Source organism: Abramis brama (assembly GCF_963993115.1).
Source record: "Abramis brama genome assembly, chromosome: 6".
NCBI classification, from domain to species: Eukaryota; Metazoa; Chordata; class Actinopteri; order Cypriniformes; family Leuciscidae; genus Abramis; species Abramis brama.
In genome coordinates this window covers 23,517,076-23,589,164 of record NC_139968.1, presented here as the reverse complement: position 1 = coordinate 23,589,164, position 72,089 = coordinate 23,517,076, and the positions used below count along the sequence as shown (strand labels likewise).

Below are 72,089 nucleotides of genomic sequence, written 5' to 3'. Positions count from 1 at the left end.
AAAATAAATAATCGGGGGTCGGGGGGGAGAACATTTTTCACCGATGTCTAGGGGCTGTTTACACCAGGCCACTTCATGCGTTTTCTCAGATCAGATTGCAATCTGATTTATCAAAACGATTCCATTTACACCTGGTTACATATACAAATGTGTGTTGTTGTTTTTTTTTGCGGATATAAATCCGATCTTCAATTCCCGCTATATGCAGATTTAATGGAGTGCACGTCACTGAAAGCAACAGTTATGAGATACATTATTTTATTGATCATCAGCTAAAATTTCTGAATCAAAGCCCGCAATAAGAGAAAACGGAAACAGCCCTGGTAAGATCATTTCGTTTCTTTACATTTAATGAAGATGATTGTGTGTTAAGCGTCTGCGACTTACTTTCACTTTGATTTGCGATAGCACGTTGAAGCTCAGCTTCTCATCTGCGGCGATACGTGTTGCAGTAGCGTCGTCATATCTGGCTAAAACATGACATATAGCCTATAACACGCTCTCATATGTTTATTTTTAATAAACCATATTCAACAACATATAAAAATGAAATAATCTTTAGAGTAAAGCCGCAGCCATCATTACCAAGCGCGAACCATTGACAGTGAATGAAACGAAGCGAACTTAGCCTACAGGCCGTAGTGTGACATGCATTAACCAATGGTGTAAACATAATCATAGATGACGCGCCACGGGTTTTTATTTAAAAGAAAGAACGTAGCTTATGTTTGTATGTAGGTCTAGGCAATTTATATTCACAATACTTAATAACTAATATTATTTTATTGCATTTGTATTAGTTGTTTGAAGAGTAAAAAAAAAAAAAAAAACCTTAACCTATTTTTTACAGTCTATGGTCTTAACGCATTTTACAACCGGCAAGTCGGTCGGACTAAAAGGGGAAAAAAATAAATAATTGGGTCGGTACTTAATTGACAGGGTCGGTCGGGTTACTGCAAACAAGAATATTTTTAAGGATGGCCTCATGCAAAGCGCTACATGGCACATGAAGTTGCTGCAGATTGAAGAATGTTTCAATTCACAGGTTTCTTGACGTTTAGGATTCTGAAAAGTCAGTTCCACTAGGTTTTGGAGCAAATCTAAACCCATTGTCCTTCACTTCTTCAGTCATGCTTGTTCTTTAACAGCCGTGTGATTTAAACCACAGAGCTTTTGCACTTTAGACATTTAACCTTTCAGCTACAACCTTAATTAGTCACAGCCTCACTTGCAAATGAGTCAGATTTATAACACTTCTTGGAGTCAAATTCACCAAATAATAAGTGGTATGCAAATATTTAAAATGTTTGTTGTGTCTGTGTGAGATGGAGGGCACTGCATTGCCCAAGAGAACGCAAAGGTTTAGCGAGAGAACGTTAAGGTTTTGAGAGAGAACAAAGTTTAACAGGGAAACGCAATAATTTTGCAAGAGAACACGAGATAATTCAAAGGTTTAGCAAGAGAACAAAGAGGTTTAGCGAGAGAATGCAAAGATTTAGCGAAAGAACTCAAAGGTTTAGCGAGAGAACGCAAAGGTTAACTGAAAGAACACAAAGGTTTAGCGAGAGAACGCAAAGGTTTAGCGAGAGAACGGAAAGGTTTAGCGAGAGAATGCAAAGGTTTAGAGAGAGAACCCAAAGGTTAACTGAAAGAACACAAAGGTTTAGCGAGAGAACGCAAAGGTTTAGCGAGCGAACACAAAGGTTTAGTGAGAGAACCCAAAGGTTTAGCGAGACACCGCAAAGGTTTAGCCAGAGAACGCAAAGGTTTAGCGAGAGAACGCAAAGGTTTAGCGAGAGAACGCAAAGGTTTAGCGAGAGAACCCAAAAGTTTAGCGAGAGAACGCAAAGGTTTAGCGAGAGAACGCAAAGGTTTAGCGAGAGAATGCAAAGGTTTAGCGAGAGAACCCAAAGGTTTAGCGAGAGAACGCAAAGGTTTAGCGAGAGAATGCAAAGGTTTAGAGAGAGAACCCAAAGGTTTAGCGAGAGAATGCAAAGGTTTAGAGAGAGAACCCAAAGGTTTAGCGAGAGAACGCAAAGGTTTAGCGAGAGAATGCAAAGGTTTAGAGAGAGAACCCAAAGGTTTAGCGAGAGAACGCAAAGGTTTAGCGAGAGAATGCAAAGGTTTAGAGAGAGAACCCAAAGGTTTAGCGAGAGAACGCAAAGGTTTAGCGGGAGAATGCAAAGGTTTAGAGAGAGAACCCAAAGGTTTAGCGAGAGAACGCAAAGGTTTAGCGGGAGAATGCAAAGGTTTAGAGAGAGAACCCAAAGGTTTAGCGAGAGAACGCAAAGGTTTAAGGCGAGACACTACAGGTGAATAGGGTAAAAATTTTAACTAGCAGATATCACCATGAAACTTTCCCAGTTGATTACCTACATTAAGATGAGAAAAAAATGTACAAGTTTTCTGTAATTGAATGTTTAAATATGCAAATTAGGCAATATCTAATTAAATATGCGCTATTTTGCATATATTTTAAAAAACGAAATCTGAGTATTGGATAAAGCCAGGTTCAAAATTATTTTTTCATTGTGTTCACATATTAGATGGGGAAAAAATTACAGAGGGATTTATGGATATCTACTTTTGTTATCCTGTAAATCAGAATATAGCCTTAAAAAAATGATTTTCGCCATGTTTTTTGTAATAAAATGTTATATAAATCAGGTTAGGAATAATATATTTACAAATCCCTCTGTAAATGTCTTCATAATATAACTAGGTACAAGACTGGAAAGTTTGGTGTATATAGGTGCTACTGAAGTGGAGATTTCGGACTTGGAGTATGAGAGAAAAGTCATTTTTAGAAAACGGGCTTTAAAGATTTATATCAGCCAATGAGATTGCGCATTCAGCCCTTTTACTTTCACGATTGGTTGCTGATAAAAAGGAAATGACCATATTTGGATTCGATAGCATTGTACAGGAGAGAGAGAGCTATCCAGCGGTGCATGTGATGACAGGAAGAAGACAGAGATGGCGGAGCAGCATGTTGATTAAGAACGCCAACTTTTGTTGAATTTATGAGAAATCTACAGACGCGAACAGACAAAGTGTAGTAAAATAAAGACCTAAATGTGTATTTCTGACTTTTTTCACCACAAGTCTGAAAGAAGACATGTTATTGAAGACAAATATCCAAAGATCTCAAAATTGACCAGTAAAAAAAAAACGATGTTTTTGCCTGCCGTGTCTCACCTTAATGAGAGAACGCAAAGGTTTAGCGAAAGAACCCAAAAGTTTAGTGAGAGAATGCAAAGGTTTAGCGAGAGAACCCAAAGGTTTAGCAAGAGAATGCAAAGGTTTAGTGAGAGAACACAAAGGTTTAGCGAGAGAACGCAAAGATTTAGCAAGAGAACTCAAGGGTTTAGCGAGAGAACGGAACGGTTTAGCGAGAGAACGGAACGGTTTTGTCAGAGAACAGAGTTTCTCAGGGGAACGCAATCATTTTACAAGACAACAAATATTTTGTGAGCACATGCAAAGTTTCTCTGGGGAACAAAATTCTTTAGCGAGAGAACACAATGGTTTTGCGGGAGAACGTAAAAGTTTAACGAGAGAACGCAAAGGTTTTGCAAGAGAACGCAATGGTTTTGCAAGACAACGCAAATGTTTTGCGAGCGAATACAAAGTTTCTTGCTGGAACATAATACTTTTGCGAGAGTACACAAAGGTTTTGCGAGAGAACGCAAAGGTTTCAACAGAGAACAAAGTTACTTAGGGGAACGCAATAATTTTGCAAGACAACGCTAATGTTTTTTGAGCGCATGCAAAGTTTCTTGCTGGAACATAATACTTTTGCGAGAGAACTCAATTGTTTTGCGAGAGAACGCAAAGGTTTTGCGAGAGAACATTTTCTCAGGGGAACGCAATAATTGTGCAACAGAAAACAAAAATTTAGCGAAAGAACGTGAAGGATTTGCAAGAGAAAGTTTCTCAGGGGAACGCAATTTTACAAGAAAATGTAAATGTTTTACGCAAAGTTTCTTGGGGGAACACAATATTTTTGTGAGAGAATCAAACATTTTGCGAGAGAATGCAAAAGTTTTGCAAGGGAATTCGCTTCCTGAATACAATGCAGCAACCTAATTTACTCAAACACGTAAACACACAGACCTACATGGTGACGCACACCCATAAAACACACAGTAATATACAGGAACACTCACTCACATTGAAGTGGCATGAATACAGATACGAAAAACCCCAAAATGGGGTTAGATCAATTCTAACATGTTGGCTTCTGGTACTGCAGAATCTGAACTAAATAGATCACAACACTGTCCTTAGCACATTTAAAGATTCACAGTTTTGCATTTTCTCTCATGTTGCGTGTTTTACACAACTTATTGCAGACTAGATGCGTCAATAAGCCTACAAGATTATTTGTTATCACAACATTTTTTATTTTGTCAAATCAACTTAGATAGTTCATGTGGTTCAGATAACATAATATTTAGAATTTCTTTTGATTAAAGCAATCTCCTTCATTGTATTAACACAAAGATTTAATTTCAATGAACTCAAAATTAAGGCAACCGGGTAACTTACTTTTTTAAGTTAAACCAACAATAATTTACATAGTATAAATCCAAGGTCTACAAAATATTTAAATATAACTATAAATATTCTAAGTGATATATTATTTATAGGAAATATAAAATATATTATATTGATTAATAGATTGAGCAGTGCATTATAAAAACACTGGTTTTGCCTGTAGAGTATTTCCTGCGATTCAAATCAGGAGCTCAAATCTGTTTCAAAAAGGGTTTGAAAGTATTGAGACGCTGTAGCTCGGTCTCTCTCTCTCTCTCTCTCTCTCTCTCTCTCTCTGAGATAATCCACACCTCATTCTCCCCTGCCGCCCACTCTCATTCCTGCGCTGGGGGACCATCTGCTGTTCCCCAACCTCTAGACACGCCGTCAGTAAAAGAGTCAAAGAGACAGCAGACAGAAAGACATGATGATTCAACTCCCCTGAGCTTTCAGCGAACATCAGCCTGCGCCGCCTCTCGCATCTCTGCGAATTCATAAACGAGTCTTTTGAAAGAAAAATAAGGACTGTAAATATAGGAAAGACATGAAGGATCATGCGTTTGAACCTCCAGATCAGAAATCAGGTGCAAATCTACAACCTGCACAATAAGGTTGACGAATAACTAACTAGAAATGCCGACACTACACTTACAGCTTTTTCAAAAGCTTGAGCGTTTCAAAAATAATGTTGATTTTCCAAGACCAACTAGTTTGTCAGGCGTAGTATGTTGAATAGCAAAATGATTGCCTGCAATTGGGCTGCAAACAATATCACATAAAATCCAGCTGTGAAGTATGTGGGAAGAACGATTCATTTTAATGAATCAATTCATTTGGGTGGTTCTTCCCAATGAATCAATCTTAAGTTTTAGTACAAAGCAAATTTGAGGGAATTATTTCCACTTGACAAGCGGGATAATTAGAGGTGGAAATGAAAATTTAATTCATTTAATAGAATTAGTCGGACACATAGTTCATATTGTTACTCAACCAGTTTTACAGTTTTTGTAGCATAAATAAATATTTAAAATAAATTATACAATTTTATACATACATACATATATATATATATAAAATTGTATACTTTAATTTAAATATTTATTTCATATATTTTTATGAAAATAATTTTACACACACACACATATAAATGTTGCTGCACTAACAAACAAGCACATAGACAGACACACACTTTCTACAGGTGTTCATGTAGAAAAAGTGATGCAATGAGAAAAGAGAATGTGTTGTCATGTAAAACAAGATCCTGTCATGTGGCAAACGTTCTCCTGCAAACTCACAGCACCAATACACACACCCACACACACAATCTAGAATGGCCCTTACCCATGATACAATGACTGTAACGCACATCTCTTGCGACTTATTGATTTGTTTCTCATTTTAAACGCTCCCAAACCTGCACGTGGAATCACATTTCATCATAATTTACAACGCCCATAATTGATTGACAGCTGCCATGGTGATTCAACAATGTGGTCATCCACGGGTGTCTCCATGGCAACATCTCTGGACAGACAGATTCTCCAATTGGCCTCGGCAAGACCGCTCATCCCCTGTAGACATGTGTGACTGACAGGTGAGAGGGTGAAGAAGAGGAGACTCTTGGCAGAGGAAGCAGGCATAAGTGACCAGTGACAGGTTTAGTGGAGTAGAGACGAACGAGACACCGTCACACACCGACGGGTAAGCGTTATACTACTAGGAATATTCTGGGTTCAGTTAAGCTCAATCAACAGCATTTGTTAATGTCAATTAATTGATGTGGCATCGACTCTTTTTCTTTAGGAGGTTACGGTAGGCTACTATGAATGCGACTTTACGAGACTAATGATGAGCACAGACAACAGATAGAGATTTAACGTACATTCAGCGGTTTTATTTACAACATGCACTCATTCAAGGCTGTTTTATTTAATTCGTGTAAAATTAAGTGTTTATAGCGACATGACTTGTGAGTTTGTCTATTAGCACCAAGTTTAAACTAGGCATAGTTTAAACTAACATTATCTCATTTGTGCATTAATAGCTGTTATATTAAACAAATTTGGCTAATTTAAATAAATAAAGTTTACTAATAAGGGAGGTAAGTTATCTTACCTTTGAACACCATATTGTTGACTCATCTTCCCCTCAGACGCAGTTGGCGGGCTCGAGCGCAATTCTCAAAATGGCCACAAAATGGCGCCACTTATCGGTGAATCCAATATAACAAAACCGATCCCAGATTATGGAAAAATACTAAAATGTCGGGGAAATATCGGGAAAACCTATTACTGGTTTCCATGAGGTTATTACAATAGAAGTGAACGAGGCCAATAAAAATATATATATATAATTTTAGAAAAGCACTTACATTTATTCTTCTGTTACAATTTGTGTATTATATGAGTTGAAAGTCATTTAAATTATTGTTTTTACACCATTTGTGAAACTGGACATAGCATCACGCAGAAAAGGTTAGTAAGCAACTAACTTTTTCACACTAAAATCATGTTAGCATTCAAATTGTTTACATCTTGGGTCAATTCTAATATTTTAACTTTTACAAATTGGCCCATTCCCTTCCATTGTAAGTGTTCTTCTCACTCAAACTCAAATTTTTATTTAGGCCAATAAACAGCCACCTAGCAACCACATAGCAACATGCTAAAAAGCACTCAGAACAATATTGCACCTTCAAGCGCACTTCCAGAAATTCCAGTAAGGAGTTCACAATTATCTCTTCTTCTTGTTCCCACCAATTACGACCCCTGATGAAAGCACATCCATCCGCCCATGAATTAACCTCAAGAGCTAATTAGCGAGCTCAAATACCATTACCATCTCAAACGCAGGCATGATGACGGGAAGAGACTTTAAATGGCTTAAATAAATAAATCAGTCACGCGTGGGTCACATCCTGACTCGTTAAGATGTGATTTAATGAGGGTGGGGCAGGCTTAACGAAGGGGGGAGGGCATTTCTGGCCCTCTGATGACTAATTATGAAGATGACGATAATTAAATACCCCCACCCAGGGATGTGTGTATTATCAAATCATGCATCTCGTCTGGAGGGTGGACATGAATGCACGCAGTTATTACAGGAACTGTTTACATGCTCTTGAGGACACTCGAGGTAGCATGTGGACAATTACACAGATGCTGTCATGTCGTTCCAAACCAAGTATTTACCCACACGGTATTACTTGAAATTTAAGACGTTATTTCCTTAAAGTCTGCCGATATTGGGGGGGAAGCAAGTAAAATGGAGGCCAAAACATAATACAATTCGGTGACTGCAAATGAGATGTACAAAGACATGGACAATCATTCAGCAGCGCTCTAGAGTTTAATCTATTCATCAATAAAGTCACTTCAGAAAACTTGAACATATGCTTAGTAGGCTATACAAGCTATCAGGTATGAAATTAAAAAGGGCTTCTCCAGTGAGTCCATTACACATAATTATCATTACAGCACATTTAAAGCCACAGATGTGATCAGCTATGAAATGGAAACAAATGTTGCCTCAGATTCAATAAAAAAAAAAAAATGATTTAACAAAAATTAATTGATGCAGAGAATAAAAACGTCAAAATGATTCTTATTTGAGGTGGTTGGCACAATCTTCCCACCTCAGGGAAGGCAACAAAAAAATTCATTGATTGGACTGGGTCCCTTCTTCCCAAACCTCTCTACCCGTACATATTTAAAATCATGTTAGTACCTGTAGCCTTGTTTAAACTATTTAGAAGATAATTAAATTGGGGGAAACTGAAACAGAGGAAAGCGGGCATAAGGAAAGAGTTTAGTTAGGCGGTTTTCTGTTCTTTAAAAGCAAGTTGAACGTTCACTAGGGAATAATGGTTGAGAAACTTTTTAACTTTTCAGAGAAGCAAATAACGGGATGCTTGGAGGGATCTGTGAGCAGGTACATGTGTAAGTGAGAAACCTCCTTGCCCCGAGCGGTCTACTTAAGATTGTTAAAACATCTCTGAGGTGTTAAAAGTTTCACTTTGAGTGTTTTCATCGAAAACAACATGCTATCTTGGTTTCTGGTGCAGTTTAGAAGTGCCTAGATGTATTTATTCAAAACCAATACCTAAATTCTATTTCAAGGACAGAAATGATTTATTCAGATTGGCTCAATATGCCATGTTCAATGGCAAATTGCAGATCAGTCAGAGCTAATTAAATCGTTAAATGTGAGACATTAAACAGTCAGATTATTTTCTGAGAGAACTCTATTTCTTAAACAATAAATGTTTTCTTAACCACAGGCTATTAGCTTAATAGTCAGACTTTATCCATACCATGTTATTTTTAAGTTTGCTGACGGAACGAACAGTTTTATGTAGAGCCCGACCGATATATCGGCGGGCCGATATTATCGGCCGATATACGGCATTTTCCTAACTATCGGTATCGGCATTTATAATGGCCGATAAATTAATATTTAAAAAAATGCAGCGATGCAGTGATTTATGTAAGGATGGCGCTGGCGCTGCTAATAAAGCACCTAAAAGCTGTCACAAAGAACTGGCAAAAGTGGCAAAAAAATAACGGCTGCGTCTGGTGTAGACACAGTGTTAAAGCTCATTCTGCTACGTTACAACATCAAGCAATATTCCAATAATTTATGTAATTATAACACTTTATATAGTGCCATTTTGCATTAAGAGTAGCCAGATGGACACGCGAGACGCGACACGTTCAGAATTAATACACTTTTAGTAAACTACAGAACAGCGGCGGGCAGAGAACGCGTCCGAGAATGGACACTGCATTAGTGATATAAAACGCACACACACAGGTCTGTTAAATTAAGCAATACTTTTAAGGTAGTCTAATATTTTTCTGACTAACAAAATTACTGATACAGTAAAGGGTAGATTTAAATAAAGAAAAACGAAATTTAAATAAAGAAAAACGAAATTTAAATAAAGAAATTAAACGAAATTTAAATAAAGAAAAACGAAATTTAAATAAAGAAAAAAGAAATTTAAAAAAAGAAATTTAACGAAATTTAAATAAAGAAAAACGAAATTTAAATAAAGAAAAACGAAATTTAAATAAAGAAAAAACAAAATTTAAATAAAGAAATTAAACGAAATTTAAATAAAGAAAAACGAAATTTAAATAAAGAAAAACGAAATTTAAATAAAGAAAAACGAAATTTAAATAAAGAAAAACGAAATTAAGTTAAATTAAAAACGAGATTAATTTAGATTGATAATAACGGGTAAAAAGGCTAATACATTTTGTTTCTATTATTCTATTTTCCACAATGTCAAAGCAACATAGCTTAATCCAAATAACAAGCTCAGACATGCACTTCGTCCATACAAACTCCGCTGTTCTGCGCTCTAGCCAGAGAACACTCCCGTTGCTGGAACACTTGCGCGTCGGTTCTATTTCCGCGTGGCTCGAGCCGCACCTGAGAGACGCGTGTCACATGCAGGCAGTGTGCAAACTCCAACCTGTTAACATGGGAGCCGAAATAAAAATGGCCATGCCACGCAGTCAGTGTGTCGCCGGCCTTATTCAAGCGCGAATGAGAACCGTTTAGCGGGGGATCCCAGATGTAAAAAAAAAAAACCCCGAATATTCGAATGTCAAATTTTCAAATCGAATACCAACCCACCGAACGAATATTCAAATATTCGGGTCCAGCCCTACTAGTTTCACGTTTAGTACATTTTGCTTACTACTTATTTAAAATAGTATAAAACTACTGTACATATGTAATTATAAACGTTTTCATTATGATATTATTAATTTTACTTTACTAAAAAGATCTGAGTTCTTCCTCCACTGGTAGATATTAGAGAAATTAAGATTAAAAATAGAAGATAAGGTTTTGTCAGTGACACTTTTGATATATTTATTGATACAAGTTATGTTTTAAATAATGTGACTAAATTAAAAGACAAAGTCGTTAGTGAAGATTATGCAACAGTATTTAGAATATAATATAATATAAAATGCAATGCAAACTAGTTTGGTTACAGCTCAAATTCTCATTCTATCATTTACCCTGCCTCCATTACATATCTTTGTCACACAAGTGTTTGATCACCACATTTGAGTGATCATTGCAAACCGTTTATGTATTTATTCTGTTTATACTGTGTATTCTATATACAGTACCCATCAAAAGTTTGTACACACCAATTGGAAAGTGTGTCCAAACTTACTGTACTATAATACACATAAATAATATTGCTACTGTATTATAATATACACATAAATAATATCGGCCGATATATCGGTATATGGCTTTTTTTTATCGGTATCGGCATCGGCGCCCAAAAATCCATATCGGTCGGGCTCTAGTTTTATGTACATTATTAATTATCTAACTGAAATTGAAGAGTGGTAACTAGCCTCCGGCGTTCCTCAGGGCCGTGTCTTGGGTCCAACTGAAATAGCTTGACATTATGACTATATAAGACACAAACTGGAGTTAAATGCACGTTAAGCCTCAGATATGCATGTTTACTCAGTAGAACAGGTTATTGCATTGCTCTAGAGTTCGCTACACTTGACTTTTCTTAGTTGTAAGAAGCCGTTCAAATAAAAAGCTTCTTTTGCAGTGTCTCTATATTAAGGATATAAAGGAATGAGGACATTTAATTCTACTAGCGTTACCCACAAGTGCTGAATTAATACTCACACAGGTCAGTTCATTTGACGAATTAAACTTGTGAGGTAACGCAGCGCTGTTTCACTTGGTCTAATGTTACACTATCATACTAAACAGCATTTGAGAGTGTTGAAAGTTATAATGTTACTCTATGTGTTAGTTTGTTGGCAATATGAGACTAGCAGTGAGCTAGATCAACATTAGAATAACATACGGATCATACTCTATCATTTCATCATCACATTTGCTCACCTGTCTAATAAAGCACATGCAAGAGCGGCGTCTCTGTCAAGACGAAGTTTGCCGCGAAGCTCTCGGCATCTCGAAAACGCCACACCGACATATTGTCCCAAAGTCTGCTTGCATGGTCCATAATGTTTGAACGAAACAACAGCATGCCGCTAAACATTAACAGTTGTCCACATCTGTCGCCATGGTTACTATGGCAGTACAAGCCGAAACCAGGGATAACGCGGATATTACGTCATTGACAGGCGACAAGTGACAAGGGATGGGCACTATTTAAAATTGTGAATTTCTCAGAATTTACAAATTCTTGGAAACATTTAGGATTATGTAAGTACATAATTGAAAGAAATATATAACACTGTGCAAGTGGTTTTTGGATATTTTGATACAAAATTCATACATATTGTACCTTTAAGGATGTGCAAAATTACATAATGACAATCTATTTTTAACTTAACAGTCAAAGATGCAAACAAAAAAGATAAACATCAAAAACATTGGATTATAGCAACAAATGAATTTTGCGACAATTTTTAGCATGCAGACAGTCCAACAATTTCAGTCAGCAAACCAAAATGCTCTCTTAGAAACATTCGGTTGTATTAGAAATTATTTTTATTATTTTTTTATTATAAAAAAAAGAGTTAAGCATATATATGCATATATATATATATCCCATCTTTCACTGGCAGTTTTCTAACTGGCTAAAATAATGTTGTAGACAAAGCCCTTGTTATACAAGAGAGTGAATGGGGCTTTTAGCTGTTTTCTTAGTTGCCATCTCTCAGTGTGGGAGAAGGAATAATGGTCAGACTAGAAATGCACTGGTACAGATCTAGTCTAAGATAAACTGATGCCTGATGTGGGAGTGTGGATCTACACAGCTGTGCGTGAATGTCTCACTGTAGGCTCAGCCCAAATTGGCGCTCAGTCACACCTGATTTCCACAATACCAAGCATATGCGCAGAGACCGGACCACACACATACTTTATTGGCTACAGCATATTTCCTCCTCTGAGTTCGATGGCTACACTCCGAAGTCCAGAATCCCCACTGGCCCTGAACACCTTATTGATTATTTTTCACTTTAGATTAAAAGCCATTAATTGCCTTCTCTCACCTGCTCTCCCTTCCCTCAGTCTATCACTACTATTAAAGATGCCAGCTGTCTTAAACTGTTCAGACTAAAGTCTTTTAAAAAACTAAAGGTTCTAATTAGAAGCAAGAGGGTTTTCCAGCTTAGCAGGACATTTTACATTTAAATTTATGATGCAATAGGAGAACCTGGTTACATGGTTCTTCAGAAAAACATCTATGTACTGCTGCTGCGAACAAGGTCTTAAACAGTTCGGACTAAAGTCTTAAAAATAAAGGTTCTAATTGGAACCAAGATAGTTTTAAAGCTTGATTCCATTGCAGGACATTTTAAATTTATATTTAAGATGCCATAAAACAATTTATGTACTGCTGCGACAAACAAGGTGCTTCTCCGTTAGTAGATGATACCTAGAACAAACCTGAAGAACATCAAGAACTTTTCAAAGAACAAACATAGCTATTTTAAGATCTCTATTTAGTAAGTATTTGCAATGGAACAATGGAAGTTCTAAAAAGGAATGAACACAATATGCCAAATACTGTAACTAAGAGAACTTAGAACCTACAAGTTCAACTTAGAATCTTCTTAGAGTTCCAATATGAAATGTATTCAGTCTTGTCTTCAAAAAACCAAACAGCCACAGAACCCTATATAATGGGGGAAAAAAAATTCTTGATAAAAGCATGGTTCTTTGCTGAACTTGAGGTTCTACAAAAACATTCTACAATTCACATTCACAATGAAACATTCATTCTAAGATGAATCACTGTGCCACAACAACGGTTCTAAAACAAAAAAGCAATTACAATTTGACAAAAGTAAGAGGGATCTTGAGAATCTAGACCTTTAAGAGTTCAAATATGAATTTATTTAAATGTATTAAATATTAAAAAGGTTCAAACGATTTATAAAATGTAACAGAAGAACTACAGTCAACTCAAGAACACTATATAGAGAGACATGGTTCTAAATGGTTCTTTTCAGAAACTGAGGAACTGCATAGAACCCTTTTTTTTAAAAAAGTCTATAGTCTATCAAATGTTTCATCAAGTACTTTTCAAATCTTTAGAAAATTTTGGATTTTAGGATTTTGGAAAATAAAAAAATAAAAAGGTACTACAAAGAACCATTAAAGAACCATTGTTTTTTAGGAACTTCAACCAGGCCAAGTTTTAATATTTATATTTAATATTAATATTTATATAAAAGTTTTTTTGTTTTGTTTTGTTTTCTCAGAACATACATTCTAAAAACCTGCGGTTGAGATTCATCCGTGTTAGATATAGATCCGGGTCGCTAAAGACCCGAATATGTAATAGTGATTGGTGAAACATTAATGCATTTAAGGGTTAATTAAACTAAATACAGTCATTCATTAATATTCATGGATGTTCATTCAGATTTGGTATTCAAGAGGCTGTAGTAATTGTATTATAAATTAGAGAGGGTCAGTTTGTCTTTATTGGCAGGCACGCTTGGGTCACAGACACATGAACATCAAAGTACGGATTGTGTGCGTCCTCTTTCGTCTCGCTTGCTCTTTCATGCTTTGTATCTGCCCCTCTCTATGTGATCTCGATATATGAAACAGATCTATAATTGACCAGTCAACCATATGCCTATAGCTGTCATTATGCGCCTGCTGGCAACACTGGATTGTGTGCGTTCATTAAAACAGCACAGAGAGAGAGAGTCCCGCAGGCAAACATGCTGGGGTGGACGCGTGGGCATAAGTTCCCATTTAATTTAAACGCATGACTCTCGTGAACGTGCACCTTTAAACAAGCAGCTGCGTGACTCACTTCTGGCACCTGTGTCTAAAAAAGGCTGCAAATAAATCAAAAGCCTGCAAACCAGGCTGCAAATAATGAAGTCACACACTCAGCATTGCCATATGGGGCAAATAGGCTTTGGCAGTGAGGGGTCAATTCATCATCTTAAGAATTCAGCCGTTGTGGTTTAACCCAAGACTCAGCTTCTCGTCCAAACCAAAATTAACCCTATTTACTTTCTTACAACACTGTAAAAAAAATTTGCACTGTAAAAAATTATTTTCATGATTTGTCATCGCAACTTTTCTCTTTTGTCAAATCAACTTAGATAATTAATGTTGTTCAGATAACACAATATTCTAAAAGCTCTATTTATTAAACCGATCTCCTTCATTGTATCAACTAACATTTTTTATTTCAACAAATTCAAAATGAAACAGTGTTTTACAGTGTGGAATAACCTGCATTACATCTTAAGACCTTTCTGTAAAAGGTTATTCCCCCCTCATCAAAATAACTTGCGCTGCCTCAAGAATAACTTTCCTTTTCGAGTGACACCACTAAGTAGTATTTTTCAACTCCGCCCCTTTTTACAATTTATTCAGTTTCCGATAAAAAAATGAAGCCCCGTCATTTTTGATGAAAAAATTAGGATATGTTTTTTTTTTTTCTTGTTAAATATCCTGTTTATCGTGTTTCTACTTGTACTTTACATAAGTAAATGCCATTTGGTTGGTTGCAAATGCCATTTTGTGTTCACTTTAAATACCTAAGACAGTCTTTGATTCCATGCTAACGTATTTCCACTGAAGAAAATTTGGTGTAGGATTTACTATTCACTTTTATTTTGCTATATTTACTTGTGAAATTCACTAGCAATTTCTGAGTCTAAGTGTAAACGGTTTCAAAGAATATTAAATATTAAATATATTTTTACAAAACAAGTCAGCAGGGTATATCAGAGTTTGTCAGCAAAATGAATCAGTTGATTCCATTTCTTAAAAATTGACAATTCTTTTTTTTTTTTGGAATATTGCATTTATTATAAATGATTTATTCATGCAAATCATTATTTTTTCATTTTTAATGCAAGTGCCCTACTAATATTTAATCAAAATAACTTCCCCTTCCTCTTACTGCGACATCTCGGGACAACCTGTCACTCACATGAGATCGAACGATAGCAAACCATGACTATACAACCATCCAATCAACTCCCAATGGACAAAAACAAGTCTCGCCCTACAAGAAGCAGGTGTACTCAGACACACAGTGGTTGGACAATGAAACTAAAACACTGACCAATATAGTGTTGGAGATTTCACCTATATATGCATGGCTTGGTGGCCAATCTTCTCTGATATAACATAAGTAAAAAGTGTGAAATTTGAATTAGCAGAGCAATAGCACAGCTGTATATGAATTATTGCAATTCACACAGCATAATGGGAGACATATCAGAGTCCAAAAAAGGACAAACTGTTGTTGTGCGTCTCTCTGGCTCATCTGTGACCAGGACAGCATGTCTTTATGGTGTATTGAGAGCTATGGGTAATGTCGGCATACCACCACATAGGACGAACTGCATCCAACAGGAGTAACTGTCGACACAAGAGGGATGTCCAGGTACTAACCCGGATTGTATCCAAAAAAACATAAAACCACAGCTGCCCAACTCACTGCAGAATTAAATGCGCTCCTCGACTCTCCTATTTGCACCAAAACAGTTCGTCTGGAGCACAGAGTCAATATTTATGTTCAAACTACCACTATAGGCAAACCTTTGGTCACTCATGCTAATGCCAAATGCCGGTTTCATTGGTGTCAATGGTTCAAATCTTGGGCTGTGGACAATGTGAAACATTTATTGTTCTCTGATGTGTCCATCTTAAATGTCTTTCCCAAATCCGTGGGATTTGTGTTGCGGAGAATCCCCAAAGAGGCTTAACACTGGGACTGTTGCTGCCCAGAGAGAAGCAAACCGGTGGATCAGTAATGGTTTGGGCTGCAATATCATGGCGTTCCCTACTGTGCTTGATGGGCGTCACGGCCAAGGACCACCGAACCATTCTGGAGGATAATGTGCACCTAATGGTTCAAACATTGTACCCTGAAGTGGGTGCCATGTATCAGCATGATAATGCACCAATACACACAGCAATACTTATGACAGAATGGTTTGATGAACATGAAAGTGAAACTGAACATCTCTCGTGGCCTGTACAGTCACCAGATCTGAATATTTTTGAGCCTCTTAGGGGTGGTTTCGAGGAACAAGTCAGAAAACGTTTTCCTCAACCAGCATCACATAGTGACCTGGACACTGTTCTGGAAGAGGAATGGCTCAAAATCCCTCAGGCCACTGTGAAGGACTTAGCCTATCGGCCATTCCCCCAAGTCAAATTCGTGCTGTACTGGCCACAAAGGAGGCCCTACACCATACTAATAAATTATTGTGGTCTAAAAACAGGTGTTTTAGTTTCAAACTGTTGAAATGTGGAAGAAAACATATGCATCTTCTGTTTCATGCCGACTTTATTTATTTTTTAACTGTAAGAAAAAAAGGTGAAATTTATTCAATTTTATTGCAAATATTTATATAGACCTTATGTAGCCCCGCCCCTTTTCAGCGCTGCGCTCGTTGTCTTTTGACTTCCGGTCTGTATTTTCACAGCGATTTTGCATGTTTATTAATGAACGGCTCGTTTTAAAATCTTCCCGGTCGACTGACATTTGTTAAGACATCTGCTTTAAACATTACAGTCCTCATGATAACTTTCGTTAACTTTACATTAAGTAAATCCACTTCAAAAGCTAATTACTCCTGGACAGCAATGCCATAGAAATATACAGAGCGACCGCAAAAACGGAAGTTAAAAGACAGTATTCGAAAGATGGCGGCGCCCTCGTTTCTCTGGCGCATAAGGTCTATAGGCTACATTAAAATGCATATAATGTGAATATTGACAAAATTTTGATATATGATGTTTTCATTAATATAATAATTTAAAATAATTTAATAAAGAAAACAGCACAAATTGTCAAATTTTTGTAGTATACCATCATATAAATCGCCTCAAGGTTAAAAAAAATAAATAAATAACGACAAATAGCTACAAAACTCTTAAATTCGATTCGAGCGTTATTCGTATATTCCCGCTGCCGCTGTGTGCTGTAATGAAACAGGTGTGGTTGCATTGAAGCTCCCTAATCGCATTGATTTCTCTCCATGCTGTGGTAAAGAGCTTTCTGGAGCCCTTGCAGAGGGAGCTCTTCTGTCTTTTATCAGTATTCTGGTGTAATCGGCGGCTGCTGTTAAAATGACAGCGAGTCAAAGCGGGGACCCCAGGCTTCGCCAGTCGCGGCGTATTTGTGAGGTTATAAATCAAACGATGGCGCTCTCCCCCGTCCCGTATCTCTCCCAGCACCCCCTCTCCATCGCTCATATCCATCAGTACGTTTCATTTCCAAAGACAAATAGATAGGGCTACGATGAAAGCATGCCAAGAAGAGACAATCCCCCTAAACGATTCGCTCTTTTATTATAGAAAGACTAGAAATACAAAAAGTAGACAAGCATTTCCCTTAGAACACTAAAGCAGTTCTTCAAGTCTGCTAGAGCCAAGAAAGCGAAACACACATGCACGAGTTATTAAATGTATAGAAATGACATAATCAACATCATCTTCACTTGAAACTGCTGTAAAAGAACATCTAAAGTCTATGAAAATTGCCAGTATGTCCCGGCGTGAGATTTACAAATGCCCTGAATCTGCTGATACTGGTTTGGGATGCATTTTAAAACCTAAGCATCTTTTAAAACTCCGATAGTGTCAGAAAAGATCTGATAAAACCCCCGTGTTATCTTCAGATGAGGGAGGCAACACAGCTCACCAAACCCCCTGCGCACACAGATCAGCATGCAGGTGGCTTTCCAAATGAATCACTTCTCATCAATGAATTCATTTTACCAAAAAATTAGTAATAATAAAATCGCACGAGCTTGGTTTTACACAGAAATGATTGAATTCAGAGACTGCATTCCTACCTCTGTTGCGGGCTGTTCCTTTGACCACGTATTGCTGCGTTAAGGCAGTTTATTATCCCTTGCCAGCGCTGAAGACTCAGACCGACGGAGATACGGACTGAGCTGGCGAGAGAGAAAGGGAGAGAGAGGAGGGGGGATTACAACTGGATCGGCAGTGTAGTCCGATTCTTGAACGAATGACTCAATGACTCTAACTGATTCTTTTTTCACGAAATGAAAATAATCCGATTTTTCGTGTGTGTGTGTGTGTGTAACAAAAATATACAACACAACCAATGCAGTCCGATTACCGAACTAATAAATCGGTTCTTTTTTGTGAATCATTGTCAAGTCTAGTTTTCGAGCTGGTTCTTTTTGATGAATCACTTAAAGGAGTAGTACACTTTCAAATAAAAACTTCCTGATAATTTACTCACCCCCATGTCATCTAAGATGTCCATGTCTTTCTTTCTTCAGTCGAAAAGAAATTAAGGTTTTTGAGGAAAACATTCCAGGATTTTTCTCCATATAATGGTCTTCGATGGCAACCAACTGTTTGAAGGTTCAAATGTCAGACTCTCGATGCAGCTTCAAAGGCTCGACACGATCCCAGTCGAGAAATAAGGGTCTTATCTAGCGAAATGATCGGTCGGAAGTACCGACCCAGTGTTTACAAGTTTGGAGTAGGAGGACCGTTCAAAGTTATTGTATGTTGAATGACACATATTTATATGTATTTGTGTCAGTTTATTGTTTAAAATGGTCCTTATGTGTGCATATCCTGGATGTTTAACGGTGTCACGCGTGACCTTTCCAACGTGATGACGTAATGCGTGGCGCACCTCAGAGATGGTTCAAGACAGGCATTTGGGGTTAAAAAAATGTAAAAAATGATATATATATATATATAGGCTATATATATATATATATATATATATTTTTTTTTTTTTTTTTTTTGAAAATGACCGATCGTTTCGCTAGATAAGACCCTTATTTCTCGACTGCCTTTGAAGCGGCATTGAGACTGACATTTGGACCTTCAAACCATTGGTTGCCATTTAAGTCCATTATATGGAGAAAAATCCTGGAATGTTTGAAAGAAAGACATGGACATCTTGGATGACATGGGGGTGAGTAAATTAGCAGGAAATTTTTATTTGAAAGTGTACTACTCCTTTAACCCCTAAATGCATGAATTTTTCCCCAATCATTATTACATATTCAGGTCTTTAGCGACCAGGGATTATTTCTAACAGAGATAGATCTCTTCCTGTTGCGACAATATAAAACTCTCCTGATATTAGAGTAACAATTACAGAAGAATAAATAAAGCATATATTTTGTTACCTTTTGGAGCTTGGAAGGGTTCAGTTTGAGCAGATGTTTTACACCATCATCACTGTCCTCATCAGAGCTCATTTCCCAGTACATTCAGCATCTGGCTCATATTCTTAAAACTATCATTTTCAACGTCTTCGAAATCAATATTTTGATCTCTGACAGCTTCTTCAGCAGATCCACCATCAAATGACAGTGACACTAGATATATGATACTTCCTATCCTTTTTATTTCTGCCTGCGGTAACTATTAATGAAGAACTATTGCATGTGTATGTATATATATATATATATATATATATATATATATATATATATATATATATATATCATTGTATATAGTTTATAATGAATTGATTGAGGAATACAAAGAAGGTTGATGTCTAACTTTAAAAAAAATGAATAAGGAGGAGGGTAGTGAATGACGTCACGGGTCACTAAAGACACAAGATATACCTTTTAAGGGTTAAAACGTACAGAGGTCTGGGATAAGAATGACTCTTCTGAGGCTGTTCTTTTTAGTGTTTTAAAACCAGATGATTCCCGAACGAGTGACTCTCACGAACCGGACCTTTTTAATAGCCTAAATCAACAAGTATACAATGTGACCAGTTTAGTTATTAGGCTACTGAATGAATCTACCTTACTTACTCAGCCGCAATACTTTGGCCATGAAACTCCAAGATATACCAAGAGCTACTGTTATGTTGCAAGGCTCGTAAGAGAGTAACTATAGTCTATAGCTACAGAATGATTGTTCATATGACAACATGTAAGTCTAGCTAAATATACTCATGCGTTTTGTTGCAGTCAGTAGTTTTTGTTTATATAAAAAAAGAGTAGTATTTTTTCTTTAATATGTCGAATTATTGGAATGCATTTATTCTACCTGCCACAAATGTCTATTTAAACCTTTTGCAGAAATTGTAATTTATTTGAAATATAATACATTTGTTATATATGAAATCTGATGATGCTAAGTTTAAGACAGAATAAAGCAATGATAGTGCACGTGATCATAAGAACCCATCTCAGATGATGAAAATATTTAATGCAATACGTTACTTCATTTATTGCAATGGCTTATTTCTTTACCGCAGAGGGGAGATGTACGATATTCATTTCCATATTGTCTCCAAAGTACGCTCTTAATGCACATAAATGCATTTTTCATATGGCTTCAGGTTCTTGCTCGCTGTCTTTTCCACCGGCCACCAAGCGCATCTGTTTCCCACTCTGAGCACGTAGCGCGCTTCTGTCAGCGCGTGTCTCTCCCTGCGCGAGCGAGCGCGCGCCCACACGAGCAGGCAGGAGCCTTTGACGTCATAGAGAGGCACTCCGCCAGAGCGCGAGCCAGCCACAGCTGCCCGCGTGTGTTAAATCAATCTTTCACGTGAATGACTGTGCAGCTCCCCCTCTGGCATTCTGAAACATCCTCAGAGAGATTTCAGAGCTGAATTTGGGTGAATGGAGGGTGTGAGAGGCTCATTGACAAATAAACTTGCCTAGTGTTTGTCTTCGCGGGATCTGTGTGAGATTTTGACCTGCTATGACCAGTATGTGAAATCGCCCTGTGAACTGCCAAGCTAGCAGGGAACTTTCTCAAAGTTTTTCCAATAATACAGAACGTTCACTCAAAGTAATTTTAATTAAACATTATCAAAACAGAAGGACATTCTGAGAACATTCAGAAATAATGTTTCCATAACTTAATGGGAACATTAGAAAAACGTTTTTATAACATATTTTCGTTAGCTAGTAGCCTACTATACAGCAATGTCCAGTTTGAAGAGCACTGTAAACACCATAGAATACATATTTCTGTCTTTCTAAACAGGTGTTGTTTTGTATATGAAGGCAAGAAACTGGTTTCAAACTGACGTTTAAGCCATCAAAATGAATTCAAATGAGTATCCACAAAGCCATTTTTTTGTGACTTGCTTAAAGGGGGAAATACCTACATTGCTTCCCGTTCCTACTTGTCCTTATACTCTGGGTAAGAAAGTATAAAAATAGTATAGAATGATTCAAACACATGCGCTTACAGATAGCAAGCAGAGAAGCTTTGACGTATCTGGCTTGATGGATTTACACACTTTCTGCAGGATCAATGCTACTGATGCAAGGACTCACAGGATAGCTTCTATAAAGATAGCTCCCTCACGATCAGGAGCATAAGCTTTCAGGAGAATGATGTGCCGCTGTAGGAACCAGAAATGAGCTTTATTTTGCGTCACTGCAGCTTGGGTTAGATTTGAGATTCAATTGGAGCAGGAGGTTAAAGGAATAGTTCACCCAAAAAAATGACAATTCTGTCATTACTCACCATTTGTCAGTCCAAATCTGTAATAAGTCCAAACAACATTGGACGCCATTGATGTTCATTATAGTTAGCATAATGGGGTTTTTTTTGTTTGTTTGTTTTTTACAATATCTGGCATTCTGCAGAAGAAAGTCATACTTGTTTGGAAAGAAATTTGTGTGAAAAAATAATGCCAGAATTTTCTTTTTTGGGTGAACTATCAATATAGAGGTCAAAGGTTGTCCTTAAAGGATCGGGAAAGAAACATTCTAGACACTAGGATTGAGGAAAATCTTCTTTTCATTCAAAATGTCTATTAAGCTGTATTTCAGCACCATGGGCAGTTCGTTCACAACAGTAACGTTTCAGGACATATATTGGCCAAAAATAGTATCAAAAACAGAAGAGTCACAATAGCTCTAAGTATAATGAGAAAAACATCAATACCATTGTAAAACCATCTTGGTTTTATTGGCTTTAGATCTGACCATCCCACCCAAACCAACTAGAATCAATCCTCCAAGACCTACACCAGCAATCACAGAAATTACTTCAACAGACTATCAAAATTATTGCCAGTTCCGTTCCAGCTTGCCTCAAGTACAAAATATACTCCTCATACTCAACCAGGAGGTCTGGAAGTTGGTTTTACTTTAACTCGCCTCTATCTACAGCCATCTTAACCAGCCTGACAGATTCTATTCATGCAAAACACTACGTTTTAAAGCTGCTACGTCTGACTGCATGTCTTTTTTTGCCATTGAGATTTTAAAGAGCTCCGTCAGCGTTGGTATTGGTTTTTTGCTTAACCATGTTAATCCCAGAGACGATCTCCTCAATTGTTGCCTCACTACCCTGCTCCACACACTAGGGCCAAGCACAGATAAATGATCCCTGCTTTAAGACAAATAGCCCCTCTTTTAAGACTGATAGTGTGGAGGAAGGAAAGTCCCATCCATATACTTCATAGCATCGACCCCGGTCGATTGGGGTCGATCCGGGTTGGGCGAGCCGCACCTCACCTCTTCGACAGTCATTTGTCCAAATGGCACCAGAAGCATGCAGCAAGCAACTAGTTGATGAAAAAAAAAATGATTTGCTTCTCAGTAGGAACGTAGATAGACAGTTAATGTTTAACTTTAATGAAGATCATAAAACCTGTCCTCCACTAGCCAAGCAACTGCCACTGAAATGTATAAAAATGTAACCTTTAGGGGAACAACATCTTGTCGCTGGGGATGTAACCTCAAAGGGACAACTTTGTATATTAGTGCCTTAGAGTAGCAATAAGCACCTTTTGGGGGTAAATAAAGTATAAAGATTTCCCTTTGAGGATACTGTCCCAGTGGCAAGCTGTTGTACACAAGGTACAATTTTTGCAATTTTATTCAGAGAGTGGAATGCTGACATATACACTGTAAAAAGTGATCAGTTGACTTAACTTTAAACTTTAAAAAGTGAGGAAACCTGTTGCCTTAAAATTATTAAAGGGATGGTTCGGAGTAATTTCAACCTAGGGTCCTTTGCACCATGACCCCCCAGAAGCTTTTTTTCCCTTGGTCGAACATTATTAAAATTAGAGCTTATTTAGGGATATCAGCCGAATGGCTTAGTGCAGGCGCTAATGGATCCAAGGTTGTATCTACCAAGGTTGTATGGATTCAAGGTTGTATCGGTTGTAATTACCCCACTAATAATGCCCGGAATGGTACCAAACTTCTACAGTAGTACAAATAGGTTCTGTACTCATAAAACAAGGCATTGGAAAGTTTGTAAGTACATCAGGAGTTTATTTAAATAACACTTGCCTGATGGCTTATGCTACAGCTAACCCGGACATCGAGGTCACTTCCGTGATTTGGCAAAAGCCCGTAAAAGTCCTGGCAGAAAGCGATGCATAAGGATGTAGTGTAACGACGCCCAGTTCCAGGAATGCACTAATATTTTGTTGGTAGTACCAGTTTGCAACAATTATTAGTTAACACTAAGTTGTCAAAATAAAATAAATTCACTAGCTTTTCCCTTATGTGGTAGCATAAGCCACCAAGCCATCAGCCATTACTTAATAATTTTAAGGCAGCGGTTTTCCTTGTTTTTTTTAAGTTAAGTCAACTGACCACTTTTTACAGCTTTCTTCTCTACTGAAAATGTTTGGCTTACAAAATCTCCATCTAAACCACCTCCCTCCCCTTCTTGTCTAGGAACTAGTGATTTCTTCTTTCCTTTTAAATGTAATTAAGATACTTAGAAGGGGTATGTCTGGGAATTTTGTAAGATACATAATGCTATTTAACAAATAACGAAAACACGTCTAGTTTATCATCACAAAAACCAGAATACCGTCCTCAGGTTTGATTAGAACTGGCCAGAGAAATATTTTACCATTGTGTTGAATTCTCAGTAATAAACCACTTTGTACACACTGAATCATCAAACGCATGCGTTTGTCTTCTACCTTTGTCTTACGTGAATCATACACCATGGCAACAAGAGTCTAAATTTAGAAAATTGGACGTTTCTGTTTCCTTGTAATTGTTTCTCATTAATAAACCCCTGGCCTTCGTTTTGAATCCTCCAAAGGCTTGGTGTATTGGCTGCAATTGTGCTATTACTGCACTAGGAAATGGCCCAGGATCTATTTTTATCCCTCCGTCAGTGATCCGTTCGAACTTGATTATCTAAAGACGCATGATCAGTCATTGATACAATTTACCTACCACCTAAAACTGAGCCTCACCCTTTTGCTCTTTCACATAGGGCAACGAGCTCTCTCATGGGGCGACGAGAATGTTTGAAGCCTTTAGTGACCTTTACAGACATGGTCATGTTGCCCAGCATGAGTGATGAATGAAGTGTCAGCATGAAGGAAAAGATAGAGTCGTTTCGGGGAATGGATGTTCTTCTTGTCAAGAGAAGAATGGTGGCTGTGATAGAACAGGATGGACGAAGCAACTCTTTCAGACCGCTTCAGGAAACTAAGGCCCTTACGGAGACCACAATGATGTACTGTAGATGCAAAAAAATATAACTTCAAAATAACGATCCATTTTCTCTTCAAATTTATTTTAATATGTTCCTCTGACCTAATCGACGCCAATAGTACATATATTTTCTGTAAAAATGTTTTAACTGTACTGAAGTTGAGATTTAGAATCTATCTAAAATTTATAAACTTATTTTATTATATACAGTTAAATATTGAATATCTTAGATTAGATAGTATTATAGAATATAAACTTTGGTATAGTTTAAATACAGTTTACAGAATTCATACTATTCAGACTATTTATAAAACCTACATAAACCCAGAAACTTGCATACACTAAATGCACTAAAGAAAAAAAACAAAAACAAAAAAACAAACAGTACAACATTTGCAGAAATATTCCTAATTTACATACAGAGCGAGAAAGAGAGAGAGGCCGTGTGCATTGCACCCTTTGCTTTGTTTCTCCCTCCGGTTTTCTGTAACACACACCCTCACGTTCAAGCGGAAATGCTTGCAGCCAAAAAAAAAACATATAATGGAGGTCTGAAGTCATGCTCTGTTCTGAGCCTGGTCTGTTTACTATTTAACTATTCGTTTGCATGAAAAAGCACATAGACTGTTTATAAAGTGGCGAGGATAGGGCCAGGCGGAGATGAGACAGGTCTAATATTATTTCAGCTTTGTCTAAAAGACTGATATGACTTAAGAGAAAATAACAGCCTTGGAGAATTCTGCATGATATGTTAGGCACTGGATAAAGCTCACCGGATTAAGGAGGATATCACTTATGGATGCCATTTAGATATTGACAGCAAGCAAACAGATGCGCAAACATGGACATGTGTGTTTGTGAAGACATTTATGCTGCATAAATTTGCATATCTGCAGACAACACCTTCCATTGAGATGTATGTAACCCCTCAGATATCTGAATCAAGAGGATCTAATTGAGTCTTATCTTTTGGATACATTAAGTCAGGATTTCAACCCAGGTCCACTTGCATGCTAAATTAATACAATATTGCTACACAAACAGGTCTTCACTTATATATTAAAGAATTACTGAAGGGCTTTATGTTTTGGTCATATCCTGGCTAGGTCACCAAGTAAGTCAGGTTGGCCACTTGCAGAGACCGGAAATCCAGCAACTAGTAATTCTTCTTCAGAAGTGCACATTGAGGGTCTTGGGAACCCTATTATGGGTTATGAGAACCCTCTTGGGAACACTCTTATGGGTTTTACTTAATGATCTTCAGGTGGACTGAACAAAACCTGTGCATATTAATTCCTGGAAGTGGTGTTGGAGTCTGAAGTTGAGACTAGTGAGACAGTTGATAAATTCATAATGCAAAACCACTAGATTACATTGTTCCTGGATGGATCTGCAGACAATATTCATCAGTATCAGGGGATAAGTATATACCTGAATAACAACCAGCATTGTTTGTGTGTGCTAGTGTTACGGCATGTATCTCTCCTTAATGCAAGATTGCAGAGGAGAACCATTGTCCTTAAGGGAAAAAGTTTTATCTCCAAAATACACTGTTAAAGTCTGTGGACTCACAGTTCTTATTAAAGTTACAGTCCCTCCAGTCTTGTAAGTCTCACACACACAGACAATAACTAGTAATCAAAGACTAGAGTGCTCCGTTCAGAGGATTATGGTCTTGTAATTTTCACATTCGCTCAGTGCCACAGGACAAGCCACTAAACAGGGTCTATCATCCACTGAGCCATGAACAGGTAAAGGGACTTGTCCTCTGAAAATTGCTATTTGCTTCCGTCCTCCCAGACCAAATGGGGATTAATTGAGTCTAATTAAAGCTCATCTCCACTGCAAGCACTAATGTGGTCAATATCTATCCAGTGGGAGACTGTCCTCAATTATCCCGACCTCACAATTATCATCATCATTACAGCGGTGTCATTTTTGCGCCAGAATTTCAGAGTTATCTTTTAAAAACCTGTTTCCTGTGAGAAAGCAGAAAAATCATTTTATTCCACCATTGGACGTCCCTCAATGCCATATCCCTTTTCTCGTTTGTCATTTTTCCTCCTCTCCTTCGTTCTCTCCAACTTTCAGACAAGGCCTTGTCGGCAGGTGATGGATTGCAATAGTCTCTCGGTTATCTCAGGAGTCACAGGTAATCTGGAATATGCCAGATGAGACCCAGGTTTGCCAAATGAGCCATTGCAAACACACATATGCGTGCAGACACAAATACATTTACTATTGATTCAACTAACCAAATGCCCCATCACTCAACTGCTTAAATAAGGCCCTATGTGAAATATCGCTCCACACCAATCCACCGCTGAATCCAAACTTAGGTGATGTAATACTGCAGGGATTATTGGGAAATAACCCACCAAGAGTTCAGCACGAAGGGTGCATAGCATTAGCAATGAAATGACAAATGGGACACCCTACAAACTTGAGGACTTACACAAAGGACTCAGCATTGGATTAAGTGCGCCATTTGGGAAACCTTAATAGCCTCTAGTCAAAGAACCAATGGCATGGCACTTCAATTTGTAGCAAGCAGCAATGAATCTCTACACCCAGACAAAGATATCATGGAAATTGAATCCTTGCTTTTTTCTAAAAGGGCGTTTGCCTGATGGGAATTAGCTTAAAGGACAATAAGTGGTAGAAATGACAGCTACAAATTCATTTTGGACCTTCAATCTGAATCTAGTCTAAGGTGACTTTACAAATATACATTATTCTTCGTTAAACATATTAATTGTTATCTGAATCAACTTACAGTACACTTCTACTACAGGGACAATCGCCAAACCTGAGGCACCTTGCTAAAGGGCACAATGGTGGTAGCTCATAAATCCCCACTTTTGGGGTTTAAACACGAGTTTTAGATTACTAGTGTAACTGGTCCTACTCGACCCGCTCCAAGTGGGATTCGAACCGGAGTCTCCGGCATGGGAGGCAGGCATGCTAACAAGGACACTAAAGGCTGCAGCAGCTAGCATCAGTCACTAGTGCGCCTCTTGAGACCAGGGGAGTGAGGTTTACACGCACCGCTCTTACTGGCATATGTCTGTTACACTCATCCCCCTAAACCTCACTCCCATTCCGGGTTTCGGCACCAAAGATAATTGGTCCTACTCGATCCGTTCCGAACGAGGGGAGTGAGGTTATGCTCAGCGCTTACTGGCCTACGTCCTTTACACCAGCATAGCAATCTCTCTTCTTGACACCCCTCGGAAATAATTAAAAAGAAATGAGAATCTTACTGTTACTACACCTCAAGTGCTCACAACTCACACCCTACTGCTAATTCTCCACATTTGTGCCCGGACACAGACCCGCTGAGAACAAATTGCCACAGGTTCAGTTAGCGCAACAAACAGAAGAGGTCCAGATCAGCACGTACACCGACTCTTGTCGACTGGACCATGACATTGGCTAAAGAAAATGGGCAGATTGAAACCAGTGGGCGAGAAACCCCCTATAGCTTAAAGCGACACTAACTTGGTCTCCACCAAACACCTTGGAAAAAGCTTGTGGAGTCAGTTGCAGAAGTTCCCCGCACAAAAACAAAAAACAAAACACTAAAAAACTGAGTGGAAGGTTCTGAAAGTCAAAGCGAATAATTCTTTAATGTCAGTTGTATTTTTTACCCCCAAAACTGGCCAAGGTGGTATGGTTCAGTGATTTGAAGTGGGGGAGAGAGAGAGAGGGAAGGAGTCCTGAGTTTTAATGGCTCATTGTAGATTTTTTTTTGTGGCAGATGAAATATGTTTTAATTTGCCAAGCGCTAGAGGGGCTGTCGATAACTCACATGCGAGAGAAAGCACCAAAAGGCGGGAATGCTTTTTCTCTCTCTCGCTCTTTCGTTCTTCACTCACATTGGCGCTCCTGCATGTTCCCATGGTAACGGAGCACAGCAGCAAAGCAAGGCAAGCCAAAACTGAATGAGATAGACACCAAATACAAATTCTCTCACTGTCTCTATCTGTCTTTCTATATATCCAACCTGTCCTATCCTATTTATATCTCACGTAAACACCTTGGTCATAAATTGAGTATGACAGATAAACAGTTCAAATCACTGAAATTATGCATGCAAAAACTCAAAAGGTAAATGTGTTCAGGATTTTGCATTTGCATCCCATCATTCAAAGTCATATCATAGCAAGTCATACCAGGTATTGGCATGATCCAAATGAGATCATGCACTGTATCTAGTAAAGAGGAAGGCTTGGATCGGAGGTACATGATGCAGCGAGTATTCAGAAGTTCTGAAGTATGTCGGAACATTCATGATCTCTCCAGCTGACCGAAGAGATTCTGCGAAAGCCACCGTCAGAAAATGAGATGTCGAGTGTGATTAATCTTCGCACCACGAGAGGAAAAGAAATGAGGTGATTCTGGGGTGAAGAACAAGAAAGATCTGGAATAGCAATGAACAAGCTTGACATTCATCCATATTCTGTGCTGTTAGGTTCCAAGACCTAAAGGATGTGTGTGGCATTCAGGATAATGTGCACATTTTATCTTTCACAGTTGTGCATGGCTTCTGTTCTAGACAATTTAGAGTTTGCTGCTAGTGAAACCGTTCTTGTATTTACAAGTATAAACACATACATATGTTCTTGTTTATACACAAGTAAAAACATTTAACCAGTTTGTAGGTCTCTGGTTGTGAATCAAATTTGGGTTGGAAACGCAGACCTCAAATCAGCATTAAATAAAGTTAAAACAAAAAAATGACATTATTTGGTCAACCTCATGCTGCTTTTTGTGCAATGACAGTTAACAGTAACATATTGCATGTTATATTCCAAGTCTTCATAAGTTATCCAATATTATATATACAATAATTTTTATCAAAATTTAGGGCATGTTTACACGACAAAGATGTACTAAAAATGGAAACGGAGAAGTGTTTTGCATTTTTCGCGTTCAGGCGACAACATTGTCAAAACGATCCCCGTTAACACTGATCCGCGAAAACAATTAAACGCTGTATTATTCATGCCAGGTCAGTAGTTGGTGAGGTCACTTTGTAAAGAAACGCTACACGACAATAGACTGAACATGCGCATGACGTCACCATTTTCCCAAATTCGCATTTTGGTAAACAGATGCAAAAAAAATTCCCAATGTTTTCTCCAAGATGAGTGTTAATACTCCAATTTTAAGAGCAAGCGTTTTAAGCATGCTAGCTTATCCAGTTGGTCCTCCCGCTCACAGGTTTACAACAATATTTAACATAGGCCAGTTTATAATTTTTAGTTAAATTTCAGTCTCTTCCTCACACAAAGCTGTATGACTTTAGAAGACTTGAAAAAAGTGCACAAAGAGCTTACATTTGTGGTACTTTTATGATGCTTTTTCACTATTCCGTTACACTGCTAATCCAATGTTATGCTATACCACAATTGACACTTTGCAAAGTTAAACACTATATTGTGTGAACACAAAGTGTCAAGTGTTGCGACAATGCGAATATAAACATGCCACAAGCAAAGCCTGGAAATGTCCCCGAGCAGATCCCCACTTAGTCACTGGCTTGAGAGCAGTGTGTAATCATCATTCACACTTAAATGATCTGTTAATTGAGACGGACTCGAGCTGTGACAGAAAGGACCAACAGGGAACTAGTGCTAAGCTAACAAACGGTTGCGCTATTTGCAAAACTAACACAAAACGCTAATCTGAGAGAAAACATTGCAACAGTTCTGCTAAGCCCCTGAAGACTGAACCACATGCTAATGCAAATAAATAATTTAGCACATTTTGAACAATCTGCTTCACAATCTTTGCAGTTTTACTGTTAGCTTTATATTAGCCTAAGATACAAAGCAATCTCTTCTTCACAAGTCCAAATGTATTTTAAATGTACCCTATTTGTTTTCTAAATGCATGTTCCTGGTCTTACTGTACCAAATTCATCAGCACACGTACTTACAACACGTCTTTATAATCTTTTAAGTATGAAATCATTCAAATATGTATAATAACAACAGTAAAATGGGCTGTTTCATGTCACTTTAAGTGTCTTTCATCTAAGCAAGGCCATCCATCTCAAGCCAGCAGCATGTGTTTTTACAGATATGGTGATGTCACACCTGGGGGACAAGGTACTGATGGTGATTCAATGTGTTTGAGGTCATATTTCTTACTGATGTTTTATGTCAGCCGGTCAGCGAGGTTAAAAGCTTTGTCAACTAGAGGAATCACGGCGTGCAAACTGGACATCCCAAATGTACCTTTGAATCAAGCCATTACCTTTTCCAGAAAAAGGCTGAAAGCAAAGAGCAGATTCCTGACACTTAAGCAAAATGAGACTGACAGGTCTGTAAACACATTACTTTTAGTGTCATGGGCCATTAGCAAGAAGCACCTCAGATCCTCTTCGGATTGTACAATCCAAGTGGTTCTCCTGCAATTGTAATCCATCAATATATTGTTCCATTTTAACAAATACATGGATTTTATTGTAATCATTACACTTTCACTGATAATGTGCTGCACCCTGGTGGATAGGAGAGGTACCGCAGGCTCCGTACTGTGACGGTGACTCACACTGTTTTGTTTTATGACGATGGGATCTCCATGGGATCTCCTCTTCCACCCCTCTCACCATCTGTCTGGGAATTCTCCTGTCCTGAAACTCACCTAAACTGTTTCCCTCCCTCCTTTCCCCCTCAGCCTTTTCTTCTCCTTTAGCTGCATTTCTTGCTAGTTTTTTGTTTGCACTATTCATCTAAACTGACACATTAATGCTACCAAAAAGATAAAAATCATGTATCGGTACAAAACTGCTTTATTCCTGATAGTGTTAAAAGTTCACAGTCACATTTACGATTCTGTGAGCTCCTGGAAATTGCATTTTACTGATATTCTAACAAAACAAAAAAAACGCCCAGCAATACTGTCAATGAATAACCCCAAACTACCTGACACAACTTACCCCACAGCAGTGTTGTTATTGTTAACTACAACTTAAACTATTAAAAATTATTGTTGTTAGTTGAAATAAAGCTGAAATAAAATACAATATAAATATTAGACAAAAAAACTTTACTACAAATATTTACTGAAATAAAATAAGCTTAAGTTGAAGTACAAAAAATAATGAAATAATAGCTAGAACTATTTTTCAAAGTAATAAAATATATATATAAATGCACAGATATGTACTATAAAATTCAAACAAAACTAACAATTTAAATATAAAAACTATTTAAAAAAAATAATAATATGTTATTATCCCCCAATAATAAAAAAAAATACAAATGCTTTTACACATCAGAAATTCAGATATATATTTTTAGGGGTGGAAGTGGAAACATTTTTATTTTTTTTTAGAACATTTACTTTTTAGAAAATAAAACAAATAAAAATACATTTTACAGACCTACATACATACATACATACATACACACACATACACATATATATATACACACACACACACACATACATATACATATATATATATATATATATATATATATTATTTTATTTTATTCATTTTTATCATAGAAAAAGCTTTTTATCATTCTCATGCATCTCAGTCATGGGCAGATGCATTACAAGTCACCCTAAAAAAAAAAAAAATTGACAAAAATTATGTAATCTGTAGATAAATACAAACTATTTTGTCTTATTCTTGGTCTTAAAACAGCAATGTGTAAATGTATTGTTCCCTCTGTCCTCACAAGGTCCTGACCTGAGCTTTCTGCCTTTAACATGCAAGTTAAGGTGTCAGGGTCAAATCCTGACCCTATACGGGACTGAAACACAAACAGCCTGACATTAACCGAGTCATTGTGAAGAGACAGAAGAACATATACTCTGACAGACATGCGTTTGTGTGACGTGCATAAAAAGATTTATTTTTTTGTTTCCAAGGCAAGGAACTGTTTTCAGATTTCCTGTTCGGAGGACTTCTACATCACGGTTGGTCCAGAATTAATTGGAATAAGGGTTAGAGGGGTCAGTGCTGAGGAAATCACCTCTGCTCCTTCTGTCTGGCTTGAGAAACAACTGAAAGAGTTTCAAAGTGAATGTGATTGGCAGTCCTGCACTTCCCCTCTCTGTGGAGAGCTATCAGATTGAACAGGAGCTATTCTGTTCTCTATAAGAGCACAAAAAGCCTTTGGATGGGTTCATAGAGGCAACACGGTCAGGTTTTTTTGTTGTTGAACTGGGTCCCACTGCGAGCTTTTCTTTGAGAAACACACTTTAAAGTCTCAAAGGAAGGTTATATACACAGGTACTCTTTTACACAGACCAGGTTTTTGGGTCATGCTACTTTTGAGTGAACGGATAATCATTAGCAAGTAAGGTCATGTAAACACCATAAACTGTTATAAATGGGTTTAAGAAAAACCTGGCGTCGAGGCATGTCCTTTTATTTATTGAGCCTCATTATGAAACATGAGTAGAACGGATTTGTGAAAATTGATTGTAAATAGACGTAATTGGATTTAATGACAATTTAATTGTCTATATAGAAATTTGTTCAGCACGTTTCACGAATGAGGCTTAATGTGGGCATAATGGTTTTGGCATCAAGACAAACTATTTTTTATCTTCACGTTAACAATTTTCTTGCGTTTTTGCTTCACGGATTTGGATGTAAACCGTTAAAATGCATTTATTTTTTTTATAAATGAAGTATTATTTATAAATTAAACAGTAAATTAAATTAAATCCATGCAATAAATTAAAATAAACAATGTGAAATAAATCCTTTTATTTCATATTTAATTTATAAATAATACTTATTAAATTCATTTTGTATTAAAAACCTAATTCTAAAAAAATACAAATTAATACAATATTTATAAAATAGGCCTACATGCAAAATGATATTTTATAAATATGAAATAACTAAATTTTTCGTATTTGATTTATAAATAATATTCATAATAAACCTATTTTTTATTAATTAAAAAAGCTAAACCCCAAAAAAATATTTTATAAATTATTTGTGAATTAAAATAAAAACACATGTAATAGCCTACATTTTATTTTTATATATTTTATAAAATATAATAACATTTTATTTCATATTTAATTTATAATATTTATAATACTTGTGCATTAAAAACCTATTAACAAACTAAATACAAATTGAAACAATATTTATAAATTAAATAAAAATGCTTGCAAAATGATATTTTTATGAATATGATTTTTTTTTTAAATCATTTAATTTATAAATAATATCCATAGTATTTTTTCATTAATTCAAAAAACAAAGCTATAATATTACTTATAAAATTAAACATGCATTAAAATATTTATTTAACATTTTTTAACATCTCATGTTGTTCCAAACCTGTATGAATTTCTGTTGGTAACCACACAGTTGATGGTAGCCATTGACTTCTATATGGAAGTTAATGGATGCCGTCAACTGTCTGGTTACCAACATTCTTTAAAATACCTTATGTGTTCAACAGAAGAAAGAAACTCATACAGGTTTGGAACAAGAATAAATAACAAAATATTCATTTTTAGGTGAACTATCCCTTTAAATGTCCTTAGAAGTTTGACATTTGCTGGTTGTAAACAGAAATACAATGAGTTGAGGGTCATCTGTCAGCGCCTGTCTCTCGGTTTCTGAGTGGCGTTGAGAGGAGGGCGGTTCCATGGTTATGAACCCTCACCCTGCTCTCAGAGTAAGGGTCACTCGACTGCTCTCTACTACATCACGAACGGCCTCAGAAAAAGGAGAAAATACCTTCAGTGAGACACTTCCTATTGATTTACCTATTGATTGGCTGCTGGGGGTTAAAGGCACGATGGCTATTGATTCCCAAGAGTTGCAGCAAAACACAGTTTGTCCATGTGAACCGTGTCATTGCTAAGGTGCTTTTAATGTACCTAACCTCAGAAAGAGATACTGGGCTTTTAAAAGCAAACACACCTATAGACTTTATGTAGCCCCGTCCCTTTTCAGAGCTGCGCTCATTGTTTGTATTTCCAAAGCATGAAGGGAAGATCTTATGACATCCACTTCAAACATTACAATGCCCATGATAACTTTCGTTAGCTGTACAATAAGTAAATCCAATTCACTAATTCTTCGACAGAGATGGCATAGAAGAATACAGAGCTACTGAGGTTAAGTTAGCTAAGTTTTTAATTTGCACATATTCTAAAGACTGCGTGCTTGTTTCTCTGGCGCAAAAGGTCTATAGGAACAACAAATGGCCACTGTGATCTCTCTAATGTCTAACTCTTTCTCTAGAAGAACAATCTCAACTAGGGATGCACAATATATCGGCCACAATATTGGTATCGGCAGATATATGTTCACTTGTAATATTTTCGTAATCGGCCCGATAAGAAAATCTGCCATATTAAAGTCCAATAAATAGTGAATTATTTCCTACAGCTGAGACGCCTCAAATGCACAATGTTCACCATGATGGTTTTGAATTGCTTGAAATATGACTGAAAACACTTCAATAAAGAAAGATACAGTTAAGTGCAACGCAAGTCTGTCATATAGATTACATAAAATCCTATTAAGAACGTTATAATAGTGTGCTTGGGACATGGATTTCAATGGTGAGACTTTTGTTTTTGTAATCAAGCACTCAAAAGTTAAATAAAAATTCAGATTCAGATTTATCGGCCAACATATCGGTTATAGGCTTTCAAATATAAAGAATTATCGGTTATCGATATCGACCAAAATTTTCATATCGGTGCATTCCTAATCTCAACAATGTCTCAAACTGTGCTCAGATTTGCCATAATAATAATAATAATAATAATAATAATAATAATATATTATATTATATTATATTATATTATATTATATTATATATATATATATATATATATATATATATATATATATACATTTTCGTAATATACAGTTGAGGGAATGATGCATTAAATGGACGGAAATATGTGCTTCATAATATCCTGAAGACTAGGCTATTAATCCATTAATGGGTGCCATTAGGATGTATGGGTGGTCCTTATGTAAATACTCTTTGTGTAAAATAACTTGTTTTTTACACTTCATGCATGGCCGAGACATCTTTTGACAGTTTTCGTGAGATTTATAAAATGTACGGTATTCAGTGATCAAGCTTCCAGGCTTGTGAACACAAGTAGACACAAACACACATAATGACTGTCATCAAGATCCGTGCGTGCGTTCGTTTGACCAACACACAGAACATCAAAATGATGCACTCATTCAACCCGCATGCCCACATATAAGCCTGTCAGCAGAAAGCCATTTATTCTGAGTAACTATATTGAAAAGAAACTGACAGACACGGTGTGCGAGAAGCCGTGAAGTATAATTAGCCTACACAATCACCCTCGTTCTCTTTTCCTGTCACCTCTGGTTTCTCTCCTGAACCCTGTTGTATCCACTCTGAGTGAGCAATTCTTTGCTTGTGGATGTCTTTACACGCCTGTCTCTGAAAAGCTATATTTTCTTTCAGTTTATTTGGGTTGTAAACAGCATATTTTCAAAAGTCTTACTCAGTGACTTGCGGGAGTTGCGTTAGCTGTTAAAGGGATAGTTCACCCAAAAATGTAAATTTACGTGTACTCACCCTCGAATTGTTCCAAACTTGTGAGTTCTGTTGAACACAAAAGAAGATATTTTGAAGAATGTTGGTAACCAGACAATTGATGTACCAGCTGAATATAGCCTAATAAAAGCTCTCACACACTCTTATTTGTCCTGTGGTCGGACACAGGGAGGTCTATAATGGAACCGCAAGAAGTTCACAACATAACTTGAGGTGAGTATGAGTTTTCTGTTGAACACGAAAGATATTTTGAAGAATGTTGGTAACCAGACAGTCACTGATAACCATTGACTTCCAAACGTCCAATGGAAGTCAATGGTTATCAGTGACTGTCTGGTTACCAACATTCTTCAAAATATCTTTCGTGTTCAACAGAAAACTCATACTCACCTCAAGTTATGTCGTGAACTTCTTGCGGTTCCATTATAGACCTCCCTGTGTCCGACCACAGGACAAATAAGAGTGTGTGAGAGCTTTTATTATATTCAGCTGCTTTTATGGCCACACAGATCAGGTGAGCAGACGGCAGAAAATGAGATTGCGGATCCTCTTCTCTGGCTGGTTGAATGTCCACAGGTAGATATTAAGACTTATGGGGCAGAAAGAAAATTTTCCAAATTTGTGTAGTAAAACAAGTAGGCCGTTAATGGCTATACTGTATAGCCTACAGGTACACTTAGTTTGAGGGATAAAGTTCATTTGAACTTTCATTCAAAGACAAAAGCATGTTTATCCTCAGAATGGCGTAGTTATGCCACCTACCTACTTTTACATTAACTACTGAATTTCCTATATGTATTAATATTGTGTTACAAAATTAGTAGTAATTGTAATCAAATTATGCAGCTGAACATTTAATTTGCGATTTGTTCTCACAGACATTGGCTGGTTGTCTTAAAGGGCCAGTACCCCCTGTCTGTCAAAGCCCTGTCTTAAAGAGGCAGTGCATGATTATGCCAAACTGTCGTTTCACGTAGAGCACTTTCTCCAAACACACACACACACACACACACACACACACACACACATTTGTGTCATAAAATAAATAATTCATAGTCTTTATAAAGGAAAATAATTTGTATTTAACAAATACTGTAAAATGTATTTCAAAACATATTTTAGTGGATATCCATTTACCTTAAGTGCTTCATGTATATCATACAGTACAAATATATTACAGTAATCAAAATGTGTACAGTGCAAATATACGAATACAACTGATCATAGAAAAGATTACCCTGTTTTGAAATAATCTGATTATATATAGTACATGGTTTAAAAACAAACAAATTCATAACCAAAATGTGCAGCAAGAAGTTACACTTTCAATTTACAATTTCAATAACAATAATGGCTCAGTTAAATATTGAGGTCTGAACGTTTCCTCATTTGAACACCATGCACTTTTGGCTTTTATTGGTTCCTCAGCCCTTACAAACTTCATGCATTAAAATTCTCACTTTATACATGATTATTATATCATTGGAAACCACGTTGATTCCATGACAAGGCGTTTTTGAGGGCTACAGGGCACCAACTTGTCGTAGGGTACAGAAGACAGTGGACTGTCCTGAACCTGAAAAACAGATTGAAACAGAACAACATTAGCTAAAAACATCTTAAATGCATCATTAACAATGTCTATGACACATTTTTAAATGTCATCATAGAATAATAAATGATAAAAGCAAAGGATTAGTTGAAGATCAAACTTTACTGGGCCTCAAAAACAAGTATCCGTTATCTCTTGAGGAAAACATAAAATCTTTTAGCCTGTGAAGAGTTTGGTGATACATACAGACAAATATATTCAGATTAAGCTGATTAATATGTACGAGGAAGTGCTTTTAAACTGCCCGTAAGAGATGTCTGCTCACGAAGTGTGTAAGAACGGATTTATAGCGATAACAGAAAATGCCTGGATGTTTAATGAAAAAAAGATGTGTGGGAAGATACCAAACTCACTGAATACAGATAAACATACAAATATTAGCATGAAATTAGATTTCAGGAACTTTAGTGGAATATGCTTTTGCATCATACTGGCTATATCTAACTTTAACATTACTTTGTCTGGTAATTTGTGTTGAATGAACAAAAGAAAGAGGAGTTAGTGCCCGTATTCGTTATCTTTTAGTCATAAATAGCAAATCTATATCCCCAGGGCCTGCGTGTAGGTGTACGTGTTAAGGTGTGTGCATGACTAACCTGGACGGATCTTCGTCTTTGGTAAAAACTCCTTTTAGTTCAACACTATTCATTTTATTCTCAAACCATCCATAGCTTAGAGTCACCTTCAGTGTTAGAGGAAGAGAAACAGGAAGAACAGAAAATATGTTGTTAGAATTGCATGACTAGTAAGATTCTTTTTTTTAATAACCATTTCATTTCAGCCCAAAAATCTGTTATCTGTTTTGGCAGATAAAATAATATTAGCATCCAGTTCTTTGAGGTGAAATATTAGCATTCAGTTCTTTGATATAAAATTAGCATACATAGGTTAAATATTAGCATCCAGTTGTAAAATTAGCATCCAGACCTTTGAGGTAAAATATTAGCATCCAGTTGTAAAATAAGCATTCAGTTCATTGAGGTAAAATATCAGCATCCAGATCTTTGAGGTAAAATATTAGAATCCAGTTGTAAAATAAGCATTCAGTTCTTCGATATAAAATTAGCATACATAGGTTAAATATTAGCATCCAGTTGTAAAATTAGCATCCAGATCTTTGAGGTAAAATATTAGCATCCAGTTGTAAAATAAGCATTCAGTTCTTTGAGGTAAAATATCAGCATTCAGTTCTTTGAGGTAAAATATTAGCATTTAGTTCTTTGATATAAAATTAGTATCCAGATCTTTGAGGAAAAATTAGCAATCAGATCTTTGAGGTACAATATTAGCATCCAATTGTAAAAATAGCATCCAGATCTTTGAGGTAAAATTTTAGCATCCAGTTCTTTGAACTAAAATATTAGAATCCAGTTCTTTGAGGTAAATATATATAAAGTGCTAAACTTGCTATATTCTACTTTGTTATGAATGCTTGCATGAGTGATTGTTAGTTATTTGCTAGGTGGTTGTAGTAGATCGTTTCTAGTGCATTGATAGGTGGTTGCTAGGGTATTCTAAGTGGTTGCTAGGGTATCTTAGGTGGATGCTAGGTGTTATCTTACTAGCCTAGCTTATTAAGTCAAAAGATAGAAAATCCTAATTTTCATTGCTTCTCAACTGAAATGAATGAACCATCATTCATTTCTGTAACAATACAATAACACTACTTTAATACCTCAATATAAGCAATACTAATAGCCACCATTAAAAAAAATCTCACTTGTTTGGGAATATCACTGGGGGAAATTAGAAGTAGGTTTTCCAGATGAGAGTGAAACATGTTGCTATGGACCATTGAGATGCCCAGTCGCCTTTCAACTATGAAGCCCACCGTACAGTCATCAGGTAACATGATTACTGCGGAGGTCTGCTCGAACCTGGGACCACTGCAAATAAAGACAAAGGATAATATATATACTATACAGCTCATAAGAGTAAGGTTGGTGAGATTTGTAAAATTATTTCTTATAGGAAGGTACAGGCACTAAAATGTGCATGAAATGGTTTCATAATCAAAGCCAAACACACACATGCTGAATCAGCGCCTCACCTTGCCCAGGGTGCCATCTTCTCTGCCAGCTTCCTGCTCAGACAGAAACCGGCCCCTCCTGTGGCAAACCAGAAGCGGACGTCCCTCTGAAACGGAACAGAGGAAAAAGTCAACCAGTCAGTTTCAACATTAGCCTCATGCAGTTGGTTACAAATATATAATTTATATGAAGAATTAATGACACAGTTCATTACAATTTAAGAATCAAGCCCTAAAATATTGATGAGCAGGGTGATTTATGGTCGTTCTGAAGCTCTAGTGATGCAAACGGTCACTGTGCGATAGTACAGCAGTACATGTGGAGACTCGTGAGTAAAAGCCTCACCTAAAGCAGGCATTTAAGCAAGAGATGGAAGAGATGAACCAGATTAAAGCAACTTGCAAATGAATCTCAGTTTCCTTAACAAATATTGTGCAAGTGTGCAGAAATGTTCATCACTTGTACATATATATATATATATATATATATATATATATATATATATATATAATATTAATATATTAGCCTATATTGCGTGAAATATTCATTGATTTGCTCATAAAGATGATCACTTGTTTAGATTCTGAATGATTTAGTTTTTTTTTAACAAATCTGTTTAATGAATAATTCATTGAGTAAATCACTCATAAACAGTGGCTTCATCCAAAATTGCATACTTCCCTACTATATAGTAGGCGAAAAACAGTATGTGACAAAAGAAGAATGTCTGAATTCACAGTAAAAAAGTACTCGGGTGACCTACTACTTCCGGTGAGATTCTGAAGTGTGCATACAATGGACACTTTACTATCCCATGAGGCCACAGGAGAGGATTTATGAATGACAGTGAAGCGACACAACTGATGCTGTTAGGTCACATGATAATGACAACATGGCGAATGTACTACGTCCAGATTACATTCATACTACACACATTCATACTATATAGAACACACTTTTTTAAGTGGTCGTGAAGCAATTACTTAGGCTATTCAAAATAAGTACCTACTAAAGAGAGTATGCCATTTTGGACGCAGCCAATTCCTCATTTTGTTCCTGAATGAATTACCGATTTTGAACGAATTGCTTAAGTTAATGATTCAATGACTTACTCATGAAGACAACCGTTTAAATAATACCTGAATGAGTCTGTGCTTTTAAATGAATCGCATGAGTAAATGATTCATTGACTCACTCATAAAGACAGTTATTTGCTGCCACCTACTGGTGTAAATATGTAAAATACAGAAAGAGTCAAATTCCCACCACTAATAGGCCAACACAAACTGAGCACAAACACAGACACGTGGATTGATACGAACATCTAAGAAGTGACGCTCAGCCAACACGAAAACAACTGTTGCATAATTTTCCCCTTCTTTTCATTCAAGTTTTTTTGGTACAAAAATCCTATTTGCTATAACGACAAGAAGCAATCTAAAATCTTTACATTAATTCAGATGGTTCACCAATTATGTGACCAAATCCCTTATAAAGCAACTAAAATTGCAATGTATCAGCCCTTCAAACCATGAATTTATCTTTCTCTGTAAGCTCTCAATGCATATCTGCTCTTCATTTCTTGGCTTTCCAGATAACCATAGCCGGTTTGTTTTTACATGGGGTTCTGTGGAGCATCATAAGCAACAGGGGCATAAATCTGCCTGTATCTATCTACTCATCCCCCCATCCATTTATCTCTCCATTCAATCCTCCGTGTGGCCATTACCCTCAAGGTTCTCTACAGTCCTTTTCTGTCTTCTCATCCTTTCGACCGTATTCCTCCCCTGTAGGGAGTTGTGGCCTGTCCAGCCAGACGTATAAATGTGGACATAAACAACACAGGGGACACACAGAGAGGCAGATGGGACGGCCCAGGTTTTTGACCAGAACGAAAGAGCAGTTTAGATGCAATGGAGCTTTGTCCAACTGGGTGTTATATAGAGAAAGAAGTTGAGGAACAAAGTAAAGGAAGCAGGCAAAATGGATTTGTAGACAGTAACAACACAATGAAAAAGAATGTATAAAATACATGTGTTGTTATATGGGTATAACCAATATGTAGTTATGGTGGGTATAATTATTTGTTTTCTTTTTGTCTTTCATCATTAGTGTCCGGCCGGGGTGGTAGAAATGAAAAGACAGGTCTCATTTTTATTACCCCCCCAGTTGCCTATGTGGCCAAAGAAGATATCAGTAGAGCAGAGAGAGAGAGAGAGAGAGAGAGAGGGAGAGAGAAAGAGAGAGAGAGAGGGATTATGAAATCTGAACTGAATGGCTTGTCTGTTCCTGTAGACCTCTCACACACACACACACACACACACACAATGGGTTTTCATGATTTATGAGGACACTCCATAGACATAATGATTTTTATACTCTACAAACTGTATATTCTATCCTCTAACCTTTTATCCCTATTTTTATAGGGATAAAAATAGGTCCCTACAAGGAAAAGGAGTTCGGATATTGTCATTTTTGTGGGGACATTTTGTCCCCATAACGTAGGGTTTACCAGGACCACACACATTCACACACACACACACACACACACACACACACACAGAGAGAGAGAGAGAGAGAGAGAGAGAAGAAGCAGGTCCAAAGACAGCTTGACTACAAACACACACACACTCAAAATGATTGGCATTAAACATTGTACATGATTGGATCAACTCCCCTGACAGTATTTTTTTTCCAGCTGTACAGTAAAAGAACCGACAGAATTGTCCAGATAAATAAGCAATAAAGCTCTGATCACTGATTGATCCCTGAAGGGAAAAAAACTACATTTTTGTAAAGGCTGATCAATGAAAAATAAAAATGATTATTATCGATAATTGTTCAGAACAGTGAATTCAGTTTAAAAAAACAAAAAACAATGAGATACTGACCGTCTTATTCCCTTCCAGCAGCTCCTGTGCTCTCATTGGTCGATCCAGGCTTGGCTTGCCCACATAGATATCGCTTTCTCCTGGGAAGGTCGTCAGGAGAGAAAGAAGGGCTCCAGGGTTCAGGTAATTATCGTCATCAACATGACAAAACCACCTATGGCAAATCACAAGTGCTTTAAAAGTTGTATCAAACTTGTAATGTACACTGGATGGATGGATGGATGGATGGATGGATCAGGAACTTTCGGGGGTGGGACTTGGGTGCTGAACATGCTGATTGGTTGAGTTCATGCAGCATTTTGATTGGTTGACTCCACGCAGCATTTTATTTCAACCACTATTTAAAGTCTGTTGCGGTGCGTGCAGTAAGAGTTGTTTGCTATTCGAATCAAAAATGGCTTTTTGATTGAATATAGCCAAAAGATTACTGCAACACTCTACACACTCCTGTACAGTAGGTGGCGGTATGCAACAAATGAACGATGCAATCTGCCAAGAAACTAAAAGAAAAGGAAGAAGAAGAATCAAAAATGGAGTTTAAAAAATACGACTGATGGACCGACAACAAGGTTCTGGCTTTATTAAGCTTATATGCGGAGGACGAAATCCAGCGGGAACTGGAAAGTCGCGCGCAGTCCTACGTCAACGGACTAATTTGCTTAATCTTCACAGTACTTTAGACAGCAATGGAAACGCAGACAGCAACAGGTCTGGGGGGGAAAGTTCCTGGGACAAATTGAAATGCGGCTATAGATACATTGATATGAATCGTAACATGAGGTCATATTACGTTATCGTCCAACTCACTTTTTGTCAGAGGCCATGAAGTGGTGATACTCGGCAGCCATCTTGCAGGATAAAGCTTGATGACTGTGCTCCGGCGAGCAGTCAGTGACGACAACATTAAATCCTGTGAGCACAGAAACACACAACGAGTGAAGGACAAAGATTCAGAAGTTCACACCAATCCTGCAGAAGAAAGATGATCTACCTTCAGAGGAAATGTCTTCATCTGGACTGTCTGTGAAGATGTACGTCTGTAAAAGTAAAGAATAAACACAAATTCATGAGGGAAACCAGATTAATTCTGAAATGGTGCAGTGAGAGCCTGGTGGTCTTTTGAGGACAAGTATCACCCAAACTCCCATCATGCACCACTGCGAGAACAGCTGGTGCACCAGGAGGCCTCAGAGCATCTGTGTTCCCGGTTTTTTCTTTACAGAGAATTTTGGTTTGTTATTACCAGTGTTTTCTCAAGGTGGGACGACACTGTTGCGAAGCGTTTGTGTTTTTGTGTGAGAGTTGAGAGCTGAGATAGTTAGTAAATAATTCCAAAATATGAGGTACAGTTGATCCGTTGTTTTTGATAGTTTGATGAACATTAAATAAACAGAAAAATTGTAAGGAATGTTACATAATGTATCACTAAAATAAATATTAAATTTTTATTATTTTTAATTCATTATTATTTATTCTTTTTTTTTTTTTTACTATTAATTCTATATTTTATTAAGTAAATATTAGTATAAGTTTATATAGTAAATATACATTTACAAACTTTTGTTACATCCAATTAATCGCAATTAATCGATGTGACAGCACTAATATATAATATTAGTATTGAACCTTTCCAGTGTCATTTGTAACCACAGATCCGAAATGATTTTAAAAAAAAGAAGTCTCTCAACCAAGTGAGAGGAGCAGATTTGGGAGCCATTTCCTGCTAGACCAAGACACATCCTATTTGTGGCCATATATACCTCTACGCTTCCGTTTTGACTCACACACACACACACAATCTATCCCATGATGATGCAGTGCAGGTGTCACTCTTGAAGTTTAGCTTCATTACGACGTCTAGGCGCTCCAGACGGCTCAGGTCGTAAGTCTACATGCCTCTCCCTCCGTGGTCCTTGAGTACAGGCAGAATAATCGAACGCGCAGATCAATGCCACAACCATCAAAGCCAATGGGCCAGAGCGAGTGGAAACGGCCCACTCACACCCCGAGCTCCTTCATAAATCATAAGGGTGGATCTTTAGCTCTCATATCAGACGGCTGATGACAGCGGCTCATAAAGCACCGTCTGGAGATACACAAAGAGTGAAACGGCAGCACAACTGCCCATTAGTGGCATAATGAAGTGAAACCGGTGGAGGAGGCGCGTACATTTTGTCTTCCCAACTTGAGAGGGAAAGAAATAGGCACAGATGGAGCCCAGCTTTGGATGTAATGGGTGGAGCTAGAAGGTCCAAGCACACCATAACTCTATCCCTCCACCCATTAGATCCACAGACTGGATGCCATTTGGCTCTTCAGTGAGCTCCACCTGCAAATTTAGGAAAGAAAGGCCTCATAATGTGATGGATGATAAAAACGGATGCACTTATAGGAAGCCGGTTGCATCCAAAACGTTTTTGCTTATAATATCAAAGCCTCGTGTATATATATATATATATATATATATATATATATATATATATATATATATATATATATATATATATATATATATATATATATATATGTCACTGAAACGAATAGGGAAAAAAAAAAAACATTAGTCTGTAAAAGTGCTCAATAACAAAATCTAACAATGCGGTGGGCGGGGCCTTTGAAAAAAACGCCTTTGCTCGGATGTGTTGGATGTCCGGCGTTTAAAAAAAAAAAAAAAAATTCCTGGCATTTGTTAAAAGTGCCAGAGTTGTTGTTTTACATTTCGTTCCTGTTTCCTCAGCTTAAGACTTCCTCTGTCAGATAGACTTCCGTTTTGTCATTGTTTCGAAACGTAGTCTGCGGCTGTCGCTTCCTCTTATTGGCACGGAGGCAAGGGGCACACAAACATACGCACACACACAAACAACATCCTGTGCTTAAAAACCCGCTGTTGGAACTCAAAAATTGAACAAAGCCCAAATCGTAAGCATCAAACATTGGGACAGAACTTAGTCGCCTGGAAAAAGCCCAGCTAACAGGGAATGTTCTCAGAACTTTAGCTGATGTTATGGCAAGGTTCTCTCAAAGTTATGAACAAACGTTCTTCCAGGGACATTAGTAAGACATTCATTCTGGTCTTTAATTATGTTCTCAAAAACATTTTATACATCGTTCATGGAACGTTTTTTACCTGAAACGTTTGATTGGATGTTTGCGTAACGTTTTTTAAATGTTTCAACTTCAAAAGTAACGTTTCCATTATGTTTGCAAATTGATCAAATGGAACGTTCCTTTAACATTCGCATAACACATTTAAAAGAATGTTCAGAAAACATTCAGAAATAACGTTTTTAACTTAATGTTAACATTCTCATGTTACGTTCAAATGTTAAGATTTTTCATAAAATTTATATTTAAAATTAGTCATTGTCTCCTCATAGAGGGTAAGTTTACACGACAACGATGCACTGAAAATGGAAACGATTTTCACATACTGACGACAAAGTTGTCAAAACGATCCCCGTTTTGTGGATCGTTTTGACAACTTTGTCGTCAGTATGTGAAAATCGTTTCCATTTTCAGTGCATCGTTGTCGTGTAAACTTACCCTCTATGAGGAGACAATGACTACATCATTGTAAAAACGCTGTATTAAAAAAACTAAAAACGCTGTATTATTCATGCCAGGCCAGTAGTTGGCGATGTCACTTCGTAAATAAACATTATGCACCTATAAACTGAACATGTAATATGCATGCACATGACATCACTGTTCGCAAGACAGTAACGGTACCGTTTTAATCAACTTTCACTTTGAATCCAATTTTCAAAAGTTTGCATTTTCAGGCCCCCAAAACACAGTTGTCGTGTAAATGAACGGCCAAAACGTATAAAAAGTTAACCATTGTCATACGACAACGTAGTTTTGGGGGTCTGAAAATGGAAACTTTTGAAAACGTGAAAATGAAAACTTTTGAAAATCTGTGTAGGCTATAAACCACAAAAACGTGAATTTGTGAAAACGGTGTCGTCAGGCACATGAGTATTATGGGCACATAGTTTTTCCGTACAAAGTGACATCGCCAACGACTGGCCTGGCATGAATAATACAGCGCTTTTAGCCATTTTCGCGGATCCGTGTGAAGGGGGATCATTTTGACAACTTTGTCGCCTGTATGCGAAAAACGCGAAGGAAAAAAAGTTTCCGTTTTTAGTAGCCTACATCATTGTCGTGTAAACGCCCCAGAGGGAATGGAAAAGCTGAAACTTCAAACTTGAGATGAACACACACTTCCTCCTCAGGCACCATTTTCTCATATTCAAAACAGGACCAATAAAGCAGAAGCAGGGAATTTTTTTGAAATCGTTGCGTTTGAGGGTGAAAAAAACCTCAACCTCAAACCCCTACAGTTTCAGACTCATAGGCTGTCAGACTACTGAACGTTTGAGAGTCATTTCTTCCACACAAACACAAACGAATTAGTATGCCACACAAGAGTAATTTCAGCCCCTAGCATTTCGCTCACTTTCTCTTTGATCGTACAAGTAGCCTATTTGGATCAGCAGCGCCGCTGTTTCGCACGTGTCATCTTATATTTAGAGTGACTGCTGCTCCTTTGAAAGTGTTGCATACTGAGTTGCATGTTGGGAATTCGCTTTGACAAGCCACTTAGAGATAATGCTCGGCAAGTCCAATCACTAACATCTTCCTGAAGTAGAGCTCATGTTGTTAGCGCCTGCCAAACCACTAGTTTGAATGTGTGAATGCATGTGTTAGTACGTCAGTCCGACTTTGTTCTGTTTCTTAATGTCATGTTTCAGCAGGTCACAGTCAAGTCTAATCGTTTACGGTTTAAGTGGATGTCCATTAAAGGGGACGTTTAAGACTTTTTCGATATAAGTTTAAAATAAATCTGTGTCAAATTTAGCTTTTTTGCCAAGCACCAATAATGACCAATAATTATGTTTGACTTTCACAGAAATAATATAAGGAACCAGCGCTTCACTCATAAACATTTTGTCTCATGCAACATGAATTTAAGTGTCAATCAAGTCCAAGGAACAGCAAAGCTAGGTGAAAAATCATATTGTATACCAGCCAGTATATCAAACCAGTATATCCCAAAGCATGAATTTGAATTTAACGTGAGCATGATTTTAATAGTATAACTTTAAAAAAAAGAAAAAAAAAAAAGATGATGAGGTTGTTGACAAATAGTGGGAAAATCTCACAAAACCGGTCATATTTGAAAACATATTTGGGTAATATTTAAATAAGTATATATATATATATATATATATATATATATATAAAATATTTATTTATTTATTTATTTTATCATTATTTTTTGCTTAAATAATCTGCAGCCATTTTTTGGGCCATTACGTTATTTTTATTGTGACATTATTAATCACATATTAATAATATTAATAATCATTTTTAATTTTAGTATTATAAAATAATATTTATTATTTAAAATTAAGTAGCCTAAATCGTATTTTTATTTGAATATAAAAGTTGTATTATTAATCAAATAATCATTTTTATAAATATATATATATATAAATATATATTTATAAACATATATATTTATAAATATATAAATATTATTATTGTAGTTGTTGTTATTGTTATGTGATTAATAATGCCACAATAAACATAATCATTTTTTTATTATAAAAATAGGTTAATACTATATTTAATAGAATGTAAAAGTTGTATTCTTATTTTAAAGTATTAATGATAAGTAATATTTAATTTAATATAAAAGTTGTATTATTAGTCACATAATTACAATTATTAATTGTATTATTATTGTTGCTGCTGATTTTATGATTGTGTGATTAATAATACAACAAATCATTATTATTGTTATTATTATTAGTACTATTATTTAAAAAAAAAATAGGTTAATACTATATTTAGTAGGCTAGAATATAAAAGTTGTATTATTATTTAATATTAGTATTCTGATTTCAGTATTAGTATTGATATTTCAGAATATTATTTATATATGACTGGCCTATATACAATTTATAAATAAATAAAAAAAATCACTGTGCAAAACATTTTAATAAAATTTCCTTTATACAAAACATAATTTTGTACTTTTTGCTTTGGATTTTGTGGTGAAACGCGACCGTGACGTCACGATTCATAGAGCTGCTGTGTTGTAACCGCAGACTTGGTCTGGTCGTTTAGATCTGTCAAATCAGAGATGGTTTCAGTATCTACAAGCCTTAACCCAGAATCCATCAGTAAACCAGTAAAAAAAATATCTTAAACAGGCTTTAATTCCCTGCCACGCCAAATGCTTTGCATTATAAGACTATCAGTGGAAGGCACTGAACTTGGCTTCATTCAAATGGTGTTTCAGTCAGCTGTCTTCATTAGTTTCTCTTTCAAAGGTCACCGCTGTAAGTTCTGCTTCTTGTGACAAAAAAAGAGGACCTAAAAGTCCATCTCTCGTGACAAGGCTACTGCTGAATTAGAGAACACAGAGAGGAAGTGCTCAGTCTATAAACGAGCATAGGGCGGACGAAACAGGAAATGGCTCAGATCACTCTGTTTTAATATAGATGCACCAATGTGTGGGCCAATCTTTGCGGCATGGTGCCAACGTTAATAAAATCGGCTCATTCGAGCTTGTGAAAAATGACTTCAATCACTCTGTTTAGCAGTCAAATAGAAAAAAAAATGTGGGTTGGAAACATTTCTTATAGGTGCCACTTGTGAGACACATATTTTGGCACCATGCAAGTGAGGTTTTGCACCTGTGCTTTTGCACACAACCTCTATCTGATGCCACAGGATGTGCACATGTCTGCCAGACGTCCTGTGACATCAACAGCAGCAGTTTTGTATGAGTTTGTATCATAAATCATGATTTAGACTAATAAAATGATCAATGAACTATCAAAAACATTGACTGGTTGATTAGTATGGAGTTTCTTATATTAAATCCCCTTTATTTTTTGAGTATATAATAGATCAAGGAGCACTCACATGGTCTTTAGTCCTGGAGATCCAGGTCTCCAGAAGAAGAGCGAGGCGGATCTTGTGGAACCGGCCGGTGGTTTTCACTGCAATGAAGATGTCAGTGAGTTTTAAAGATTGTTGTGGCTTTATCTCCCTCCATTTCTGACGTTTCTGATTCTGATTTTCAGGAAAAACATCTCTGTGTTGGTTTACAGCCACGGTCCTCGATAGAGATGCTGTTCTTTCGCGTGCAAAGGGCGCAGTGGGGTTTTGGTCACTCCGGGTGCGCAGCTGCAAATCCAGCAAAACCAGGATGAACAAAGTCAGAGCGAAGATAGGCAGTGCATGTAACAGCCTCCTCAAGATCATCTTATGAATCCTTAATCCACTTTTGGTCACATATTAAAGTAGTTCAAGTATAAGCGGCGGCATTTGGGCGCATTCACCGTGCATGGCGCACAAAAAAAGGTCTGATTTTTAAAAATAGTAATGAAATGAAACAAACAGAGAGTCCATGTGTGGGTTGGAATATGTATTTTAAATTCATTGTTACTCTGTAAAAGTTTACATCTGGTAATTCCGCGCGGATCCTAGCTGATGCCCCATGCGCTCTGGTAAAGCGGAGGATGGATGAACTGTCACTCATTCACTTTCGGGCTTCGCAAACTTTTACGCCCCGCCCACTTTCCGTAGTGACGTTCCGATGGTGACTGATAAGATAAAGTGAATGGCTTCAAGTGTGCAAATAAACCGAATTTCCTGTTGAAAACTTCTTTTTGAAGCCAAACTTATGCTCTCCTCTGCGGCAGTAAAAAAATAAAAATATATATATATAATGTTTCAAGTAGGTGGATTATAGAACATAATAAACACTGGTAGCCTACCAAGTACCAAGAACCGATTTGGAAACAACAAATCAATTTATTTTCAAATGCCTTTTATGTCTTTATTACTGTTATTAACCTTTATTTAACTTTAATTTAGGTTTTAAACTCTTATAAACTCTCTTTCGATACTTGTTGTGAAAAAAAAGTATACTGATTTTAAACAAATTACGACTGTTTCCTCCTAAGATAATAAAACAAAATGGTATATATATATATATATATATTTGTATATATGTGTATGAATATATATAATATATGGAAATATCAGCCACCATATAGGTATTGGCCAATATATGTTTCTTTTTAATGTTATCATTATCAGCCTGATAAGAAAATGTGGAATTTTTTTCCTTCTGTTGATACATTTCAGATGCACACTGTTTGCCATGATGGTTTTGAATTGCTTGAAATATGATTGTAATTTCTTCAAAAATTAAAATACAGTTAAGTGCAACATGTGCAGTGCAAGTCGTTCATAATAGGCTACATAAAATTATAATGAGAACATTAAAATAATAAAAAGAATAAAAAATTATCGGTATCGGCCAAAATGTTCATATCGGTGCATCCCTAATATATATATTAAGACAAAATACTTATTAAGACAATTGAGGACATCAAAGTTTGTAGTGTAATTCATAGCCAAAATTATGATGTATATTTCTCAAGGCAATATTTTCAGAGAACTCACTCTGACAGGAGATTGCCAGCTGTTTATGTCCCGTTTTTATTTCTGACGGTTCACTGTATGACACTGTAGGCGTTCTGGCTTCTGTCCTGAACTACTTTATCGTTTCACTTTTAACTTGTGCCAGAGAACTGCGTTATCCTAACTGTTATCCTAAGCACCACTTGTCAAGCAGTCAAGTGTACATGCAGTTGCAACGTTTAATGTGTTTAAACGCTTTTTTGTAATGTTCTGGGTTATACTTTTCCTCAGGTCAAGGGGGCTTGAGGATGACATGCTCAAAAACCTCTGCAGTAACCTTCATCAGCACCTTTGTTTGTAATTTCTCAGCCTTCTCCTCTTTCATCCATTCATCCTTTGCAACCAGTAACCAGCTGCCTCCTTTTCTCCAACCCCCCCCCCTCGTGGCCCCATGCACGGTCGTCTGGTCCCTCAGGTAAATCAGAGATGCCCAGGCACACCCTGGCCAGGAAAGGCCCAGGATCGGTTTACGGCCTACCTGAAAAGATCCTTTTAAAACAGCAAGCACATTGCTCCCTACTTTGAACAATGGCAGACCTTTTCAGACTCTTTATGCATTGAAAAGCCCTTTACGTGCCTCTTGACTTGCTGTTCTGAACGCGAGATTCATTGTAGATACTGTGTTTTGTGCAGACAACAGTGTTAGACAGCAGACAAAACAGGCAGCATAAACGTCTCGGATCCTTTAAAAAAGCACAAAAGCCTCAGATCCTTCAAACTGAAGTTTACAAACAAATAGCAGTGTCTGCAAACGGCAGGTGTGTGGGTTACCATCAACAGTCTGAGGAAGAAAAAAAAAGTGTAGAAGAGGCTTAACCACACTGTTTATGTGACACCTCTTTGATATTCTGGTTGTTTATGAGACAGATCAACAGTCAAAAAAACTAAAACAAATGCTCCACCTGAAAACAGATAAAACCTTTTCAAGTTTAGTTAGGCGTTCCTTAGTTTTATTTGAAGAAAAAAAAAAAGTTTGGATTTTATGCGAGAAAATTAGTAGCTGATGAATAACTTTCTTTTTCTAATATTTGAAAATACTTTTATAATGAATATTTTATTTCTATGAGGCAAAGTTTTTACATTTTTTGAAACTTTTTTATATTTTATTGTTTTGTTCACTTCAAGTTGTGTGGTTTTTTTGGGGGGGGGGTTTTTTAAATACAAATATTCCAATCAGCCTCTCAATTATTTGCATTATTTTCCATTCAGCCTATTACAATCATGAAAAATATATTCTAAAAGTCTGTTTAATTTCTGTGGTTCATTCATTCATTTACAAAAAAAAAAAAAAAAAGAATCTTTCATCAGAATGAAATTGAATAATTTCTGAAAGGACCATCTGGTATGCAACACCCACTTTCACAATCCATTTAATTTGCAATCAGTTTAAATAAATCGGTTGTTTCATGAAGTGTTTTTCATTGCTGAAACGAAAACTTTTTATGCATGGCCTGACTCATTTCACTGACAGAAAGTTCATGCAAATAAATGAAGTTAATTAATAGAAATTAACTGAAGTAAAATAGCCTACTTCCTTAAAACTTTGTCTTGAAACTCTCAACCAATTACTCTGCAGATTTAGTTCTCAGAGGTGTAGGATTTGTTATGTCAGACTGCAGATCACAATCTAAACTCAGATCTTCGCTTGCTATAATCCCGGTGCTGAAACAGTCATTTTGCATGTTCGGCTCTCCAGAGGAGGGATTAGGTGACCCATGTGTGGGAAAAGAGGCGCGGAGAGAGAGAGAGTAGAACCGCGCTCGACTCAGGCTAAACAAACCTGTTTCAATCCCAGGCTCCATGTAAGGCTGAATCTAGATATGTAATGTATCACACACTCAATGTGGGCTTGCTACTCATATGATACTAAACAGTCGGCTGCAGTTTGATCTAATACATGTTTATTTGAAAATACCCCCGAAGGTAGGCTACAACATGATCCTGAACTGTTCGAATTATTCAGACTCTGAGCCCGTCCAAATACCTCCACATGCGGTCTTGAGCTGCATCTGAAATTGGGACGATGTGCTAAAATGCAAACTCGTTTCCGCGTTTTGGCCTACAAAGTGATGCCATACCTGCACAAATAGATATATAATAAAGGCTAGATGTCTCGTCCGCGCTGCTGGCCAATGGAGGTCGACGTCCGCACACGGCAGCCATCTTGCCACAGGGAGCTCGCTCACTCGTAACATGGTGCATGTACTTTTAAATAACCATAACTTGCTCCGTTTTCTACCGATTTTCAAACGGTTTGGTTTGTTATAAACGTCAGAGATGTATGACGCTGCATACATATGAATAATTATAACAATGGACTTCCATATGAAAAAATTATAGCCACGTTAATAACGTTTGTAAGAAACCAAACCGTTTGTAAATCCGTCAATATTTCAGCGAGATAAAGAGGATTTGTGTGCGTGCTGATCACTCACCTTAATTCACAGCTTCCCTGTGGTAAGATGGCCGCCGGTGATGCCGGAAGTGACTCCGCCTTAAGACATCTAGCCTTATATGGATATCTATGCCTGCACTACTCTACTGAATGCGCACGTCAGAATCTCGCCGGAAGTAGTAGGTCATCCGGGAACATTTTTCATCTACTGTTGTTTGATGCATCCGGACATACTCTGTTGGCGTACTATTTTTCGAATGCTAGCAAAGTATTCGATTTCGCACGCAGCGTTGGCCACTTGAGAGCCTGTGCACACAACAGGAAGTGTACAAGACTATCCAGGGCTGTTACCGAAATCGCCCCCATACCCTTAAATAGGACACTATTTGAGGGAACAGACATTTGTAGTGGTGTCTGAAACCATAGTGGATATTATCGAGTGTACTCATTCAATCCCACAATGCACCGCAATAACGAGTGTACAACAATCAATCATCCATCCATTTTCCAAACCGCTTGTCCAATGTGGTTACAGCGTAATATCATACAGGTATAAATTACATTTTAATTGATTATCAAATTGTTTAATTGCGCTTTTTACATGCTAGTTTCCATGACAGAGTTCAGGATAAATCTTTTCATTACTACTGGAGCTGCCAGTTTGCTACGTTTCAATTAATTATTAAACATCAAGCACAAACTATGCAAAAGCTAGTTTTCATTCACTCCTTCAAATGGATTATATTAGTTGAGTAATGTAGGGAATAGTGAATGGGGGTATAGGGGGTGATTTCGAACACAGCGTAGGTCTTAAAAACGTCAAAGCCTGAAGCGGTATTTGAGGATAAGCGTATCCCATCATGCATCATGTTCAGGAACTCGTGCCCCGAAATCGTGAGATGTCGAGGAAAACAATCCACTGTAATTAAATTAATTAGATACATATAATTTGGTAGTGTTGCACATATTGTTGGTGCAAAGATGAGTAGGCCTATGTGTATTCTGTACAACATTTGCAACTGCTTTTTATCACTTAAATAGAAGCACCACAAATACTAAATCGTCTGGTATAGCGACTACTGAACAGACATTTAGACGTTTATTTTAAAATGCATGGTATTGAAAATCAAAATAAAGCATTATCACGCAAGTAGACAAGTGGTCAAGTGCAAAGACCGCAAGTGTGTGTTTTGGACAGGCCCTGAATCACCTAGATTCGCTAACTAATAGGCTTTATGTCAAACGTCACAAACAGGAAAACAGGTTCCGCATGTCAGGGAAAGTGTTTGTTATAACTGGTTGCAGACCATTTTGATAGCCTATTTCTGATAGTAAATGTCAGCAAACACCAAGTAGCCTATATAAAAATAATGATTTCCAAATGTCAAATCATTTTAAAACCTAAAACTTTTTTATTAAGGTAATGTGGTGTTGTTGTATATTTCACAGTAATAGACTTCAGAGAACTCGACGTTGATCTATATATTTTTTATTAGAACATTCTAGCAACACTTCTTCATGGCATTCATGCATGGGCGTAGATTTGGTTTGAACATTGGGGCGGTTTAAGTTTGGGTATGCCTCCTTTTCATGTGATCATGGTATAAATATTGGGGGGGTTGTAATGCATAGATTTAAATATTGGGGGGGTTATCTCCCCCCCAACCCCCCCACAAACTATGCCCCTGCAGTCATGTCCTACTAGGCAACTGGTACCTTAGTGACACCTACTGTTCATACACATGTATTTCAATATACCACAAGTATACAGATCAATCTCTAGCTAGCCTATATTATGATTGCTTCATCTTTTCTATGTTCCAAACTGCAAACAAGAGTTTTTATGATGAGGTTAACCTGGGACATAGCCCTAGTTAGAGGTAAACTCTCTGAACTGCCCTCATCAGACATCTTACATAACAACTATTCCCTGACTTTTATTGTTTTGTTTTCAGTGGCTTAATTTAGGCTGAAATTATCCCATTTAAATCGATATGAAAATGATAAATCACATGCAACATGTCCTTCTGAGACTGTTTATGACCAATTTATTGATGTTTATTCCGGTAATATTAAACAGTGGTTCTCTCAACCTGGTGACCGAAGTCCACTAGGGGCCTCAGCAAACTTTCAAGAGGGGCCAGAATGGTTTATTATTATGATAAGATTATAGGCTTTTTAAAAAATAGAAATAATTTAGTCAACTTAAAATCATGTTTATTTTTCTCCCTTTGTTGTTTTTGTTTCAAAACATACAGTTCTTGAAACTTCTGGAATCAAAAAATTAGTCATGGTTAATTAATGTAATATATCGATACTTAGTGCTGTTCATAAAGTTTGAAAACAAGAAGCTTTTTCAGAATTACTGCAGAAATATAGAAAATATCTTACCTTGCAGTCAAAAATGTTGAGAACCACTGAATATTATTGAATGTATAAAATATGGACCAAGTGCAACAGTAATTTGTGCATAGGCTGCGATTCCTTCTGAACGTTCCTATTACATTTTACTGTTTGAAATGTAGGCCTCCAAGATGGACTAATGATTAACATAACGCAGGTGATACAAATGAACTGATAATGAAGACACGTGACAAGACGACAGGCTGACAAGTCCAAAACAAAACACAACTGTGACACAAGTGTCCAAAGGTTGGTCATGAATTCCGCAAAAATAACCACCCCTTTGACTAGGCTATTGTGTAACAGCAAAGATTACCTTTTTTCTCAATGAAATCCGGCCCTGCATGGATAAGGACTAACAAATTTCCTTCATCATTTATGGTCTTTTGGCAAAACGCGCTAGTGTTGATTTGGCTCAGCAAGAACTATGGCTCAGCAGGATTACAAAAAGCTTAGTGACAAACTGATCACGTACAAAGACACTGTCTTAAGTTTGGAAAAAGATCATGATGTTACGCCAGAGTATATTGACAGTTTAGAGGATTTCGAAACAAGGGACGATGATCTCTTTGTTGTTACCTTCCCGAAATCAGGTAAGTGAAGACAAAATAATAATAATAAAAAGCCAAAGAGTAACCTATTTCAGAACTAGCCTACTGCATATAGACTAGGGCTACTTTTTTTTAGCATGTAAATGTCTAAGATATATAACAGAAATGTTTAATGTTGGCCTACAGATGGTACGCAACCAGAATAATACTTTTACCACCGCCGTTCCCGCGGCGGTAAATTGCGGGTGTGTATTTGCAGCCTCTTACCGCTAAGAGGCGCTACAATCACAGACTTTGCAAAGTGTCAGTTTATTCTCTCTATTGCGTAATCTGCCGGCTCATTGAGAGCGATTGAAAGCTGGTAGCAAATCAATTTAAATGAAACATTGAACGATCACATAATCACAATACTGAAATTACTGAAATTAAATTGAATAATGAAAAAAGATTCAACATAAAACATTGCAATAGAAAAATATTAGGCCACATCAATGAGGCTTTGTAAGAGCATAAGACATTAGCTAAACAATACTCAGACGATAGATCTGTGGTCAATGCAATAACATGAGCAGTGTTTATAACAGTGTTTATGTTTTTCCGTTCTTGATGCTTAAATGGGGTGAATTGCCCTAATGTGGGACACTGCCTAATGTGGGACACCTAAGGTCTAGTGTTTGTAGGTCCCCCATAAATACATGAATGACAGTGAAACTATGGGTTAGACAAAGCTGTGGTGTCATGTGATCAAAATCACATGACCTATCAAATGTCCAGTCATATTTGAGGGTGGAGCAATCATCAAACAGGAGGCACCTTGTGTGAAGACCATCCGAAGGCCATTGACATAGAGATTTAACAAGTTTGATATTAAGGAGTTAAATACATTTTAAACAATGCAATCCTGGTACTTTTTAGCCTAATATGCTTATGAAATGTTTGTCCATCAAAAAATAGTCTAACTTTGTGTGTATAAACTATATATTTTATATTTTTAACAAATTTCTTAGTGTCCCACATTAGGAAATGTGGTTTCCAAATCTGGGACAGCATGATCAGCCTAATGTGGGACAGTACTTCAATGAGTCAAAAATGTGTGGTGGGTCATGGTTTGTGGGACAAACATGGTTATTTACATGGTTTTAGTCTTGTAATGCAATATTACAATACTGTTAATGCAGATTTTTACAGTAATGTGAATTTTTTATTCTTGAAGGGCAGTTTGAAGGCTCTTTTTTTGTGTGTATGTGTGCGTGTGCATGCCTACATATGTGTGTGTCTCTCTCTCTCTCTCTCTCTCTCTCTCTCTCTCTCTCTCTCTCTCTCTCTCTCTCTCTCTGTGTATGTGTCATGTATGTGTCATGTATGTGTCATGTATGTGCCATGTATGTGTAAAAGGTATAGTTGACTTAAAATGAAAAATAGCTCTGAATTTAAAAATGCAGTAGAAAACCAACTAAGCAATTCCACTTTATTTTATGCATCTGATTAATTCAGTGAAATGTATTTTAGATCACAATGGCAAAGGTGAGAAAGACAGGGACAGATTGTCACAGAAAGAGAGGCAGAAACAGGGAAAGGATAAGAGAAAGAAACGTAATCAGTGGAGGCAGGACAGGATGAAAAGAGCCATAGAGGAGTATTGTTGAGGATGGTGGGGTCCCTCAGCTGAGACTGTTGGCCAGGGCATGGAATGTCCCTATCTACTCTCCAGTGAATCTAAAATAAAATATTTTACTATTCTACATGTATCAATGTGATTTTTGGTCTTTTATCATAGATTTTTCAGTGTCCCACATTGGGGAAACGTTCTGTCCCACATTAGGAAGCTGCAGATTTTCTCAGACGACTTGCAATAAGAGCACTAATATGTCTATAATTTATCTTATGAATGGGTTATCTGAATTTTCTCTTTTGATTTGATTAGGATACAATCCTGGGGTTTTTAAAATGGTATTGGGTGTGGATTTAATGTTTTGGTTACACATCACAATATGTCACAGAAGTCTGAAGTGCAAAAAATGTCCCACATTAAGGCAATTCACCCTATGTATCTGTTTATTAAAGTCAAGCATCTTGTTTAATTATCAATTGTACATTAGGCCTACAACATAAATTTGCTACATTCCAGTTGAGCCGCTGCAAAGACGACACATCTGATGAAGGAAGACTGTCAGTCGATCGCACCAGAAAATGAAGATGATGAAGCTCGTCTTTAATTTGTTTTTGTTTTGTTTTTTTGTTTTTTTTGTGAATCATTCACGAAATTGAGATGACTGACAGTGATACCCGGCCATAGCAACGGAAGACATTTTCCAAAACAGATCGAACAAATCAGAAAAATACTTTCAATACAGTATTGCTATCAAGTGCAACAGTAATTTGTGCATAGGCTGTGATTCCTTCTGAAAGTTGCAAGTGCGGATTTTCCACTCACGGACACCAGGGGGGTGCGAATCGACCACCATTCAACCCGAAATAAGTAATATAACCATTCCAATGACTCCGAAGCTGTTCAGTTAAGGTAAAAAAGTTACTTAGTTCACCTTTAAGCCCTGTTGTACCGAATTTTGGTTGTAGTGCCACCAGAGTTCCACTGGGGGCGATCGCCATGAGTGCAAAATGAATGGGAGTCAATGGGGCTAGACAGCTAAATTTGTCTCTTTCACCCGATTGCCGTTGAGAAATATCAGATCTGATTGTAGATTTTGCAAGTTCAGCGTGGGTTTTAGGTCGAAAGTTGAATGAACGAGTACTTCTGTCCTTTTGATTTCTTACAGGTTGAGTTGTTGTTGCCCATAACACGCTAGCATTCTGCTAATGAACGCTGATTGGTCCGTGGAGGACTGATTACGACCAGTGATAACGCTTGATGGCTTCGTGGCATCCAAAGCGGGACCACAAACAAACAAAACAAAAACAAATCTAGCACGTGTATTTACCTGTGTCAGCAGTGTTGTCGATGCCTCGAGAGAAAAGAAAGTGCAGAGCGCGAAAGCACCAAAGTGACTGAAGGATTGCCGTAAAGCAGTATCTCTGGTCGTACATGTGTATGACGTCATTGACACTTTAAAAGACTTTTTAAAGCAAATAAGTGACTCAAAAAAATCTAACGCCCAGCAATGTGTAATTTATTTGCATCTCCTTTCGAATACAACATTCAAATTACTAGACAAAAAATTATATCCTGAGAAAAGTGGATTTTGATGTGTATAGCGCCATAGACCTCCATTCATTCTGCACTCGTCCTGTGAGCGCCCTCATATGGAATCAGAGAGGAACTGCAACCAGTTCAGAAGCCGGAAGTGTACTGAGAGTGAAACTTCTCGCCTTATTAGACATTCTCTGGTTTTACTTACAAATATAACAGGTTACAGACAGGAAGGCAGGATACACTTACACCAAATACAACGTTACTATGACTAAACTCAGATGAAAACTAGGCTATAACTAAGAACAGACAAAGACTGACTGACATACTGTATATATATATTAAATTCGATACATTTATTTTCAGTAGGGCCTAATAAATTTGTAGGGCTGTAATTTCAGTATGCTTTACCAACGCTATGCATTCAATTAAAGTTCCAAGAGGTCTGGTCTCTATATTTCCCTCCCAGCGGACACTAATATGCAAGTGCACAGCAAAAAACACAACTTGTGCTTGCTGCGAATGCAAGTTATTTAAGGTGTCTCAACTGTACACAGTCTACCCTAAAGTGTGAATTCGTTTAACTACAAGGTTTCATGAAATTAAATTAAATTAATGGTCAGCAATTTGTACAAATAGAGTGTCTATACTATACTGTTGTAGCCATTAAATAAGCTCATTTAGTTTAATATTTGTTAAAATATTATAATGTTATTTTTTTCCATCTGACATGATTTTTGACAACTTCATTAAGTTTTGTTTTGTAGAAAACCTTTCTTTAAAGTGAATTTTGTTTTCTAAAAATTGTATCTTAATTTTAATCAATTTTTCATCAACCAATTGCCTGGATTTAATAAATAATAAGAAAATATAACAGCCAATAGGCCTATATAATCATGGAGGCACCCGCGCGGTCACTTACACTCCACGTGAACTGGAGCTCATCTCATACCTTAACGAAACTCAGCGTATGCCTCACACAGACATGAGAAATACATCAAATACACACAGCTTGAAATGTCTTTAAAGGAAATAATTCAAAACGAAAAAAGAAAAAGGCTACTCTCTGATTATGTAATCCATTATGTGCATTTCTCTCTAGGCGCGTTCATATGGAGATGGCGATCATCAACTTCATCTTTGCAGTCGACACTGTCAGAAAACACTAGTTTATTAATAAAAATCAATGCACGTGTCACCGGATTTACAAATGCACATCTTGCTTGTTGCACGCACACATATTATGTCTAAATAACGAGATATTATGTTGAAATAACATTATTAATAATACATCTTTTAGAATATTTGATTGAATGCTGAATGTTGCGCTTGTTCAATTTAATAAAATTAAAACTTTAATTGTGATAATTAAAATAATTGAATATTAAGTATTCAGTGGCCAAGTTTTCTTCATTTATTAATAGTATAGCCTATAGCCTATTATGCCTAAGTAGGTCATATTAAGACAAGGCCTATATTAAGTTATTTTAGCTGTTATGAGAAAAATAAATCTAACGAAATCTAAAATCTAAATCTAATAAATCTAAAAAAAAAATTAAAAAAAATCGAAAGATTTTCTAACGCCAATTCAACATGCCAGAATAAAACCAGATTTTTGAACAATGCGTAACGCCACTCGGCCTGGTGTGCCAAAACACTACATTTTAAACTTCAATATTTAATTCAAAACAATCTCAAAACGCGTTGTGACGTTTGTTTTTTTGTTTTTTTTTAAAGCAGTAGCCTATATACATTAAGAGCATTGAAACCAGGATCTTAACTAAAACGCACTCCGCGTAATCTCTCAAAAATTATTTCTGTAGGCTATATGGTAGGGCTATAGGCCTACCCCATGTAGTTTTTTTTACAGGACTGCTTTTGAAATCACTATAAATTACTATGCAATTATATCGCTCATGAGAGAGAAGCTCTCTTCATTCATCTAATTCATCAATAGAATAGTAAAAATATTCAGCGTCATTGCTCCTAATATCGTCGCTATTTTTAACTTTTGATTCTATTTTTTCAGCTCTAAAATTGATTCTATCTTTGGTTCTATTCTGCTGTAGCCTAATAGGCCTATATATATATATATATATATATATATATATATGCCTATTAGGCTTAGGGTTTTATATTTAACCCACTTACATTTTAAAATACGGTAATTGCTGCTGTTTTGCACAATGCCCCTTTGCGCCACCTGGCGGTCATTTCGCGAACGACTTTGAAATGCGGCTGGTTTATTTCTGCCGCGGCGGTAAAAGGCATTCTGGTTGCGTACCATCTGTATTAAATGCTTGATTCTCAGGTACGGTATGGACCCAACGGATCATTACTTTAATATACGAGGAAGATTTCCCGGACAAAGCCAAACAAAGCACGTACGAGCAGATGCCCTGGCTAGAGTATCGTTTAAAGGGGACAGATTACAATGCGCGTCCATCTCCGAGACTCTTCTGTTCCCATTTACTCCAGCCGGTGATGCCCAAAGCGCTGCAAAGAAAAGGAAAGGTATGCGTTCACCAATCAATTGATACACATTATTGTCGTCATGCGCAGTTTTTAATACACCTTTTTGATGTCAGATCATCTACGTCATGAGAAACCCTAAAGACGTCATGGTGTCATATTTCCATTTTTCCAAAAACATGGACAACTTGGATTCTTCCGAGAGCATGGGCCAGATGCTGGAAAAATTCTTCACAGGATGCAGTAAGAGCCAAAACTATATAATTTTTTACATAACAGATACTTGCTAAGAAATATTTATTTAAAAAATGTGTATGTATTTATTTTGTGTGTGTGTGTCTGTATGATGTATGTATGTGTCTGTATATATACTGTATATATATACAGTGAGGAAAATAAGTATTTGAACACCCTGCTATTTTGCAAGTTCTCCCACTTAGAAATCATGGAGGGGTCTGAAATTGTCATCGTAGGTGCATGTCCACTGTGAGAGACATAATCTAAAAAAAAAAAAACAGAAATCACAATGTATGATTTTTTAACTATTTATTTGTATGATACAGCTGCAAATAAGTATTTGAACACCTGAGAAAATCAGTTAATATTTGGTACAGTAGCCTTTGTTTGCAATTACAGAGGTCAAACGTTTCCTGTAGTTTTTCACCAGGTTTGCACACACTGCAGGAGGGATTTTGGCCCACTCCTCCACACAGATCTTCTCTAGATCAGTCAGGTTTCTGGGCTGTCGCTGAGAAACACGGAGTTTGAGCTCCCTCCAAAGATTCTCTATTGGGTTTAGGTCTGGAGACTGGCTAGGCCACGCCAGAACCTTGATATGCTTCTTACAGAGCCACTCCTTGGTTATCCTGGCTGTGTGCTTCGGGTCATTGTCATGTTGGAAGACCCAGCCTCGACCCATCTTCAATGCTCTAACTGAGGGAAGGAGGTTGTTCCCCAAAATCTCGCAATACATGGCCCCGGTCATCATTGTCATTGCAGAAAAACCCCCCCAAAGCATGATGCTACCACCCCCATGCTTCACAGTAGGGATGGTGTTCTTGGGATAGTACTCATCATTCTTCTTCCTCCAAACACGTTTAGTGGAATTATGACCAAAAGGTTCTATTTTGGTCTCATCTGACCACATGACTTTCTCCCATGACTCCTCTGGATCATCCAAATGGTCATTGGCAAACTTAAGACGGGCCTTGACATGTGCTGGTTTAAGCAGGGGAACCTTCCGTGCCATGCATGATTTCAAACCATGACGTCTTAGTGTATTACCAACAGTAACCTTGGAAACGGTGGTCCCAGCTCTTTTCAGGTCATTGACCAGCTCCTGCCGTGTAGTTCTGGGCTGATTTCTCACCTTTCTTAGGATCATTGAGACCCCACGAGGTGAGATCTTGCATGGAGCCCCAGTCCGAGGGAGATTGACAGTCATGTTTAGCTTCTTCCATTTTCTAATGATTGCTCCAACAGTGGACCTTTTTTCACCAAGCTGCTTGGCAATTTCCCCGTAGCCCTTTCCAGCCTTGTGGAGGTGTACAATTTTGTCTCTAGTGTCTTTGGACAGCTCTTTGGTCTTGGCCATGTTATTAGTTGGATTCTTATTGATTGTATGGGGTGGACAGGTGTCTTTATGCAGCTAACGACCTCAAACAGGTGCATCTAATTTAGGATAATAAATGGAGTGGAGGTGGACATTTTAAAGGCAGACTAACAGGTCTTTGAGGGTCATAATTCTAGCTGATAGACAGGTGTTCAAATACTTATTTGCAGCTGTATCATACAAATAAATAGTTAAAAAATCATATATTGTAATTTCTGGATTTTTTTTTTTTAGATTATGTCTCTCACAGTGGACATGCACCTACGATGACAATTTCAGACCCCTCCATGATTTCCAAGTGGGAGAACTTGCAAAATAGCAGGGTGTTCAAATACTTATTTTCCTCACTGTACATATAAAACCAGGTCTTGAACTTACTACAAAGTTTGACACTAATGTTGTGTCTGGTTTGCAGTGATTGGTGGCCGTTGGTTTGACCATGTTAAAGGATGGATTACTAATAAAGACAAATACAACATCCTGATCCTTACTTATGAAGAAATGATCAAGGTGAGACTGGTTCAGTTTATGATCCTATCATCTTTCCATCAAGTGTTATTTTTTCTTGTTGTGGTCGGTGGCTATTGGTAGGCTATCTGTAGACTGACCAATGATATGAACAAACCTTTTAACAGGACCTCAGGTCTGTCATTGTGAAAATCTGTGAGTTCGTGGGGAAGAATCTGTCAGACACAGCGATCGATAAAGTGGTGGAGACAGCCACGTTCAAACACATGAAGCAAGACCCCTTGGCCAACTATGAATCCGTTGTTCAGGGTGTCACGAAAGATCCTAAAGGAATTTTTTTGCGCAAAGGTCAGATAAAAGTGAAAAATCAAGAGTTGGTAATTGAAGCACTGTCAAATTAATCTTCAAGATAAGATATAAACAGAGACTTTGTCACTTTCATGATCCCAGCTAACAGGGAACGTTCTCAGAACTTGGGCTAACGTTCTGACAAGTTTCTCACAAAGTTATGAACAAACTTTCTTTCAGTAACGATGATAGAATGTTTGTTCAAAGTTATCTTTAATAATGTTCTCAAATAATTATGTTCAAGGAGTGACAGTAGACTTTTGAAATTATTCATTATTTAGAAGTAAATTATTAAATTTGATAAGTGACACATCAGCGGTGGTGGAATAGGCCTATGTTAATGTTTTCAACCTGCCGTGTTACAGGAACAGTTGGGGACTGGAGGAACTCTTTAACAGTGGCTCAGAATGAATGTTTTGACTGCGTCTACCAAGAAAGAATGAAGGACGTACCTCTTAACATGGTCTGGGACATCTCAGAATTGCATGGCTGAAAGCTCAAGACATCAATTTTAAAACTAATACAGATATAATGCTATCACAATAAAAAAAGGAAGGCATAATATATAGATAGACTAAATTTCACAATATTAAAACAGATAACTGATGGTTGAAGAGTTTGAACATTATTATTAACATTATGTAAAATATGGAAACAATATGAATTTGCAGAAGGCTATGTAATTTTCACCCAATTTGATATTTAACCTAATAAATATGATCATATTTACGCTTTTATGTTGTAAATGTAAACATAATCCTGCCAGTTATATCATATTAAATGTTGGTGAATGTAAATGTCAAAATAAAGGGCTATTATATTACCAAAACATAAAACCTTGAAAGCCATTATTTCATGTGTTTGTGTAATCCTTTTCCAGAATATTATGGCTGAATTTACAAAGCTATCGTATTAAATGTATAATATTAATGTTTACGTGTCTCCGAGTACATTTATTTGAACAGAATTATAACTAGCCTAAGAACTTTTATTTTGATAGACGTTTTGTGACGCGCATGCTCAGTTCTCAAACTTCCACGTGCGTGTGGAACTAGCTTTTTTTCGCAAATATTAGTCTTCACTTTAGTCTTAAGCTGTGTCCCAATGTGAAGGCTGCATCCTCCGAAGGCCGTATTTGAAGGCCGATTGCGTCACAGCGGCATGACGAAGGACGTCCCAATTCAAAGGCTGCATCCTTGGAAGGTCGCATTTGAAGGCCGATTGCGTCACCGCGGCGCGATGAAGGCCGTCCCAATTAGAGGCTGACATTAGGCTTGTTTGAGATGAGCAAAATCTGCGCAGAATCGATCACCGGTGATCAGCGCGAGATGCATGCCGGTTAGAAATGTGTCCGAGTGCGGTCCGCCTTGCTCTGATGTCATGCTGACGTATGTCAAAAATCTCTCGCGATCGCAAGGCGGATGTGTCGGATTCTGCAGGCGAGCGCAGTTGCTCTCCACTGACTGCGCTGATCAAAACCATGATGGGAAACGACTTGCTGACGACACAGCTTAATGCTCATTGGTTTAAACAACTGTGATGTATTGTTCTCTTTTAAAATGTTTGATTTTAAAACTCTAATATCATGTTTTATGTGTATATTTTATGTGTGAATATTCCCAAACTATCTGACAGTGCGATCTCTTTGGGTTATGCAATTTAATTTTTATAAAAAAAATAAAATAAATAAAAACACATATGTCTGTATTAAATAAAAAAATATTGATAAACATGTATTTGGAATGGAATTAAATAACAAGTACTTTGGGTGTCTTGTTCATTTTATTTATTTTAATATAAAAGCAACAGAACTTAAATTGCATCCAGTTTATTAGCAACACCGTGCACGAGCGTGAATATCGTGAATCCCGCGATATCCATCTTTGATCTCACAGGTGTCAGATCCATTGCGAGAAGAGAGAACTGTCCGTCTTGCCTGCGCTTTTTTCACTCCTCCCCTCACTGCTGCCGCCTACTTTCGCACACATTTCAGGCGAGGCTAGGCGCATCTCAAACAAGCCTATTTTTTCGGGAATTCCCGCGGGATTGGAAACAAAATCACTATTAATCACGGGATTGGGACGGGACAGGAAAAAATGTCAGCGGGAGTGGGCGGGACCGGGAATCGTAATAAAACTATGATACCCAACTTTATACAAAAATATACAGTTTATATAAATAAACTCTATATTTAAATTTTGAACTAAATTCTATTTGCCCTGTCTCTTTATGCTCTCCTGTTTGCTTTGGTGTGGCTGGTAAAGTGAATAACGTGCTCCACACACCCATACCAGTTGGTGGCTGTAATATGCGTGCCTGTGTGTGTGTTTGCATGGATGATTTACAGGAAATTTAATGTGTTTAATGTGCATTGTTTAAACTGGCTTTCAGTTCAATAAAGAAACATAAACTGTTCTATGCGTGTTACTCATTGCGTGGCTCGCGAGCCTCATGTGGCTCGCCAAGCTTTAATTTGTGGCACGCATGGCGGTAAAAAATATGGTGATATGATCATGCAGTCAATACAGAAATTTCATAAAAACATTAAAAACAAGTAGGGCAATAACATAAGTTAACCCATTGCAAACTCAAAGTGTCAGCTCTATTACAAATAATTTCGATCGGATTGAAAGGGGTGCTTTATCGAGAGAACATGTAAACACTTGATCGATTGAAAACCGAAACTGAAAAGACGACGTATGACGCGCTGAACGAGCTGTTCTCCTGATGAATAAAGTGTCATATAAATGAGTGTCCTGTCATTCTATAATTCTCCTTTCACTCAACATCTGTGAAGTAGAGCAGGACAACGGCTCACCAGTCCTTTCAGATTCTCATCCACAGCACGGCGCCGCACAACGGTTCATGTTAATAGTTTTCAAATTATGACCAGAATTGGATAAAAATTAAGTCAAATTAAGATATTTTTGATGAAATCTGAGTGCTGGATCACTTCTCCATAGGCTGCTAGGTGACCGAAACTTGCTGGCCCAGAAAAGTTATTAAAGAGATCGTTAATATAGTCCAAGCGACTACAGTGGCTCAATTTTAAGTATATCAAGCGACGAAAATACTTTTTGTGCGCAAAAACAAACAAAAATAACGACTTTATTCCACTATTCATTTCCTTCTCTCTGGGCCTCTAGTTGGTTCACGTAGTGTTTTTGCGCAGCGCGTCTGTGTTGCACGTCACCATGTAGGCTCACTATTGGCCGACGCTGGTCATGTGTGTGATGCGTGTTGACGTGCAACACAGACGAGCAGCGCAAAAACACTATGAGGCCCAGAGAGAAGGAAATGAATAGTGGAATTAAGTCGTTATTTTTGTTTGTTTTTGCGCACAAAAAGTATTTTCGTCGCTTGATATACTTAAGATTAAGCCACTGTAGTCACTTGGACTATATTAACGATCTCTTTAATAACTTTTCTGGGCCAGCAAGTTTCGGTCACCTAGCAGCCTATGGAGAGGTGATCCAGCACTCAGATTTCATCAAAAATATCTTAATTTATGTTCCGAAGATGAAGGAAGGTCTTACGCGGTTGGAACAACATGAGGGTGAGTAATTACTGACAGAATTTTAATTTTTGGGTGAACTAACCCTTTAAGCAACAACAGTGGGGAAACTTTGTATATTTGTGCAGTGTGCGCATGTCAAAAAATCTATTCCGATTTGAATCTTTTGACTTATAAACGCGCACATCAACCCAATCATGTTTCACAGCACGATGTTTAGCGTTCATGTAGGCCTAAACTACATTCAGATTCATCAGTCGGAATGAATTCAGTCCGAATGAAACAAAAGTTGTGCATGTAAACATCCAGTCTCTGTGGAGATGCCAGTTATGGTGGTCTTTCTTGGATGGTTGGATGCATGATAGGCTAATGTAGAAAAAAAATGATTTATTTTTTCATTAAGGGAAATCATCTTGTCTCAGTAACAAATTTGACTGTTAAATCATGAAGACTGTTTTTTTCCTCACCCTTTTGTATTTATTACATTGCATACTTACTGTTCAGGGGTGACAGATTGATAAGCAGATGGTATTTATGACTGGATGTAACTTTTTATGCTTTGCGGTAAAATGGCTCTCCTACTGACTTTGTAGACTACTATCAGTGCGGCTCTCATGAAAAATCTATCTGTACTGTATTTTTTTTACTTTGACAGATTCCGGTAAAAAAAAAAACACAACATGGGAGTGGGAGGGAATAGGAGTCATTCTTCTGGGATTGGGACGGGATTGGATGTTTTTTTCGTGGGATTGGGACGGGACAGGATTTTTTTTGTGGGAGTGGGACGGGAGAGGTTTGAAAATCCACTCCCGTGTCACCCTCTAGTCCCAATTCAATTCTGCATCCTCCGAAGGCCGTATTCGAAGGCCGGTTGCGTCATCGCGACGCGTCGAAGTCTACCCTGATTCAAAGGCGATGCCAAATGCGCCCTTCGTTTCCCCGTGAAAGGAAGGATACATAAATGGACACTTAGCGGCCTATCCTACCCCATAAGTCATTGCGCGCCGTTGACGACAGCATTTATTTATTTATTTATTTTGAAAGGCGGCCGAGACTCTAGATCGGTGGTGGACAGCAAATTCACATTTAAATGTAAGTATTATCTTTTCATTTACTCAAATAGATAGCGAAACCAGAGTTAAAGTTTATTATAAACTTCATCTTAACTCCTTCGTCACCATTGCGTGGCTTCATTTGTCAGTTAGTTTGAGGCAAAACTTGTGCTAATATTAGTTTAACGACCTATTTGTAATATTAGTCTATCTCACTTGTGTATTATAAGAAATATCACTCACCTTATAAAGCCTAAAACAATAAGAAAAGCAGTTGATAAGGGAATGGGGTTTCACTTTTGTGTTTTTGTAGTGCTGTCATACAAGCTATGTGGTTTTAACCAAATTTGAGTATATAGAAATATGATTTCTTAAGTATTTTGTATGCATGTCTTGATGTGTCATATTTTGCAGTGTTAACAATGCACTTAAGATTGCACCCCTGTGTTAAGCTTTTTTAGAGTCATTCAGGAGGGGAAAAAAATACAAAGTAAGAAAGTTAATACACACGTCTTTGCTGAAATGTATTGTGCTGTTGTTGTTAACAAGCCATGGTTCATTTGCTCTGCCCTTAGGATTGCAAGTGTTCTGGGACAGGTGAGGGTGTGAGTGGGAAACCCACTGCTGAAACTTGGCCCTGGTTTGTCCTCATGGATGAGGTGTTGGGACAGAGGCATTGCACCAACCCCCCTGTCCTCATTGCCTCAATCCCTGAGGACACACCAGGGCCGAGTTCAGTAGTGGGTGCCCACGGTGAGGAGGAGCCAGGGGCAGCAGCACCAGCATGAGCACGAGCACCAGCACGAAGGCGGCGAGACAAAGGGCAACTAGAGAGGGAGGCAGAGGCGAGGAGAGCACAGGAGAGTAGGGAGAGGATGGACAGGCTGTTTTCTCTTCTTGAGAGAATGATTGAAAAATATATATTTTTTCTACATGTTTAACTTTTTTAACTTTTATTTTTTTTAAGGAAAGAAAAAATCTGTACATTGTTTTTATGCAACTTTAAATGTGTAAATAAAAGAGAATGAATTGTTCTGGGGCCTGTACCATGAAGCCGGATTAGGTGGCTAGCCAGCTATGTTTCAGCTTAGTTTCCACCAACCCTGGGTTTTAGGTACTATGAAAGTAGCTCGGCTTTAATCGGTATTCGTTGCCATGGTATCTTATGCTGCACGGCTAACCTGCTCCGGGGCAGGTTATGTTCTGGATTCAAGATCTCAGACTGAAGTTTGACCAATCAGCTGAGAGCAAAGAAACATATAGGTGATGTAACTTATTCCAAGTGTCTGTTGCAATGACTTCACCTTTTCTTCCAAATCCGGTGGACATCTCAGCGCAAATTGTTTGACGAGCACTTCGTAGAGAAAGAGTTTTTAGCCAGACAAAATCCCCTTGCCTTAACTGATAGTTACTTGTATGAAAGATACAGATTTTCCGCAGAAGGAATGTCTTATCTTTGCGAACTTCTTGAGCCGCACATAAAGAATTTAACACGTTGAATTCATGCACTTACTGTACCGCAAATTGTATTGCGTTGCGTTTTTTTTTTGCAAGTGGTACATTCTTGCACGGTGGGTGGCGCACAGAAGCTCGGGGAAAACATATGTTTGTCGAACCATTCGCAAGGTGGTCCTCGCTCTGCAGGAGTACATGAAAAGTTTCATTAATAGTGTTCCCTGGACATTTATCGACCATGTCCATAAAAGAGGGCTTTTATAAAATTGCCAGTAAATTAAATTAATAGTAACTTTAACAGATATAACAATGATCTACTAAACATTTCATCTGCAGACGACTTGTGGTCATGAACATATGATCAAGTTTGGATGCCAAATGGCCTGGCTCCAGTGCTTGTCTTACAAATTTTCCATGAGTCTGTGTTGTGTCAGCACTTTGAGGAAAGCAAGTTAAATTTGGTACAGTACAAAACACTGTTAATTTGAACTGAGCTAGAAAAACCTACACAATAACCCCATCATGACCCTCAGATAGGGCCACAGCACCGCTTCAATGTGGCCCTCAGTAAAGAAGATAGAGATGACCTTTGGCATCCTAAAGGCACATTTCAACTGTGTTCGGCGCTTCAGAGTCACCAGAGCGGGCATCACAGATAGTGGCTGCATGTGCCATTCTGCACAATATAGCCACCAGTAGAAAGGAGCGAGAAACACCACAAAACCAGCTTCTCCCCGATGAAACTAACCCGATCACACTTGACCACCCAGCTGGTGCAGATGTAGATGCAATCACCATACAATATTACACTTAATAAAAGCACATTGAAAACTGCAGATAGGTCTCAAACTGTTTTATTGGTTTTGTGGGATGGGAGGGAGAAAGAGAGCAAGAGAAAGTTGCATTAATATTCATACTAAAGTGTTACTTGGTTAAGTTATACTATATATATATATATATATATGTAAGGAATAATTGACGACAGGCCGTTGAATTATTAGAAAAATAATGCACACCCGAGGTGGTAATGCGGTCACGACGCGAAGCGGAGTGGCCGTTCACCTCGGGTGTGCATTATTTTTCTAATAATTCAACGGCCTGAAGTCAATTATTCCG

General features: G+C 37.3%; 2 protein-coding genes across 2 annotated transcripts; one reads left to right on the top strand and one right to left on the bottom strand.

Moving 5' to 3' along the window:
• Nucleotides 1-37,566: 37,566 nt before the first annotated feature.
• Nucleotides 37,567-50,605, bottom strand: mfng (MFNG O-fucosylpeptide 3-beta-N-acetylglucosaminyltransferase). The gene is made up of 8 exons (XM_084117467.1): nt 49,987-50,605; nt 44,036-44,081; nt 43,852-43,954; nt 43,045-43,198; nt 40,171-40,256; nt 39,841-40,006; nt 38,717-38,802; nt 37,567-38,084 (listed from the first exon to the last, which is right to left on the bottom strand). Exons 1-8 carry the CDS (start codon nt 50,326-50,328, stop codon nt 37,988-37,990), a joined length of 1,080 nt encoding a protein of 359 aa, XP_083973593.1. The 5' UTR covers nt 50,329-50,605; the 3' UTR covers nt 37,567-37,987.
• A 5,980-nt stretch (nt 50,606-56,585) lies between these two features.
• On the top strand, nt 56,586-65,886 carry LOC311084633 (amine sulfotransferase-like). Its single transcript, XM_084116813.1, has 6 exons — nt 56,586-56,946; nt 62,364-62,566; nt 62,641-62,767; nt 64,552-64,646; nt 64,772-64,952; nt 65,318-65,886. Exons 1-6 carry the CDS (start codon nt 56,781-56,783, stop codon nt 65,443-65,445), a joined length of 900 nt encoding a protein of 299 aa, XP_083972939.1. The 5' UTR covers nt 56,586-56,780; the 3' UTR covers nt 65,446-65,886.
• Nucleotides 65,887-72,089: the final 6,203 nt, after the last annotated feature.

Bases quoted from the DNA above. Each gene is read 5' to 3' on its own strand.
- mfng (XM_084117467.1), bottom strand. From the start codon at position 50,328: ATGATCTTGAGGAGGCTGTTACATGCACTGCCTATCTTCGCTCTGACT. The intron at 43,955-44,035 runs GTAGATCATCTT...CTGTGCTCACAG, and splicing joins TGAAGACATTTCCTCTGAAG to GATTTAATGTTGTCGTCACT. The intron at 40,257-43,044 runs GTCAGTATCTCA...GTTCCGTTTCAG, and splicing joins TGCTGGAAGGGAATAAGACG to AGGGACGTCCGCTTCTGGTT.
- LOC311084633 (XM_084116813.1), top strand. From the start codon at position 56,781: ATGGCTCAGCAGGATTACAAAAAGCTTAGTGACAAACTGATCACGTAC. The intron at 62,768-64,551 runs GTAAGAGCCAAA...TCTGGTTTGCAG, and splicing joins AAAATTCTTCACAGGATGCA to TGATTGGTGGCCGTTGGTTT. The intron at 64,647-64,771 runs GTGAGACTGGTT...ACCTTTTAACAG, and splicing joins CTTATGAAGAAATGATCAAG to GACCTCAGGTCTGTCATTGT.